General features: G+C 36.3%; 2 protein-coding genes across 8 annotated transcripts; both read right to left on the reverse strand.

Moving 5' to 3' along the window:
* Positions 1–33,131: 33,131 nt before the first annotated feature.
* On the reverse strand, positions 33,132–47,093 carry LOC117973092 (uncharacterized). 3 transcript variants are annotated; one of them, XM_058990320.1, is made up of 6 exons: positions 45,883–47,093; positions 44,097–44,241; positions 43,115–43,227; positions 41,935–42,025; positions 36,306–36,416; positions 33,132–33,288 (listed from the first exon to the last, which is right to left on the reverse strand). In XM_058990320.1, exons 2-6 carry the CDS (start codon positions 44,225–44,227, stop codon positions 33,222–33,224), a joined length of 513 nt encoding a protein of 170 aa, XP_058846303.1. In that variant the 5' UTR covers positions 44,228–44,241; positions 45,883–47,093; the 3' UTR covers positions 33,132–33,221. The 3 variants fall into 3 exon arrangements, with proteins under 3 accessions (XP_058846303.1, XP_034780133.2, XP_034780140.1); XM_034924242.2 differs by lacking the exon at positions 45,883–47,093 and adding an exon at positions 45,703–45,868; XM_034924249.2 differs by lacking the exons at positions 36,306–36,416; positions 45,883–47,093 and adding an exon at positions 45,703–45,867.
* Positions 47,094–47,240: 147 nt separating this feature from the next.
* LOC117425927 (vasculin-like) lies at positions 47,241–60,459 on the reverse strand. 5 transcript variants are annotated; one of them, XM_058990310.1, is made up of 12 exons: positions 59,783–60,457; positions 59,244–59,336; positions 58,277–58,467; positions 52,070–52,187; positions 51,734–51,857; positions 51,121–51,338; positions 50,919–50,985; positions 50,444–50,628; positions 49,985–50,143; positions 49,453–49,625; positions 49,079–49,181; positions 47,241–47,635 (listed from the first exon to the last, which is right to left on the reverse strand). In XM_058990310.1, the coding sequence occupies exons 4-12, from the start codon at positions 52,130–52,132 to the stop codon at positions 47,492–47,494; spliced, it is 1,236 nt and encodes a 411-aa protein (XP_058846293.1). In that variant the 5' UTR covers positions 52,133–52,187; positions 58,277–58,467; positions 59,244–59,336; positions 59,783–60,457; the 3' UTR covers positions 47,241–47,491. The 5 variants fall into 5 exon arrangements, with proteins under 5 accessions (XP_058846293.1, XP_033899182.3, XP_058846277.1 ...); XM_034043291.3 differs by having other exon boundaries at positions 59,025–59,336; XM_058990294.1 differs by having other exon boundaries at positions 58,586–59,336.
* Between the last annotated feature and the right edge of the window lie 489 nt (positions 60,460–60,948).

A 60,948-nucleotide genomic window follows, 5' to 3' on the forward strand; every position in this document is an offset into this window, starting at 1 on the left:
AAAAGCGTACTAATTATAACAATAAAAACCACTGTGTAATATATTATTTTTGGTCACTTGTGACATAAGCCCAGACAATTACAAAGTGGTAAAGTGAAATGTGAATATAATGTGGGTTTAAAAGATCAACGCATAATCTTCTTGCCATTTCAGTGTTTTAGAGTTTGTGAGGGGAGCTGTGATTTGGAGTTTCACAGGTGGGTACTGCTGAACATTGCTATATACTGTATTTTTGCAGAATGAAAAGTCATATAGTTTATTGGTAAAATAGTCAGAGAAAATGCTAGAAAGTTGTATGAGAATGTTACTGCAGGCATGGAAATTGTAATTATCATTAGAATCTGCTCTACAAATGGACTGCAGTGCAAAGGTTAAAATGAGCAGAATCAGGAAATGTAGCCACATTGCATGACATTGTTACTATTTATAGCATGCATATACTATACCTGCTTGTGCATAATGAGGTCGTTTAGAATAAAGGGGTAGCTATTTTTAATATATTGTACTGTCCTTAAGGAGTGCAATCAGCAACTCCAATTACATCTGTAAATAACTGTTTTTCTATACTAGATGTCTTACTGTGTGTAGAATGTGGTGCATTGCTGAAGATCTTGCCATTAACGTCTTCTTTTGGTTTTCAATTCTGACACCAGATTTATTACCAAATGATGTCTTGTCACTAGGTTTTGTTAATGGCTGTAGTTTATTCAATATATGTATATTAATGAATTTAATAACATGCTCAACTTTACAGAAATTAAAGTGCATTTGGCAATTGCAACCTGTTTTTATTTTGTTTTAATTCAACATAAATAAAAAAGTTGTGTGATGTTATAAATCTGCAATAAGAAACAGTTGTGGTATCTGCTATTAGTAATACATGCAAATGTCACTGTCCCCACCTGTCCTACAGGGACACCTTTGGAAGGGAAGTAAATGTGTTTTAGGAGCGTTTAAATGCAAATTGCACTAAAGGTAAGCTAGCTCTCCAAGTTTAAAAAAAGGTTGCAGACAAAAGTAAACACAACATGACTTCCTTTATTGCAAAGTCACGTACAGACTAAAACTATATTTAAAACGCTTGGTCTGTTGCCAGAAGTATTTGTGTGCTTCAGGAAACGCTTTGTCACCGAAATGTCACACTTGCCCCACTGTTTTTAGTATTACTGGGTATTTTACCTGCTACGCTACCATTCATTTGTTTAACAGCAACTGTTTTAACTGTGTTGATGAACTATGTCAAGTTGACTATCCAAGTTTTACTTATAAAGAAGCCAAGAAGTACCAAATATGCAAGTTGATGGATTCTTCCACAAATAAATAATTACATCTGCTTATGTTGAATACCTATGGGCACATACATGATATAGTATAATACATTATATGGGTGTAATGAACTACCAAATCAGTGGCAGTTATAAATACTATATTCACTATATTCACTCTTCAATTCTGTATTAATATTTATCAAGAAGGTATTCCACAGGGATGATGTATTAACCCCTTTTCCATCTCATTACACTAAAAATGAGTATCTTGACTCAAAACCACCAAGAACAGTTGTTACTAACGTTACACTGTTCTTAGTACGACGTTACACTGATCCTTACAAAACACACTACGATGTGACATGGCAGGCCAGGTTAATCCAGGGTTATGCCAGAATATCATTTGCACCAGTTTATTTATTACACACTTTACACAAATATCAGAGTCTCAGGGTCTGACTTTTTTTGGAAACCACAACAAACGAATCTTAACCACCACACAAAATAGCATGAGCATATATAGAGATTTTAAACTTGTCTCCTGAACAGGGGATCAGAATCCGTGGAAAATCACACACTACCCATTACACATACTGTTACTAGACCAGGGATTCTCAAACCCGGTCCTGGGGACCCCCTGTGTCTGCTGTTTTGCATTCCAACTGAGCTCTCAATCACTTAACTAGACCCTTCATTGAACTGATATTTTGCTTAATTAGACCGTTTTACCTCTTCAGCTACTAAACAGTTGCAGATTTCAAGTTAGCTTTTACATTTTATAAGTAACTTGAAGTCTGCAACTGTTTAAGAGTTGAAAAAACAATTAAAAAGGTCTAATTAAGCAAATTATTAGTTCAATTAAGGGTTTAGTTCAGTGATTGAGAGCCCAGTTGGAATGACAACCAGAAGACACAGGGGGTCCCCAGGACCAGGTTTTAACCCCTGAACTAGACAGAAACAATTAACAAGGTTAATGTAAGGACTCTTAAGTCCATATACTGGACGTTATTTCTTACATTGCTTAATAGGGGCCTTAGACTACTCCTCTTTTACTTGGGTGAACATAAATAGCCAGTTGCTTGCACATGTAAATAAAACTGCTCTTGTGAAATAAAAAATAGTTCAGATACTGTTCAGCTGATGTGTTGCAAAAGTTAGGTTTTGTTATCTCTGTCCTGCAAAGGTTGACAGGTTTCTAAATTAGGCAAACAACCATTCATCATGAAAATTCAATTATTCTGCTGGTAGGTTATGGAAGAGAAGAAAGTAGGAAATTTATGATGCTGTTATTCCTGGTTCTCTTTCTAACTCTGGCAATCTGACCTTTGAAAGCTTGGCTGTGCATTAATAAATCACCCAACAACTGTGCCATCCTTCTTAGCTACTCCCATTCTTATTTCTGCCACACTAAGTTCACCCTCCGAGCAATTCTTAATGTGATTGATTGCCAGCACGACTCTCTATTTCATGCGATTTAGTGGACCATTTATATTCATGGAAGCCTCAAAACGGTCTTCTAATTGTGTACCACACTTCTGTTTATATGTATTTTCTTTTCACAACTTATCCTAACCATAAAACATAATTTTACCACAAATCCTAACCCAATTCTTGAAGTTGCAAAAAACATCTGATGAAGTTTTATAATTGGACACAATATAGTTTTAATATTCTTGTATATAGCTGTATGACAAAGTTACTGCTGATGCAGCTCCCCACACACCTACTGAAAAAAGCAAAACAGATTTCCAGAGCTAAAGTTACTTTTTTTACTATGACTATCTATCTAGTTGCACCACTGAGGATATAAAGGCTCCAATACACCACCTTATACAATAAATTTATCAGTGCAATAATGCTTTCAAATCAAATTTCAATTGTTAGTTGAGGCAGAAAACTGAAATTGGCTGATTACAGTAAAACAGAATAAAAACTTGAAGGAACAAAGCTTTTTTATCATATGACAATGTTTACTGTTATAATTTTTATCACAGTGACATCTTCTGACAATTTCTTACTCAGCTCACAGAGCAATTCAGCAAGCATGAGCTGCCTTCAAATGTGGCATCTGAGAGTTATTTTCTGTTATAAAAACTGACTACTGTATATAGTTGTTTTATATACTGTATCTAGGCCACCTTTGTATCTCTTTGTCCCTGGCAGCTGGGGGAAGTGCATAAAGAGATAGTTGGTTACCTATCTTTTCTTCAGAGAGAATCCCAATGTGTTAATATTCTTTTTTTTTATAAGAGACATTTAGGGCGATAGGTGGCACAGTAGGCCTAGGTTCAAATCCAGTTCAGATCACAAAGGAAATGACTTAGGTGGTCTTAAGTTAGTTTCCAGAGGATATTACTCCACATCAGAAAAACAACATACAATTTGGCAAATTAATATCAGCTTTAAGAGAGACTGAATGGCAGGATTGAGGTAGACTTTTCAAGAGCTGTGAGAAGCCCTTTTTGGTATTATACCTACTCCTACAGAGATTCAGTTTGGATTCATAGATCAATATTGGGGGATCGGAAGCATCAATGAATATGATAAAGAACAGATAATCAGAAAACCACAAGAAAGGTTTAATATTCAGAGTGAACCCTCCGGTAGGCTTTGACTACAGAGCTCCTGAAGCCAGAGCTGGGTTTTTTCAGTTCTGGCTCCAGATCACGGAGGATCACTGTAATATTGAGTTTTTTTTATACATCTTAACAAGGGCTGCCACTCAAGCTGATTATTGACAGCTTGCACATCATTCTGTGAACAATGAACTATGTGACAATTTGAAATAACACATATTTCACATCTCCAGACATGACCTAGAGCCAGACATTACCTAGGACAACAATGGTGTACAAAGTACAGCCCCTCTTCCATGTGTGAGCAAAGTTACAAGGAGGTGGTGTGATTTTGCTTCTATGGGTGACGGGTAAAATTGAATGGTAATTTTTAGCTTCACACCTACTTTGCAACATTGTTTTTGAGGCGTTTGCCTAAGCAAGGAATATAACAGCTTTTACATTATGAACATAGATTTTTAAATTTCTGTTTGTAATTTGACTGTATTAGAATGTTGGCAGTCTGTATGTTCTCCTTGCATGTGTTCTTCCCTATTCAGTTTCTTTGTGCATTGCACTTTGTGATTGGTCTTCACTGTGGGACAGTAGTAGTGGGAGAAGATTCAACAAATATTTAATCAGTGTGTAAAAAGACAGTTATAAGTAGAGTGTATCGATCAAAGTCTTTACCCAAAAATAAAACTGTTAGTGTTCAAAGATGATTAATTTAAGGACTCGAAGGGTTTGATTTTTACTTTCAAAGAATATTTGAAAAACTGCATTCTGTCCCAAAAGCCTCTACTTATAACAGCTGTTTAATCCAGTGAATTATGTTCTTGTTTCTCACCAGCTTTGTAACAAAAATAGAGCAAATCGTACACTGGAGTAAAAACTTTGATAAATCGAAGTCATGTGTTGTTAGGTTGATAACACAAATGTAGTACAGTACCTCCTAACCCTTAACCCTACAACTAATCCTAATGGGAAATTAATTTCACTCTCTCATATAAACAGACATAAACACTGCAGACTTAATTAATAAAAAGGCTTGGAATATACCCATAATTGCAATTGGAGATATACTTTAATATCAGTGTTCTATCATTCAGCTCAGCAAACCTTTTCACATACCTAAAAAATCAGAGAAAGTCTTAATACCCGATCATTACTTCACACATAATCCTATACCCATTGTCTAGAGTGTATTTATTTTGGAGTTATAGTAAGTCTAACATCAAAGCCAAATCAAAGACAAAGAAATAGTGTATTTGTGGGCTGGCTACCAGTGATAACACCAATACTCATTTTTACTCAGTAACCTACCCATCAAATACACAACCTATCCCCTCACAAAAAAGCAATAAGAACATGCAGTAGTAGAATTACATTTTTCGAGTATTATTCTAGGATAGATCTCCAAAAAAGTGCTGCAGTTTGATATAATACATATTTAGTGACCTTTATAAATCTTGAATTTGTTGTTGGTGAAAAACAACATTCATTCATAGGATTTACAGTTGCATGAATTCATTGGGTCTGTTTATGAATTAAATATTAAAAATCCTGGGAATGTGTTCTCAGAAGACAGTAGCAGCATGCTTACATCAAACATCAAATAATTTCACTGGATAAAAGGAATGAATTGGCAGTCTGGTCATGTCACCTGTGAAAACCACAACCCGGCAGTGACGTCAATGCATTGCAGTCTCTGAGCTCCGGGTAATAAAGGAGCTTTTTGTTAGATAGATTTTCATTACCCAAAGTGTATTGGGATTGCAGAGAAAATCTAAACCTGTTCATTCTTTTTTTTATAAAAGATGCCCAAAGGGAAAACAGATGTGTCTTTCTGTAATGTCATCCAGCTGATAGCCTGTCTGCAGTCCTGTCAAAATAAAACAAACAATATGGAGGAAACCTGACGCTGGCTGTGGCAGCCTTTGTTTCTTTCACGGATTTAACAACATGCTGGGATCATATTCATTTCCAAAGACATTTCAGGTTTCCTAAATGCATGTTATACTGAATAGGTCTGTTTAAAAGAGTATTCATTTCAGCTTGTATCAAGCTGAACTGTGTTTTACCTCCACGATTCTTTTGTTTAAGTTGCCTTACAGATGTGTTGGGATTTCAAAGCTCCCCAGGTGAAACTCTGAAAAGTGTCATTAAAGGTGTCCTCCCTTGGTGTGTAGATGGAGCATCTTTAAGGCGTATCCTCATTACAGATTTACCAGCATGTCTGATCTGTTATCAAAAGTACAGTATAAAAGGGCATGGATGACTGAGAAACTGCACCTATTGATGCAGTGCCTGCCTGTGTTGCTACAGGAGAGTTAAACAAATACAGTTGAATCCTGTTAACCAAAAAGTGTTTATTGACAGTTGTATTTAGCCAAGTAAAATATCAGATGGGAGGCTTACAGTATTGCATTACTTCACATTATATATATAAAGAAGGTAAACTTGGTTTCTGACTGCAAATACGAAATGCAAATGTAGTCACATTTAAGTCAGATGTTAAGTTATCTCTTTATAAATAGTTACTCTTTGTCCTGGGGTGGCTAAGTCTTAAGAAAGTCTTGTTCCATCATTACACATACACATATTATTATGCTATCAATAGGAGCCCATGAATCAAGATTACCTAGTACTACCAAAGGAGTTTCTGCTTCTGCAAAGAAAACCATTCCTGTTTTTTGCTGTAATCATTTTTAAAAAGCAGAGCCCAAGCAAACTATAAATAATTGAAGCTTTAACAATTTTAAAGACAACAGTTATCACATTTATATAAATGATCATTAGTTTGTTTTTTCACCAAAGTAGTTGAATCATTTTTCTATTCATGAACACTGTTTTGCTAGCACTACTATGATAACATTTTCTATTTTAAATTGGAAATAAATTACTTTACCATTAGACAGCATAGTGTTCAGTGAAACCAGATATTATATTATTGCAAAGACCAGTTGCACGATTATTTTTTTAATTTTTTTACAGTCATATGAATTATTCTCTGTGAAGATACAGTTGAAGATACAAATTATCAAGAGGTAGTGTTTATTTTTTTTTCTTAGTGTTTTAACCCAAATTATCAAAATACAATTATAAATAAAAAAGCAGTCGACTGATTTGCTATTAAAATCAGCTGCTAAATATAATTGTAATTACAGAACTGCGTTTACAGTATTTCCTTTCTGTTACAATAGATATATAAATACATGTGTACTTACACATAATTACAATGTTATTATGCACAGCTACAATACGCTTAATGTGTAAAAATTATTGCATGCTATACCCTAACCCTAACCCTAACTCTATGTCTAACTCTAACTCTAAAGGTAAAGTTGGTTGCTGATTGCAAATGCTAAATGCAAATTTAGTCACATTTAAGTCAAATGTAGTTTATCTCTTTATAGATAACTAAAGTACCCTTTGTCCTGGGGTGGCTAAGACTAAAGAAAGCCGTGTTCCATCATTACACATGCATATTATTATGCTATCAATATGTTTGAAGGGTGGCTAAAACTAATGATTGAGGTTACTGATCTGATCAATCATTAACTGTTTTGTTGGATTCCCTACTGTACCAAAAATCATTATTGCAGACCTTGTCTGATCAACAGACCAAGTACAACAAAGATGGTTCGGGTCACATAAGCAAAGTGAAAAAACTTCACTTTCTGATAATCTGCTTCATGAACATGGCATTGACTCAAAGAGCAAGGCAGAAGGCAGCTCAACCCAGCATGGTAAAACTACTCCTGGGCAAAAAGACACTTTGAAGTTTGGCAACAATGAGAAAGATTCTTTCAGGCCAGCAGTGTCACAATATACAGTAAAAGTTATGCTTGACATAAATACAAATATTTTTCATTTAAAAGCTATTCCTGGGTACAATATTCATTTGTGTGATTAAATAAATGATGACATCATGTGTACAGTGTCTCTTATTGTATAAGAGAAGTAATTTCACCCAGTTTGTGTAGGCAACTTCGCTTTGCGGTCCTCTTGCCCAAACTGCATGAGATTACATCTCTTACACAATAAGAAACACCCTACACACGAAGTATTAACATAAAATAGTCTAGGAAAGCAGTGTTTCCATTGGTTGAAAAGAAATCCAGGGATCCCCGAGTGGCTCATCCAGCTAAAGCGCTGCCGCTGGGAGTGCAGGATGAGTCACACAGCTTGGACAGCGCCAGTTCATAAAGGCTGTGCAAGAGGCCGAACTTTGCTGAGGATCCCGAGGGGGGGATCACATTGGCTCTGATTCTCCCAGGGTGGGGGATGGGAAACCGACAGGGATTGCCTCTCCTCATCGCGAAACAACGAACCCTACTGTCCAGACACCAAGCAATTTCAGAATGGATAAAAAGCAGAGCTGATCTCTGTTCCCCCCGCCCGCCCACCTGTGCTCTGGATTGCTCGGCGTATAAGCGATTCTGGGAGGACGCTCACACATCCTCAGAATGTCTGTGCAGTGTGGGGACTCGCTGTTGTACACTCGATTCTCTGTACAACTGCACAGGTCCAGATCTCATTACCCTCACAATGTTGTTCTTAAACTTGGCTTCATCTGTTTTCTCACAAAGAAATCAGGAGATAACAAAATAATTCAGGTAAATCTAGCCTAATATACTGTCAATTGTCAGGGGAGCATACCCCCGATAGTGTTTAACTTTACAGCTGTAGCTAGTTCTCAACAGGGGACTAAGTTCTTAGGTTTGGTCTTTGAAGGAATACATCTACCATGTTAATAATTGTGAGGGCTCCCCTGCTAAATTAGTCATTGTTTGGGGATGTTTTGCTGTCACTTAGACTGAGCATGTGGGTTATGTGGGTTGTGTGGTAAAGTGACAGATGGGTTTGGTTTGGGGTTGTGGACGCCATTGTTGTTAACAGTAAGAAGGGCAGTTAGTTTACTAATACTGGTCCAGTGCCAACTAGCAGGAACTAAACAGCAAGCTTGAGTAAATCTAGGACCATTCTTGCAACAGCCTACAGTAGGGGTAGCACTGAAAAGTCAACTAGTCAACAAGAAAAGTGATAGTCGCCCTCAGAAACTGGTAGTCGCCTTATGAGAGGTAATTGTGAAGCCTGTTTCAGATGGATGGATAGGCAGTTTTGGTTGCAATCCATTAACATATACATGACTTTTTAGAACATAAATAAATAATTACAAAAATAACAAAATGTTTTGAAATATAGTGCGCTAACAGTGAAGTGTTACAAAACTGTACATTCACAGAGCGCCATGCATTATCAAAGACATGATTTATTAATATTCTGGTGGTGACTAGTCGACGGATTTGATTTTTAACTCTACAGCATTCATCAAATTAGTAATCAAGATTAGCGGCGACGCCGGGTCGACACTGGAGCAATGCGAAATAAATAGGAGTGTATCTAATTTTTTGCAAATATGTTGTGCAACACAAAGGGGACTGAGCAATCACAGCAGTCCATTCAAACATGTTCTACTAGGAAACAATAGAATGTAAAACTGAAGTGTGATAAAACAAATGTTTATATTTGTAATGAATCATTTTATTTCAAATTACTCTATAAAAAAGGCCAAAAGTACTTTTTTTTTTTTACTGTGATTGCCGTTGAATGTTTAAATGTATGGATTATGAATTAAAAAAAGAATGAAAATATCAGGGAGTACATTGCCAAAAAAATGGATATACTTGGGGTGTGCGATTGTACAGATATCAATTCAAATTATGTTGAGATATCATCCATGACGATGTCTGGTATGGTATGTTAATAATTATTGCTCTATGTACTTTAACCAAGGTTCCAGTTCTGACTGTACCGTTTACACACCTTAAATAGGTACATACAGCAAAAGTGGTTATAACTGAAAGTCTTGACATGTTATTATAGAAGTGAAATGACTCCTCCGTGTTGGTTTAGTTTATTTATTTTAAAATGTGCTGGGGCTGTTGCGTACAAACTGTACTTGAAACACCTATCTTTGAGTGGGTTGTATAGAAGTTAATTATGGGTTATTTTATAGGTTTTTTAAATATATAAATAATACTGACAATTGTTATTTGTACGAGTCATTTAATGATATTAATCATTCCAAAAACATAACTCAGTACATGAAGTACTGAAAACACAGCAACCGCAATCTCCAGGTGGAACTACAGGACTCGGTAGGGTACAGCAGAGCAGTACTTTATTGCTTAATCATGTATTTATTTGGGCTTTCTGTCTCTTTCTCTGTGGTTAATGGAACCACCCCACAGAATCATTTTACACAGTTGAACCTCTATTTTATATAACCATAATGGTATTGCAATGATCCTTTAGTAATTGGTTACTGCAGTTACTGTATGTACAGCTCTCCAGTGCCGCCTCATGGGTTGTTGAATAAGCAGACATGCCTTAGATGTGTCCTGAGTAATATGGGTTAACTAGCAGGCTAAATAATAAAGGTGTCTGGCTCTGTGATGTATGGAACTGTGAAACTAGGCTATGTATAGTATGGTGTGAAGTATTTGACTAATAAAGTAAATGTGCTCTGTGCTTGTACCCGCAGTCCGTGTATTGACTCTCTACTCTTCTGTCCTTGTTTAACAGTATTACAGTGTACATGTAAATACTAATTGTCGCCAAAAACTAACTCGGCCCAAGTTAGCTTCATCCAAAGTCAAATCATACAGAAGTACAGTTGGACTTATGTCAAATCAGACAAAAGTCTTGATGAACGAAATTAGGCAAACTGTGGTAAACCAGGGTACATGCATAGTATACTGTATATATGGGAAAACTGCAAAATTACTGTGCACATTTTCTGTGGATAACTTTTATAAGGGTGGCTGCTTTTACAGCATTATTCTTAACTATCTTTGATAAATATCTGCTAAAGTAGTACTAATAATCTGTCTGGTGTGTGGTATTCTGTTTATTTGCAAGTCAGCACAACTCTGTTGTAAAATCCTTACCGTCACACCTGTTTAAAGTATGTGCAATACCCAGTGTAAACAAATAAACTCAAATAGTATTACTAATACATGACACATTTTTTAAATAGTCTACATTATCTTTAAATGTATAAACCCTTTATTATTACTGACTGACACAGACTACCTCATGTATATAATTATAAGGCTGAGGATCAGCATGGTTTAGAATTAGGTGCTATTTTTGTTTATCTGTATTAGAACATACCTTACATATTCAGTTCTGAAAAGTTCCAGAATTTCTATCCATTAGACCGTGAGATAAAATTGCAAAGCAATTTGCAAACTCTAAATACCTAGCATTGAGTCTTGCCACCTCCCAACTTACAAGAAAGTTTGCGTTGGGCAATGGCACGAATTGGCTAGAATTGGCCAATCTATGCAACGTGGGAGGCAGATTTTGCTAAAGGAAAAAATATATTTACCTTTTAAATATTTATATTAATGGAATAATAATAATAATAATAATAATAATAATAATAATAATAATAATAATAATAATAATAATAATAATAATAATAATTTTTCTCATAGTAAATACCCTATCATGGGAGCTCAAGCTGTAATGTAGAGATATGCCTTATGCCTAACCCTTAGTGATTCTGTGAAAATATATGATACAATCCTTTTGCAGGATGTCGACAGCATTTCGCATCTCTGAAAGAAAAATGAAAAAATCAGCCTTGGTCCTGCATACAATAAGAAGGACATTAGGTAAATTAGCTTAAAAAAAAAACATAACAAATAGACTGTCAACCAACAACATCTTGATAGCATATTGAGGAAGACAGTCCTTACTACAATACCAGGTCCAAACCCGAGTGGCTGAACTGGTTGTAAGGTACTATAGGCGTTTCCAGCATATTGGTGCTGTCATAGTTTCATTAGAATGACTGCATACCCGTGGCAGGGTGCCCGCCCCTTTGTGTATTTATTTGTTTATTATTTGTATTGTTATAATTTCTATATATATATATATTATTGTATGGCAGGTTTTGTGTTTATTTAATTACCTTGTGAGAATGCGTGGCTGATCAGCTACTAAGTATATAATTAGCTGACAGTCACAAATCCTTTTAAACTCGTGCACAATGTGACTGAGGGATGATAAGAACATTGTTAGCTAGTTAATCCCTCGGCCATCACTATGAAGACCTGCAGCTGTGGCTGCAAGGGGTTGAGTGTGTTCAAGAGGCGGAACGAGTTGGGTGGTAAAGGGTGGTATGCTAAGCTTGCTGGGTCTACACCAGCACGATACTTGTTTTGTTTGGTTGTTTTGGCTCTCTTGCCTTTTGTTTTTGAAAGTCTGTTGTTTAAATCTTTTATTTGTTTTCTGGAGAATGTCAACTGCCCCTTCCTCCAGGAAGAGGAAGAAAAGGAGCACCAGTTCCCAGCTCAAGAGGCAGAAGCCCCACTGTCTCCAGCGCGAGAGGGAGAGCCGCACCAGCATCCACCAGCAGAGGAAGATTGACTGCTGTTTCCACCTCTACCAGCAGAGGAAGATTGCCTGCAGCTTCCACCGTCACCACAAAAGGAAGGACCAGGACGTGATGCTGGCATTCCTCACAGCCATTGCATAGGGTGCTGAGGGGAAAACAGCCTGGCCGCAGCGGCCGCAAAGAGGGCCAACCCTGCCGCCGCCACTGCCAGAGTGGCCAACCCCAGTACCACGACTGGCCCTGACTCTATCACCAGAAGTGGAGCTCCCGCTGCCACCTTATTGGCCAGGTGCTCCCCTCCTGCCGTCACCTCCCGAGGGTCCACACTTACCGTCGCCTTATGAGGGTCTGCTGCTGCCGTTGCCTTCGGCGGAACCGCTCCTGTCCTGTTCCGCACTGCCTGGGGTTGCCTGTCCCGCACCGCCTGCAATGCCTAGGGCTGTCGTGCCTGCAAAGCCTGGGGCTGTCAAGCCTGCATCGCCTGGAGATGCCTGCTCGCCATGCCTGGGGATGCCTGCTCGCCGTCGCCTGGAGATGCCTGCTCGCCGTCGCCTGGAGATGCCTGCTCGCCGTCTCCTGGAGATGCCTGCTCGCCGCCACCGCCTGGGGATGCCTGCTCACCGTCGCCTGGAGATGCCTTCTTGCCGATGCCTGGGGTCGCCAGCTCTGCCTTGCCTGGGGTTGCCCATGCACTACTGCCTGGGGATTTTCTTGGGCTGAAGGAGTCAGCCTGGAATCAGCCTTCAAACTTTCTCTTCCTCAGTCCCGGCGGGTTACAGAAATGCTTACTTTCCGAGTTGTTACGACTCCCATAACTTAGCTGCTCGTCTATTTCACATTCAGTTCACTCTCAAATTATACACACTTTGTTTCAATAAATGCTTGCCTGCTCTGTCCAATTGCAAACAAAAGAAATCCTATTGTTTCTAAAAACGTACTTACCGCCCAGGACTGACTCACTAACCCTGTGCCTTGCGTGTGTCTACGTCACCAGGGAACAGGTGCAGAAGGAGCTTCCATTAGCCACACCCGTCTGCAATCAAAACTGCGTCATGGCACAACAGGTCTATTTAAGAAGCAATTACCTTCAGTCGTGTTTTGTTTAAATCCTTTATTTGTTTTTGTTAATTTGAAGCTGATTGCTGTAGCGTGCAGCACAACCCCAGTGCTGCATTGTGCTGCAATTACTTATTGGTCTGACGTTACCACACACGTCATTCTGTTCTCAATACCAAAAGAGATTCAGGAGAAGTAGACACTCACAAGGGTACAACTTAGCAACAAGTTACGATGTAGAAAAAAAGTTTATATATTGTATCTTTCTAGTTAGATCATGTTTTACCAGATACATCTGTAGCTAGTTTTTTCTGACGCAGCAACACCCTTGTTTAAACATCCTGTGCTGTACTCTAAAAGCGTGTGTTCTCTGTTTTTAAACATTTATTGTCTTCAGGATCGAAAGGCCTGTTAAAAAACACACTGCAAAAGACACAGTGTAGTATCACAGTTCACAAAAAGTGCAGGCATTTACGTGGAGGTTCTCACAAGAATGGGGCCCATTCAAAAATGGCATGACAATAAATGTAGCTTTCATTATACAGCAAGTGCAGGAGGATACTCCGACTCTGACAGTACGAGTTTGAAATATGGACCGAGAGAATATGCTCCCACCCAGTCCCTCTGATGGAGAAAGTGACATGCCAATCATCTATATTCAAATAAAGAACAGTGACATACAACAAGACTCCCAAGGTGGGATCTAAAACAAACAACAACAAAAAAGACAGAAGTATATTGCATGTGGTTTTATTTTTAACTTAACAACATAAAGTACTACTGTCACAAAGACGGCCGGAGTGGGTGGCGTCAGACCAGAAACAGGAACACAAACGACAGAGAGATGGGGTTTTGGTGAGGCTGAACGCGTGATCGCGTTCAGCATTTAATAAACAGAACAGAAAATAAAAGGTTGGAACAGACAAAAACACTGGACACGGCACTACACGCCAAAATAAAAGGACAAACAAAACGTACTAACACACAAACGGTGGATGCACAGACAAACAAACAAACACGGTGAGTGAAAACACTATTTTTACGTTACGTTCTTTTACTTTATTTCTCCTCTCTCCCGTTCTCCACTCACCGAACACCCACCCTGACTGACTAAAAATGTGCCTATTTATACTGTTGTGCTGGGATTCAATTACTAATTAATTATTCACTTGAATCCCAGCACGTGAATTAATTCTGTGCAACCCAGTGCTTACATATTACATTTTAAATGCACGTGCGTGATGTGCAATCCCGTGCCTAAATACAAATATACAATTTAAACACACGTGAAACACAGACCCGTTTATATCCCGTGTACCAATCTATACACCAACATTAACACACGCACGCAACATACAACACATAAATGCACACAGGGGCGGGGCGCTTTGCCACAACTACACATTAATTTGACATAATGATTGTGTCATTGTATATTACTCTGATTTGGGGTGATTTGAGTTCTTGGCAGAGACAACACTATGTTGATTTAAACAGGACAGATCAATCTCCATTAAATGTATTTTATTAACACAGGAACAGGCCGACGAGTCATAACTAACTCTGAGTACACATAACGTAACTATGCACTCACGCTGTAAAGCATATGTCATGCCTTCATATTACATAAGCATATCCTTACATTTGTGACCTTTGCTGAAAACAAGCTGGTTGTATTCTTCCCAGCTGATAGAAATGATAGCCGCAGATCAAGGTCTGAGTTATTCACATGTAAGCAAAGTATACGCAGGGGAAAGCAACTATAGCTTTTTGAGGCATATGATCAAATACAGATACCACGTTTTTAAAATATATGAACAGAATAATGCATTCATTTGTATGAGCAACATATATTATAAATGCTTCTGAAAAAATAAAACAAAATAATTATTGGTTGTATTTTTGCATGAAAAAGTATGAGCTTTCTTTGTCTAATTCAGATCAAGAATAAATTATCTATGTGCATTCTGAATCTAAGAATACATTCTATACGCTAATTGGCATTTTAATATTCAAAATTATTCTTCACAGCTTGATAAAGTAAATATCAAATTAGGTACAAGTTGTTTAACATAAACACTTAGCTAGAGTTTTAGCAGAAAAGTTTAATGGTTGTTTTCAATAAAAGCCAGGGTTGTGCTCTCCACGATGAAAGGTTTTCAACATCAAGCTTTGGCCTTCGCCTCCTGATTTCCTGGCTAAGATTGTGTTTTATTCCTTTTATTCATTTTTCTGTGTGTGCAGGACAGCATCCAGTCCTGTGTCATCTTATTTATATTGCTTCTTTTAAAAGGTTACAACCACTAGTGCTGCTTTATCACTGACAAGAGGCTACATTTTGTATTCTGAAAATCACTACATTTTATAATTACCATTAATAATAATGTCAGGAAAGTAGTTCATGAAAATTCAAGTCATATTTGTTTTTAACACTAGAACTACCAGAGTGGTCATTTTGACCGATTGCTGTTTTTAAGTGCACTGATTTGGCAGCTAGGTGCCTGTGTTTTTTTTTTTTTTTCTTTTCCTAAATATATGTATTAAACATCTCAAACCATCATTAGACCCAGGGGCGTAGAGACTTATGGAGATATAATACGTTATACCTAGAACTACCGGAGCTGTCATTTTGACCGTCATTGTAAAAACAGTGGGTTTGGCTCAGTGCACCTGAGATCGATCACGTGATCGAGCTGCTGAACTTGAAAGCTTTGGGTTTATTTTGAATAGCTGAAATAAATAATTGCAAACATCTCTTTCTTGTAACTTTTTTTCCTCATCCACTAAAGCAAAACTTTTGCTACAAAAGATTTTTCCTAAAAGTCCATTGGGGTATGTAAACTTTTGACTACAACTGTATATATGTATGTCCGGTAGTTCTGAATATCCCCCTTATCAACAAAACTGTATTTCTTGAAATACACATCAAACGTTGACACATTTTACCTGCATTTGTCAACATTTTAAATCTTATCCAGACTGGACAAATCAAAATATTACTAGACAAGTGGCATCCTTCAAACATTTTTTGTATGTTATACATGCTTCACCTCCCAATGACTTGCCTTCGGGACAGTATAAATGAATCATCTCTGCAATAAATCAAACTCCACACAGCACAGTTTCATTATCATTGATTTCTAGCAAACACACAGGAATGAATATAAGATTCTTAGAAAGGGAGCCCTTGTATGACATTTCACAATCTGTTACAGGTGTTAACCAATCTGATTATTATCATCCCAGTGGTATGAGCCAGTAAAGTAGGTGCTTCCTAGCATACTGACAGGTTCAATTCATGATCAATTCACGATTCTCAGGCCAGTCAAATGAAAACTTCATCAAATACACCTTAAATGTGTGCCTTTTTACTGATAAGCTCCACTCAGAATTAAGAATTGTATTATAGTTGTTTTGGGTTTGACAGAACTGGTCAGTAAAATGGACACAAGTTTGGTTCTGTACTGCTTAATGTTACTGAATAGTCAGTTGGCAAGCAAGTTATTTGAATCACTCCCAGTCTGGATTTCACTAGAATGCTGGCATACTAATTTGACCACTGGGGCCTTCTCATGTAATTGTTTCCAAAAAAGCATAACCAAATCCACTTCTACAAAATTCAACATTATCAGTGAGTTGCAGAATGTAATTCATATGCATCTGTGTATGTATCAATAAAGTACCTAATAAAATACTGTGTGTGTTTGCCTGTACTCCTCATCCTGCAGCTATTGACATGTCCTGCCTGCTCGAATGCAGTTTCCAGCATGCTGTGCTCTTAAGATCACATGTTGCACAATAAATTATCTTGTACAGCGTTCAAAACCAAGAAGGCTTCATTGGTCAAAGCCGGTCAGATGCAATTGTTACAGCTCAGAGCTTCAGGGTTGCTGGACTGGAGTACAAACCCTCTGTTGAATTCAGCTGGTGATTGCTCCAAGGTGCAGAAGGATTCTGGGAGACAGGGGGCTCTTAATCACTCCTATCAGCAAGCTAACACTCCAAAGGTTACACCTATTGAAAGTGCAGGGGAGGGGAGGTGGGGGGGTGTAAGACAGTAATAAAGCATACTCAACCAGGGGGCCACATTCAATAAGAGAAATCACATCTGAATGACGCTTTCTCATTGAAGGTCACAATTAATTATGTAATGTATTTGAACAGGTATTTGTAATTAAGAGACTGTATGAGAGAATTGGCCCAGCAGAACGCTGAATAAATCAGTTGCAATCACATAGTGGTGTCCTAGACCTATTTAGCACTCACTGAAAATTAAGAAACTTCTGCCACACATAATTGGGCAGGGAAATGTCTTAAATATTCTGTTTGTTCCCGGTTAACATATTGCATTCTCGGATGAAAATTACACAACAGACACCTGACCAAATATTATTATTGATGTGTTTTTAACTCAGTCATTACAAATTCAGTGAAAACACATTCCATTTTAAATAATGCTGCTCATTGTGGCACATCTTCCAAGTTAACAATCATTTTATATTAGAGAGGGAGAATGTTGTCACATCCATCTTCCAATTATAGCTATGTTATAACAAGTGCTTTGGCCTTTCCTTTATTAAGGTCCTGAAGTTTTATAAAAAAAAAAAAACATGTCAAAGTCAGTTAATGCCGATACAGCTATGAGTTTGAACCAAATCAGTCATGTGACGACAGATTGCTATGGTATGCTGTGCTATCAGTGGAAGCCATTAGGAAATCCCTATATATCAAAGTGGTCTGTGTAAAGTCAATGGCAAAGAGATTCCACTTGGTGATTTATAGTGCAAGCCTCTCAATATCTTACCATTTGTTTTTTTCTGTTTTATTGTGGTACTTCCCCACAGTGCTGTAATATTCAGATTCACCGAGGTGACAGTTTCACCATGCTTGACCTGCTATTTGTTTTTGAATGATTTCAGAACACATTTCTCCTCTCCAGACCACTGAACATGAATTATCTATTTTATAAAATAACTCTGGAGGTTTTGATAAATGAGCTTTTCCAAGGCATTCCTTGTATTAAATTTCAAGCGTCTAACAATGTGGAGTTGCATTAAAGCAAGCATAATATCTGGTTTTGGAGAACCCATTAATGTCTGTTATTATGACTGATTTTTGTAGCCAGGAATGTCCCGAGTTTTCTGCCAACCTTTAGCACCAGGAAAGTATTAAATCTGTGCTGCAAATTGGAGACTTTTCTAAGTTTGTGTGCAACATTGTCATGTTGGAGGTTGATTAACGACTGGAAGGAATACAAGCTATGGACATGCTATGCTTCTAATCCATTTGTTTCAATGATAAATCAATATTTGCATTTTAATGTGTGCATGTTTTGTTTGCATTTTGTTCCACATGAATTATTTTTCTTAACCCACTGCTGTTTGGTTGATCCGTGTACATAGTTAACAATAGACTGCTGCAGTGTGGAGTAGTGGTTAGAGCTCTGGACTCTTGACCGGAGGGTCGTTGGTTCAATCCCAGGTGGGGGACACTGCTGCTGTACCCTTGAGCAAGGTTCTTTACCTAGATTGCTCCACTAAAAACCCAACTGTATAAATGGGTAATTGTATGTAAAAAATAATGTGATATCTTGTAACAATTGTAAGTCGCCCTGGTAAGGGCACCAGCTAAGAAATAAATAATAATATTCAATAAATTCAGGGATTGACGCCTATCATGTCCTAGCGTGCCGGACGGATGCATACTGTACGGCTTATGGGGGGTTTCAAAGCCTGTATGGTGGATTTTATTCATTGATTGGAATTTAGGGGGAAGTGTTGCCATTTTTCTGTTCAACTTAAATGATTGGCAGTAAAAAAGACAAATGCTTAGTCAGGATTGGGCCTTATTGTGAACTTTGTCTTTTGGATGATATTATAGTCAGCTACGAATGTCCAGCTCACTCTTTAGAATATTTTCCATGTCTTCAGTCTGTGCCATAATCTATCTGACATGTTAAATCATGTTAAATGGAGGCTGTTGCGTTAAACAATGGTAGTTGTTAAAAATACGATATTTTTAAGGCTGTGGTTGAATTTATATTATTCTATATGCTCTTGAAACAACAAATGCATATGTAATTATGTTTATGTTGACCACATAGTTAAATTACAGATTTTGTACTACACATTTGCTCACCACACTCACCACACCTTAGGGCCTAAAGTCTAGGCTTTGGTTAGGTTGCTATTGAGACTCTTTTTGTTTGTGATTCAAGACCTCAAAGTTTGTAAGCCCTCAATTTCTACCATAGCAGAATGGAGTTTATCCAGTGAAATCTGCATGGCATAACACACATTTTTAGCTGTTTGAGGTAGCCAGGAATGAAATGAACACACATAAAGTAAGAATAGTTAGCCAGATAAAACTTGGGTAGGATTCCTCTACACATATGAACGCAACAGGGTTGCTATCCATTTGCATTGTACATACAGTTTTATATAAAATGCACAATTAGCTCAACACCTAATCGGGCTTAAGAGCACAACAGTACTTATTGTACATTTCAGTTGCACACCTGTTTCATAGAAACATTTTGTGAATGAAGGGATTATTCTGTTCATACCAGATATGCATTTGATTTCTGTCTATGCAATTATGTTCACATACACACAGTTTAAAGAGTAAGTAGCGGGGTCCCGAAAAATATAGCGATCTACGTCCCCACGTGTTAACATCCTGACAACCTTTTACACTTGTAACTTTAAAGTCTGTTTTTCAAAATGGCTTCTCTAGTGTACTGGGGTTTGAGATCTGTCTTCTAAATCACTGCAGGAAGAGCAAATAACAAGTGCTCTGGCTTTTCATTTACGTACCACATCATGGATCGTTATTGCTGTGTTACCTGTTTGATAATATGGGCAAGAAAATATTTGTTATATATTTCACTTGGATTTTTGTTGTTGTTTAATAGCTGCGGAGGTGAGACCGAACCATTTGGTCTCCAAGGGTGGGAAGCAATCGATACTTCCCCCAAGGGGGATCTAGAGGAGAGAATGGGAAGATGACAGTGATAGTTAAATCTGGCCGGGGGTCCCCCTTGACCCGAGGAAAACCTTCCTTGCGGAGGACGAATCAAGCGCCAGCTGATCTTCTAATGTTGGGAAGTGAGCTTCACTTACCTCCAAGAGGGAGACGGTTGCTGAGGAGGGCGCAGTTGCAGAGGTGGAGAGCCGAATAGAAGAGGAGTGAGAGTTAAACCCAAGGCTTGGGGTTTAAATAGGGGATTAACAGATGTTATTGGTAGGAGGGAAGTAGGGGGAGGAGCCCTCATTCATGCCCCCCAAATAACAAACAAGTTTACAAAAAAAATGATGTTTCTGTTCAGACAATGTGAGCAACATAGCTTTCTCTTTCATTGCCTGCTTCTCTTAGCTTTGCAGGAGTTATAAAGAAAAAAGGATACTGCTGACAAAAGATCATCACTGTAACCTTTTCATACCAATGATATTCTGCTATAGTGTCTGGTACAGTAAAATAAAAATGAGCTGTCTCACTGTGCTAATGTGTCATACACCTATTAAGAGAGTTGCATCTCTCTTAATAGGTTCATGACAGTTAATTGCATGAGGTGGGTCTTACCAGATGGTAAAGCCCTCTTCCTACAGAAGTATATCTCTACAAAGTATTCATAAATTATAAGGCATTCTTGGACTCTGAAGCAACCCAGAAAGAGACTAGTGATTATTTCTTACAACTTCCTTCCAAATGTCATACAGCTCACACAGAGATACACAACAATTAAAGGGACTGGTAACTGCACGAACAGCGTAATAGAATTAGCATGGATTCATAGATCAAGTATCTGCTTTCTTAAGTACAATTTATCAGAAGGGTTTCAGTTTGCTGCCAATGTTTTTTTTTAAACACCTTAAAATATACAGAAACATGACCCTTGAAAGCAAGCAGACAAATAGCATCTAGCAGGCATACTGTTATTTTGCCCCTGTCATGAGCCTCACTATTAAGATACCAGCGTGATATTCAGAATATATATTCTAATATGTCCTGTACAGTATGTCCAAGAACTTTCATTTTAGGTAACTATAGTTCAGGTTTTACAAAACTGTGGGGCCAGATTCTCAAAAAAAAAAATTGTCCAATTTGTTATCTGCACATTATGTTTCTGAAAAACAAAAAACATGAGTTACAGTTTGAAATAAAATAAGCAAAACATGTACTTACACATCCCTAAATGTACACTATGTGTTAGCTGAATTTTCCTTTCTAAAACCTTAACCCAGCACGGAGTGTAGCTGTAAATAACAATACAGAAAAATAGAAAAATACAACTACAAACATGAGTTTGTTGGTCTAAATGTGATGCTCAACACAAGGCATTTTAATCATAAACACGTGGAAATCAGTATTTACAAGGACTGCATTCAATTCAACGGGGAGGTCCAGATGGTGGAAATAGCTGTTTAAATCCCTGACATTCACTTCTGGAGACTGAGGTTTGAAATGAATCCAAGATCAATGAGTCCTGACAGCTGTCATTCTTTTTTGCTGTAGTTAGGAGAACCAGAGTATTCACCTAAATAAATAATGTAGTGATTTCTCATGGATACTGTTGTACAGCATGTATCATGTGGTGTATGCAAAAAAGTCTACTTGCTATCTAGGTCAGCGTGTAATTTGTTTCCTAACTTACCTGCAAGCATTTAATTGAGAGCTACCGTGGCAGCTGACGGTTTTGAAGGTTGCTGAAGGTTACTCTTGTAGTGGTTAGAAAGCATATTGTGAAAATGGTCTTTGTAGTAGTGAAGTACTGTCATCACACTCCTGGGTGCCAGTAATCATATGCAATCAGCACAAGATGATTGCAATTGCATGCTGATTTCCTAGAGGAATTAACAGGTCAGAGACGGACGAGTGATAAAAACTACCGTGCAGCATGTAAATAAGCAAGGCTAATTGTAAAAAAGATATATTTTAGTTTTAGCACTTAAGAAGCTTATTGTTTTTTTATTCATGAGTCCTTTGTAGAAGCTGATATTAAAGGTTATGGTTTACTAGATCGATATTAACAAACATTCTGTTGTGTGGGCCCCACTGCCTGTCATATTGCCGTGTGGTTCAAACCGTGTTTCTGTTACATGAAGCTGTTGTCTACATTGAAGTGTTTGTGGTTGTTCCTTTTCATCAGGTTTTCTAATTGTCTTTAGTGCCAGGCAGCTGATATATGTAGTGCTCCTTTTTTATTTTTTTGTTTGTACAAGCCCATGTTTGTTTACATTTTTGCTTTGCTTCCCTGAGATATAGGTGAGATTATTATTTTAATTTTTTTTTTGTCATGCAGTTTGCAGCTCCAGGTAGAAGTCAGAGCACAAATGTCACAAACAAGTCTTCAAGGAGGGAGGAAGCTTATAGTGGTGCAGCTAAAACCTGTAAACTGAAATGTAAACTGTCTGCATCATTCATGGCAACACTTGCAATTTAATCTCAATGTGATTTCCTAGTAAAATAAAGGTTCAATAATTATACAAGTAAAGTCCAGTATGAGCATGTAGTAAGTACGACGAATGGATGAGAATGATTTCAAATAAGACTGCAATAGGCTGTCATTTAGAAAATCCTAATTGTACATTTGAAAGATTATTACCTCATTGGTCTGTATAAAAAAAAAAAAGAATAGTATTTCTGACTTGAACTAAATGGCCTTGTAATGGATGACCATTCAGTAATGGTTCATAACATTTGATAAAGTTCAGCCTGCCTTTGTCTGGCCTCATCTGGCACCTGACCACTAGGTTTGTGCTGCTGTAAGGATAACCAACCGAGTGAAGAGCTCCCTGAGGACTCCCAACTCAGCACAACCAGGATTCAAACCAGAAAGCTCATAATCGCATGACTCACCCCCCAAATGACCCTTTTCTGCTAATACCTTTGTAGCTACCCCTAAGCTGCCATTGCACATAAGTACAGAACCATTGCATTGTCACTGCATTTGGAAAGGGTTTGCAATGTTACAAACAGTGTTATATAGTTATAGTAAAGCCTTTAATAGCCTAAGACTATAGCTCTTAATATTTATGTAACAGCTTCTGTCTTATGATGTTATTGATTAGACATTAAAGGTGTTTTCAGCAGAAATAGTTTAATTAAAGATACTATCAGGAAATCTTGGCTATAGTAACTTTCATTTAAGACTAATTCCCCTGCCACTTCATTGTTTAGTGCTGGCTTTCTAATTACATTTCTAATTCACCTACAGCACTACAGAACTAATCTGATGAGACTGCTTTCAGATAAATGTGTTACTGTAAGTGGAGTAAGCTTGAGGGACTGCTACAGGTACGTACCAATATGGAGAAGCTATATTTAAAACTATAGGGACTTCAGTTTTTGGTAAAAGAGCTGGATGAAAAAAGCAGTTACACTTTACAATAATGGAAGCAAATGAGTATGAATTTAAATGTATAAGGTGCTATTCCTGTGGTGAGAGCATACAACTGTAAACTTAATTCCACTTTTTGTATTTAATAAATGTACTAACTCACAATTAAATTTAATTTCTACATTTGTGAAGTTGTAGATAAAATGTAATAATTCAGCCATCTTTATAATTTTAAGAATGAATGCTCACTATCACAATGGAAGAAACATAACTGGGACAGTTTTATTTCAAAAGACTACAGAGCATTAATAATCTCGTTTAAACTTTATTACACAGACCAATGATCTCTGATAGGTGCTTCATTATTACCCTGCAGTATAATTCTGATAAACAGAGGCATCAACACAGGCCTCATCATTGACCATCCAATAGTATGCAAGTTTTTAATGAGACTGAAGCCTGTAAACACAATACATGTAATTGAAATTCTGTAGATCCTAACATGTAATTGACATTCTGCAGAGCATAAAGCCACAATTGCCTGAAATTATTGCATGTTTTTCTTCATTAAAATATTATCCTCCAACTAGAACATTCTGTAAAAGAAAATTGGGAAGACACCACTATACTGGTCGCCTTGGAGTTTTTCTCTAGCAATATTTTATTACAACCCCTGCACCGCACCCAAGTTACAATCTCAGACTCAATATATTTTTGCTTAAAAGCTAGACTGATCCCTCACTGCTGTGTAATAATAACCATCAAGTGTCATTAATTCTATTGATCTGATATGTGCGGAAGGCATGCCAAACTTTGGAGACATCTTAAATAATTTAAATACTGTATCTTACTGACTCCATTTCACTTGTTATTTATTGAAGGTCATGGGTTCGAATCCCAACTCAGACATTGATTAAATGTATGGCCTTGGGCTATTTAATTGCTGTGAGCCTCATTCCCACACAGATTTTGACCTTGGTACATATTAGGCATGCTACATCTCAGCTAAAGCATTTCAAAATACACTGCCCGGCCTCTTTAACAGGTCCAGTCCACTCAATTGGATTTGGCAGTGGCATGCCCTTGATTACCCCGGAGGGTCGTACAAATGCTATAGTTCATGTAAGCATAATTGAAAATCAACAATGCTGCGCTTGGACCCTGATGGCAATGGCTACTTTCAAGACAACAACACACCCATCCACCACGCCAGAACGGTTTGAGGAGAATGACACTTCAGGCATCTTCCAGGACACCACAATGCCAGATCTCAATCCAATTTAGCATGTCTGGGGTGAACTTGAACAACATATTCGCCATCATGATTCTCTGCACCTAAGCATTTCAATGTGCCTTTACTAAATATAGTACGATTTCAATGTTACTTGGAGCAAATTCTCATTGTTGCAGTATGATGTACTTCTGATATCCTTGGGTTTTAAAGAAATATACATCTTTAATGTCTTTATTAACCACAGATTCTTTAAGCAGAAAAAAACACTTGCTTATTTTATTAAACTACAAAGCAATATATTTCAAGGTCTCTTACTTCAAGACTGGACTTAAGAAAAATATGGCCCACTATTTTATCTTCTGTCATGTCAATCATCATGTGACCTCAGATTTCCTGCCCACTTTTCTCCTAACGAATGACATGATTAGAATGCAATCACTAATGCTCTTTGCCTTAATGATAAAATGTGTATTGATTCATTTTTAAATAAAGCCCAAATTACAGAATAGGCAGAAGACCAAGCAAGTCGTCTTGAAAGTCAAATTTCTTTACAAGAAGTGTTGAACGCTATTGATACACTCCCATGGAATATCAGCAGAAATGTATAAACTTGACAAGGAAATATTGGCTCCCTATTTAGTCAGTGTTTTTCCATATGCTTTCGATAACCAACAATTACCAGAGTCTATGAACTTATATTTTCTTGAGACTCCCTTTCACCTTCCCTGCCTCTGTGGAACGTGTTCAGTTTGGTGCAGGATCAACATCAGACAAGCAGAACGTTTTTGAGTCTGTGTTTCTCACAAAAGTCCACCTTTATTGTAGATATTTAAGGCTGAATTTCATGAGAGCACAGACTTGGACACGTAAATAAACAGAAAAATACTTTGCAATTTTTTCCCCCCAGTGTCAGAAAATGACTTTATTTTTTTTTTTTAAATCACAAGGTACAAGGTCACTGCCATTTCTGTTTCTGTGTGAAAAGTTGTGTGCGTGTTACGCTGCAACACAAGATCCATAAATTGGTCTTGGGTGTCAGAGACGTGCTCTTGTCTTGCACCTGTTAACCTGCATGCCTACCATCTGTTTAGTAAATGAAATGTGTTTGTTCTCTGCTGTCAACCAAGCCCTCTACTTTCCTGCTTGTTACTAATGAAGATGAATTTCTTCAGTGTGTTAAGCGTTCCCAAGGGCACACTGATGACATCGAGCTTGCTGCAGTTCTGCATAATCCATTACCCTTCTAGCCTGGATGCCAATTAGACACAATGGACCGGAATGATCAAACAAAATCCCAAAGCAGGTTTATTATTGGCTGGCCCAGCATCTTTATGGCTAGTCCAATCTTACCAGTAAAAGGCTTATTTGGAGCTTTGAATTCTATTGGATATACAATAAGCGAAGGGAGGTTTTACCTCTACTGGACTTAAATTAAGATCTGTCTAAGTTGTGATCTACACATCTGAAGGAAAAAAAAACAACAACATTTGAACCTCTTTAGCGATACTTTGTACTGTGATATTTTGTAACAATTGTAAGATGCCCTGGATAAAGGCATCTGCTAAGAAATAAATAATAATAATAATAATAATAATAATAATAATAATAATAATAATAATAATAATAATAATAATAATAATACGTTGATGTCAGCACGAGTTTCTCATTACAGTGTACTGGAGTTTTAGTTGTAATGAAAAACTGGTACTGGGGTTATTGGGTTGAAACAAACATACCTTATTCCTTCATGGGAAGGTTCTGTTCTGGCAGCACTGTGGAGATATTATAATTCAACACTAGTTATTACTGGTAAATAATAAAAATCAATACAGCACATATTTTTGGTTATTAAAATGATATAGCACTATGAATATTTAGATATTGTGCTACCTGAAAACAGGCAGGTATCTGCAGCCTTTGAAACAGTATGACTTAAAATATGTCAAGAGCGTAGGAGCATTGCCACTTCATGTTTTATTCATCTATTGTTATAATTACAGTGCTACCCATTTATAACACAACCCATTATAGTGCACAATCGGTTATAACACGGTAAGGTCGTGGCTCCCATTTCCCCCATAATGCAATTTGACTCAAAAAAGTTGTGTCTTGTTGCCTTATTTAAACACATTTACATAAGTACGAAACAATACAAGTGTGTGTAAACCTCCTTGGATGCTGTGTTATTTATTTACAGTTTACAACATTTATTATAAAAAAATATACAATTTAAATAAGAGTGGTGTAACTTTAAACTGGTGGAATAGCAGTTTCTATTATACTGTATATATTGTAACTACCCAGGATTTATACTGTTACTGTTTATACTGTTACACGACTGGTCTACGGACCCTGTGGTTTATTTGTGTGTGTGTGTGTGTATGTAAGCAGGAAAGGGGTAAGCTTGCCTCAGCTGGGATTGATTGACCTCCGGGTAGGCGAGGACATGAAAGCCCACATCAACACGGACAGAGCTGACAGCTGAGTCAGACAAGCTGCTGTGTGACTGTGCAAGGCTGTTTGTTGTTTCTGGTGTGGCCTAGGCTGACAGGGGCCAGGAATAATCGACCCAATAAACTGTGGATTCGAGTACCTGCAAATTGTGTGTGTCTCCTTCCTTCATTTTTCACAGTACGCCACAATATTAATTTGGCCATTGTAAATCATTTCGGAAACAAAAATGCCAGTATTCATTATATGGCAAAACATAAATAATGCATTCTCCAATTATGGACCCTGATATCCGCGTTAGAATGGGTAGAACTGTAGAATTATTATTAGGAAGATTGTGCAGTTTCCTATTTCACAGTTCATATCTCCAAAAAAAAGGCCAACAAAATGCTTGGATATATAATGAAAAGTGTTGAATTCAAATCAAGGGAAGTAATGTTAAAACTTTACAATGCATTAGTAAGACCTCATCTAGAATACAGTGTTCAGTTCTGGTCACCTCACTACAAAAAGGATATTGCTGCTCTAGAAAAAGTGCAATGAAGAGCGACCAGAATTATTCTGGTTTTAAAAGGCACATAATATGCAGACAGGCTAAAATAATTTAATCTATTCAGTCTTGAACAAAGAAGACTACACGATAATCTGATTCAAGAATTCAAAATTCTAAAAGGTATTCACAATGTCGACCCAAGGGACTTTTTCGACCTGAAAAAAGAAACAAGGACCAGGGGTCACAAATGGAGATTAGATAAAGGGGCATTCAGAACAGAAAATATGAGGCACTTGTTTACACAGAGAATTGTGGGAGTCTGGAACCAACTCCCCAGTAATGTTGTTGAAGCTGACACCCTGGGATCCTTCAAGAAGCTGCTTGATGAGATTCTGGTATCAATAAGCTACTAACAACCAAACGAGCAAGATGGGCCGAATGGTCTACTCTCGTTTGTAAACTTATCTTATGTTCCCCTAAACACTGTGTGCATTGTAATTGAATTTGTAGTGTCAACAATTCAAGTTTGTCCCCTGAATTGCCCCACCTGCAAATGGGTTCAATTCTAATGTTGAGGAGTAGCAGTTACTACTCAAGGATATAACAGATAACAGTATCAAGCTGTTTGGCAGCTAGCAGCTGCTGCAATTGTAGTAAATATGGGATCAGATAATCCCAGTCAACAAACGATTAAATGACCATCAATGACATTTAGAAAAGCTGTCAGGAGGTTTGATCAAAATTTAGGGAACAAATCCAAGGAACAGTGGCTTGCGGACGGCATATTGAAAACTGGGAACAATTCCCTCTACTTGTCAGCATACTGTACAGTACAATGATAAAATGAGAGACAGAGAGAGAGAGAGAGAGGGTCACAAAAATAGAGTAGAAGTATTTAGGCCCCATTTAGCCCCTCAATTTTGGTTTTCAGAGAAAATACTGCTAATACAAGAGACATCTGTGTGTAGCCAAAATTCCAGAAGTCTGTGGAAACAAAACCACCAAAAAAACACAAATCCATAAAAATATATTTTGACATTTCAGTTGCAGTTCGTATAATTATTTTCCATGAAAATATTTTCTGCTTGAAATAAGCAGCAGGTTTTGTTGACCATCATAATTTACTATATACTGGTACTTATTAAAAGTCCTGAAGGTGCTTACACTCAGCTGGAACTAGTGTAATAAATCCAAAACACCACAGAGGAAACATCATATGGAGTACAGTAGAGGAAACACCACATGGAGTACAGCAGAGGAAACACCACATGGAGCACAGCAGAGGAAACATCATATGTAGTATAGTAGTAAAAACTGAAAAGACCTTCTTGTAGATAATGTTTGCTTGTTTATTAAAGCTGTTTTCCCAACATGGGGAAAAAATATTTGTTTATTTTATTTTGCAGGACTTTTTAAAAGGATATACAAAGGAGCAGGTTCCATATATTGACAGATGAAAATGAAAATTTTATATATATATATATATATATATATATATATATATATATATGTGTGTGTGTGTGTGTGTGTGTGTACCTCAATTGAGTGCAGTTTTTAGGGCAGCTGTTGAACCAGTACTTGACGTGTTGTTTCTTATTGCTCCACATGAAGAAGAAAGCCAGGGGGCCAATTAAGTAGCTGACAGCATTCATTTGTATTCTCTACATATCCTTTAGTCACTGAATTCAATCGCCCACAGAGAAATAATACGCTTTCAAGTGAAACAGACTGCAATGCAAATAAATGAACGAGGAGAGCTGTAGGTTTTTTTTCTGTAACTCCATAAATGTGGTAGAGTGGTAACTGGATTAAAATGCATTCAGTTGGAAATCATTTTCTAACCCAAAATGATTCCCTGTGCATTTGTTCTCTCTGGTCATATTATTTAGGGTTTTGTGTTGGTGCCATCTAGTGGTAATGTAAGTTATTGCCTTTTTAACTGGCTATTTAGAGTCATCCTTATGTTTGGCATTACACTGCATTTGTTTGTGCTGTTATCCAAAACAACATTATCAATAGTTTTATAAATATTGCACTTTGAATATTGCTGATCCCTCAGTCCCTGTTATTTGTGGTTCATATTTAGGCATATCCTTGGAAATAGATAATTCCTTAAATTAAACTTTGGATATTTTTAATTAAAAGAAAATTATAGAGTCAATTAAGTGTACAACAGTCAGGGGTTTTACATTAGGGTGGTAGATGGTTGTCTCCGACACACTTTAGTTGTAGTTATCATGTGACTTTCCTATTTAAGGTTCTGTATTTGATTTAAAAACAAACACACCCAGTAGTTTGCTTCTTGTGCTCTATTTGACTGGAATCAGTATTTAGTGGCAGTCTGTGCTGTGAATGTGAGCCTTTGTGGTGGAGGTTTATCAGAACTGTATTGTTTCATATACTAGCTGGATTACTGGAATTCCAATGAAAATGAAATGAATGGCAGAGACTGTTAGAAATAGAAATGGATTGCCAATTAAATATTAGTGGGATTTTCAGTCTGGTCAGTAATAGATGGTTCTCTTTACTGATAGGGAATCCTTACATCAGAAACTATAAGCAAATAGGATAATGTTCCACACACCGCAATACATAAGTAGCTTTGCCAGGTCAACATTATGTTTAACGTTGTGTGAAGCTATTTATTATTTTTCAGCTTTTGCAATGCAAGACAGTAACAAAAAAAAAAAAGGCAGCTTCTGCATTGCCTTAATTGGTAAGTGCTTTTTTTTGTATCACTTCCACATAGTGACTTGAGCATGACTCCACACAAACAACATGCAGATATGCTGAAGACTCTGATTCAGCACCTTCAATGACAGCCAAAGAATGCAGTCAGTTGCCTCCGTGTCAGGTATTTCTTCTTTACCAGCTTTAGAAAGTGAGCTGAACTTAATAAAAGCAAAATGCACAGAAGCCTGGCATGCATATAATTAATGACTGTGATTTAACCAGAAAACTTTAATAAGCCTGGCATGCATTTAATTAATGACTGATTTAACCAGAACACTTGAATAAGCCTGGGTCACTTCAACTCAAGCACTTTCAACCTCTGTAAATTGCCTGCAGTTGCCGCTCACTGGTCAGAATTCCACTTGGGTAATCATATCAGTGCTTTGAAATTACAGGTGTTGACCTTTGGTTTAAACAAGGCAGCATCTCAGTGTACCTGCTCTGGCGCTTTTATGTTTCTACAGTGTTATTTCTAATCACTCAGCAAGGACAGAGAGACTCCTTGTGTAGGCCCCAGAGTGTGATCAAGTTAGAGGCCCCTTTAAGTAAATAAAGCTCTACAACTAAGAAAATACAGCTGTGCAGCAGTTTAACTTAAGCAGGTTAAGTTTAAGCAGGACTGGCTATTTCTGTGCAAAACAAACATGTCTGGCCATTAGTCCTGTATTTACAAAGCAGTATCAACACTGCCCAGTGTTTATATATACACAATATACCAATGTTTATGGTTTAAACCTTGCTAGTTTTTGCAGTTGAACGAGATGTCTAATGCTAACAACCCCTGCAAAGTCTCTGCCCCTGCAAAGTCAAATGACTATTTATCTAATCAATGATAATTGAGTTGTTTTTTTTATTATTATTCTCCCCTCCGAGTTGCACTCAATACATGTTTTAGGTGTTAGATTGCTAGAATGTTAGAACTTTGTTCTTTATGTTTTTGGTGTCCCTCTGTATGAAAACAATGGCAGACAACATGGGGTTTGTTTATTTTAGCAAAGCTTATGTAAGGCCATGTATTTTTCGACAATAAACGTATGGTGGCACGTGTAGCAGACTGGAGGCCAGGCAGGAAACGACGAACACACACTCCGTAAGGGAGCATCTGTATCACTAAACAAAGGCATCAGGCTCCTATGCAAGAACAGTTCTACAGATCTTAACTCTATCACAACAAAGATTGGAAGCAATAACAGTGGTGCACCACACAACACTTCAGGTAAAACAATGCAAGTCCATGTAAGATTTTTTTATTTTTTTTCGTCTTGAGGGCTTTATATATGACTAGAACTTAAAAATGAAAACTAATTGTTTTTAATGTTTTAATTAAGAAAACAGCAAAAGTTGGCCCAGATATCAAAACCTATGTAATAAATAAAAATGGCCCAGATATCAAAACCTATGTAATAAATAAAAACAGATTTATAAAAAGCTTTATGGATAACTGAATCATCAGCATTTTGAATAAACTGGAATTTTATGGCTGTTAGAACTCATAAAAGTGGAAAAATATGTATCAGCAAAGGCTGCAAATGTTGAAATGTGTGACATTTTCCTGGCATTCTGATATCAATGTTAACTTAAAAGCAGCTGGTTAAAGGAAACAAAACACTAATGAAATAGATTGGTCACATATGGTAAGCTGAATGTTGCATCTCAGTGGAAAGAGTTACAGAAGCACATTGCTTTGAAGGTTAAAGATAAATGACTGCCCTCTGCTAATGTATTACACAACATGCATTTTGATCAACTAGCACAACAATTATAGGCCACATAGTCTTGTGTGTTTCTGAGAAAAAGCTCCAGAATTACTCCAGAGGTACTCAAGCTGCCGCCCACACAGAAGAAAGGCATAAACATCTATAGAGCTCGAAGTATACAAGGTAATGTGTCTCTTGTTAAGGAGGGCTGACAAACAGTGTACTTTAGCTATTTCACATCAGATGCCCTTTAACTATTAATTATTTTACCCCCAATTTTCCTCCCCAATTTAGAATATCCAGTTGTGTTCCCTCAATGCCTCAATTCCCCACAGCTCAGAAGAACTGAAGGTTCAGTGGACATCCTCTGATCCCACGACCAACCCAGTTTCCTCTTTTACACCCAGGAACTCGAGAGTGGATGTCAGTGAGGTACCGGCCTATGGAGGTGTCTGTCTGGGCTCACTAGGCATCTTGCTGATGAGGAGAAATAGTACCTGCCAGCTTTGTCTTCCTAACTTGCAGGAGTGTCAAGCCAATGCGACATAAGTGTTTTAGACTTGCTGCAAATATTTAAATCAGGCCTATTTTCAATTAGACTTGTGCATGGAAGAAACTAAAGTCTATATTGTTTTATTTTGAGCAGGATTTAAATACCGCCACAAAGTCCTGATAGAGCTGTTATTTACCATTTAGTGTTGGATTTTAATTGTAGGACTTTTGAAACAGTATTATGGTATTACGCAAAGTAAATGCTGCTTTTCCACTTTCTATTGTTCTGATGCAGTCAGCCCAATGCTAACTGTGCACATCCACATTAAACAAATCAAGGTGTCAAAGTCATTGTTAATAATTAGGTTAGCCACAATAAAGTAATTCATATTAAAAAGGGTTGTTATGGACACTTTAATAAAATCAGAACAGTTCAAAAACACCTATACGAATAGAAAATTGCACAAAAAGTGTATGACATCCTTGCTGCTTAGGATGGGTTGGCGCCATTATTACCAAAGATCATGTAGGGAGCCACTCCATTATTACGAGGGAGCCTAAGTGAGAAAACAAACAAACAAAGAAAAACAGTTTAATGGACCTCCCAGAACACACAACATACAGTGCATGCTGCGAAGTCATTTTAGGCAGCGATTGGTGTAAAACATTAAAGTTCAGTAAACTTGATTTAGCCTCACTCTTTCAACAAAGAAAATTGTGTCAAAGTCAACTTTGCAGTATAGGAAAGATAATTCCACTCAAATCAGCAGACCGCTAATCTCATGTTGTGTAGGTCCCTCTATATTCATGGCCATTCTTATTTATTTTTCAGTAAAAGTCACTTATTAGTTAAGTCCAAGGTTTATCTTCATGTGAAAGAGACTTAGTGCTGAAAGAGTTAAAATATCACCCTATGTGGACATTTACAAATCTCAACTCAGCGATCTTCCCCCCTCATTGAGAAAAATGTAAGTCTCATAATCTAGGAGGCTTTTAAGCACCGCAAAAAAGGCTATAGACAGCTAACTAATTATTATCTTGTGTGAAGGACAGTCAGGTGATCTATTGCAGTCATCATTGGAGAGCTTGTCTTTGAAAACACACTTTGTGTCCAAGCTCAAAAAGCAGTTTTTGATTAAATTTAAAATTGACTCACTGTTATTAATTTCTAGAAGTATAAATCTGTTTTTTCTTATGTATGCAAACGTAAACTCTGTCTGTGTTCCTCAGTGACATTATCTTGTCTACGTAAAAGAAATATGCAAAAAATGTAATTAGCTTTTTTAGTTCAATAGATTTATTATCAGTATGCTTTGGTAAATCTGCCCCTTGCGTAATTAATACTTATCACTTCCTCAATACAACAAACATCTCCTCTAGAGAATATGCTATTGTACGTTTCTCTTTAGAAGATATTTCCTGTTCCACAGAACTGGCTGTTCTCTGCACATGCCAGATTAAAGCAGTACCAGCAGGTTATTTCCAAGCCTAGTTAAAGACCTGCCATTCTTCTCGAGGAAATAATAGGTTTAAACACTGCTCACAAAGACACCAGGAGCAGGGGGGCAGGAAATAGCAGCCTGCCATCATTCTAAATTGATTAAAATTACAGCCTTTCTGTGCATTTCAGCAGAGAAACACATACTTTAGGAGGTGCTCACTAACTTCAGAGAACACACACCGTATACATAAAAACCTCACAAACAAAAAATGTTTTGGATGAGAAACTGAATTTTCCCTCCAACAACTATTTTATTTATATATTTGAATTGGATATTAAACACTAAACATTACCTCACATGTACTACATTACTAAGCAATACACAATACAATGTTTGTAAGATAGAAAAAATAGATACATAGGGAATTATACAGGCTTATCTGCTGCTTAAAGTTAGTTTATAGTTTATGGAATTTCTAAATGTTCATTACTAGTAAACTAAACAGAGGCGTTTACATGTTTAAAAGGTGGCCGCCTTACTTATTACATTGCTTGGCCCAGTGTGCCTACCATACAGTACAGTCCCTTTTTTCATATAGGTTTTGGATCTCATATCATTTCATGAAAATGTGATCTTCAACAAACCAATTTCTTTCAATATTGCCACATTTTCTTTGGGAGATTAGTTCAGCCGTTTAGAGACAATATAGTTACTGATTCAAAATCATATAACAAGGCAGAGAACAGTCCCCCCCACCCCCCCACCCCAAAAAAAACAAAAACAAAAAACAGTCCCACAAAAGTCTTTAGATTCTAATGACAGTAATTGAAAGGCTTTATATCCCATTGCCATTCCACACAGCCACCATCTCTCTCATCACAGCACTCTATAATGTCAAGGATGACCAGTACTTATACTGCACATTGTGTTTCTTCCCTGTCATTTTCTACAAGCATTTTAAGTCTTTAAATCGTGGCCTAACACAATAAATAAAACAAGCTGGTGTTGAAGTCATCCTATCCGTATATAGCTTACGTTAATTTGTGTAAGAAGCCAATAAGTTTGACAACAGAATTTATGAACACTGGCTGCTTCCTGCCATTAACATTTTATGTATTTATTACCCCTGGTACCAAATACATTTTCAAAACCATGCTTTGTCAAAGGAATTAATCAGTCCGTTTTAAATGAGAATTGAATGTGCCTGATGATTAATCAGGCCATGTTTAATGTTTCTACTGGCTAGTGTAATTTATTCATCAACACTTTGCTGTAACTTTCACCAGCTGTTCCCTGCAATTACTAATTACACAGTCCATACAGTTTACCTACAGAAGCATCCTGGACCAATAGACAACCACACAAGAAAGATAGAGAGAGGCCCCCTCTGGCTTTTCTTGGTCCCCACTGCCACCTGCACTCGTTCTAAATGCTCTCATCCATCAGACAGAGGGCACAAGCATTGCCATTTTCTGTGGAAATAGTTTTTAACAACTTGTTGGAAGAACTGGTGGCAAAATCAGTAGAAATTTGAATGCCTGTTTTTTGTCAGGGATAAAAACTTTTCTGAAGTTTTTTTGGTTTTTTACTTGAATCTGAATCTGAATTCATACATTATAATAGCAATGTAATATAAAATAATATCCAGGCTTACATTTGCCTTTCCATGGTGAATGAGTCAACAGTTTGTTGACTGAAGACAACTTTCTTTGGGCTTGCATACACCATGCTCCATTCATCATGCTTTGACTTAAATGAGAGCTTAGTCTCAGACTGTGTGTGTGCTCTTGCTTGAAGTCTTATTTAAGGCTGTGTACTATGGAATCGGACGGATGGAGTTGGCCCAAAACCAGATCGCCAAATTGGATAATAGTCACGTGGTCTGCAAGTCAAATCAGACCAAAGTCACCTTGACTACACTTTAAAATTGAGCTTATAAGAACACATTTAATAAGAAGTCGTCAGGTGTTCTCTGTGATTTCACTGGGACTGACTACTTTCACCTGGTTAGAATTGTGACCAAAGTGCTTTGTGTTTGACTAAGCCAACAAGACTTTCATTAGATTTAGGTCGATTTGCTGATGAATGGTACAGTAATGGTGTAGAAATCAAACACTTTAGCTTACTTTTACCTTAGAAATGCCCTGAGTCTTTCATCCCTCCTCCACTTGTTATAGAATATATAGCAGAAGATGAGGACCAAAACCCCAAGGCAGCCAAACACAGCTCCAGTAAGCACATCCCTGGAGAAAGCAAGGCAGAGGAAATTAAAAGAACACTAGCTTTAAATACCAGAAGAAAAACTAACAAAAAAAAACAACCTTTGTATTCATCGTCACATACTGATTGGCCCCTAAAGAAAAGGAATAATGTGCTTTTAAAATGTCGATTTATTTGCTGAAAACTGGAAAAATAATTTGTTATTGTATAATGCAGAGGGTTGGCACTTGGAGACTAAACATAAATGGAAGTGATAAGGCATTACTCACAGAGTACTGGTCATTTATTGTGCTTCCACATAATGTGCTTCACATTGTCACAATGTGGCCCACCAGGGGTCCCTAACATACACAATGTTACATTAACCAGCATCTTCATTGTAGTAGGCAGCTATTGCTGCACTTACCAGGTTAGTTCTGTCCATCACAGACAACATGCTGACCTTGGAACATCTTTAACATGAAACAAGATGCCATGGTGCGGCAGTTCTAAGAACTTTAGATCAGTTAACTGTTTCAGCATTCGGCCAAAAATAGAAGCTGTTGAAGCAAATGGAAATCACAGTGGTATGTCTGGAGATGTCAATAGTAAGCCATCATGTACAACTCCTACCATTTTTTATTATTTTTTTTGGTATGACAAACGTTACCTTTTTGTCTCCAAATAAATGGTTTGAAAAAAATAATAATAATCTTAAGCATCGAGTCGTGTCCAATTACTTCATACCCCTTTAGTGATACTGATGTGCTGTTTCTCAATGAATGTCTCGTGTTCGTATGAAAAAAGAAAATATCTTTTCCAAATTCAATTATATTAAATTTAATTGGATTCCTGTTTACTATGTTATTTCATAGAACTTAGCAGACTGTGCTGCAAGCATCCTTTCTGGTTAACAAAACACAAGCTCCACCACCAGGCTATCTGTGAGCTTCATGGGAAACCTCCTGATATGCAGCAGCACAACACAAGTGGATATGATGTCAGCAAGCAAAACATCATAGAATAGAAATCAAATCCAAAAATTAAAACAGGATTTTATTCTTACTAAATTTCTTTAGCTTCTACAGTAGGCCTAAAGCTAAAAATAAAATGCAAGTAAATAAATACTGGAAACATACATTCTTGAAAAACAAAACATACCGGTCTGTTTAATCTTGCTGTCATAATATAAAAGCAAACTAATTATTTTTATTTTTTTTTGACGGCAAGCCATGTTCTCATAGTATGGCCATTCTAAATCTCGAAAGATGAAGTTGAAAGAAGCGTAATGTGCCTGTCCTGTTGCTAACTGAATGTGGTGTTTATCAGTTTCTATATAAACTACACCTCCACATTCAAGCAAAGGTTAAATTGGAGGATTGGCTTTGGTACAATGGCAAAGAATCCAGAAAGAGGATGACTGTTCGTGACCTCAGCACAGATGTATAATGTAAGCAAAGTATCATTCTCACAAAAGTAGAAAATCCTAGATTGAGACATTTTAATTACTATATTTTTGTAATAGAGTGTAATGACTCATCTTTTCGCTACTGTTACTTGTTCCTATACCTTCTATAATCCCTATTGAAAACACCAATACTGAACAATACTCCATCCACTACTGCTGAAATGTCAGTTCAGCTCCTACCTCACAACAGCAAGACTGGGCTGATTTGGGAAGGTGACCAGACCTTTTATAGAACATCACATATCGAACTACAGCACGCTCAGATAGGTACTCAGCAAGCACCATGTGCCCAATTCACAAAACCTCAGGGAAAGCATTTTTTTTATTATTATTAATTGATCAGGTTTGTGGTTCATGAAATCTTTTCCAACTGCTTTAAAGAGGGTTTATTACTTTATTATCATTTTCCTTGTTATATATTTATTTACGACATATTTATTGTTACACACTATTGGGCTACAGTTCATAAAGTTTGCTATTGTTAAACTGCTAGAAAGACAAATGGAAGAAAATGTATCAATTTTAGATTTCAATTCTGCTACCAAAACCTAAACTCTCCCTGTGCTGTAGAATAGGGTAGAACACAAGGGGGGTTAAACACAGGGCTGTTCCATGAGTAGCATTACATAACCCCTATTCCATGAAGAGCTGAATTGCAAAACTGCTTTCAAACCATGGTTATTACCGGACAGGAAGCACATCGGAATACAATTAGTATTAAGAACATTAAAACAAAATGTAGCATTCCAGCAAATTTCAAGCAATTAAGGAAGGTTCGTTTTCAGAATGCCCATTGGGTACAGGCTGTGCCAGTTGATGTATTCTTACTGCCTACAATTCCAACCTTTGGGATGCAGTTTACTTCGTCAGAATCGTCTGATCTAAAGTTCTGTTGAAATAGAGGTTTCCTGTTGTAGAAAAACATATCTTCACTGAGATATAAACACTTTAAGGAACCTACTCACGCAAATGTATAAAAAAAAAAAAATGTGCCCACTATTGTTTCGTTTCTGGTGCTTAAATCTCTAGAAAGTCTGTTGATGTAATCTATAAACTGAGAAATAAACACTGGTGTTGCTGAAAGCTATGACGCAGATATAGCTCTTGCAGTAAATAAATTGAGTACAAAATAAATAACATCTATGGGGGGGGGGGGGGGGGTTACGGAATGGATTAAAGGGATACGAGTCAAATACTGGTTCATCCAAAGGGTTCTTACCTCCATGAAAACGGTTTGTTTATTACACTGATTAGTCACCGATATCGGATTGTGGTAAAGCCAAGATTTTTTTGTGATGATAGGTCAATCCTAATACACGGAAGTGTGATCATCAAAAAATCTCTGGCTTGCCAGTAGTCAGATACTGACGTAACAAACATTGTATTTTGGCCCCTGTGATGTGGTTTAAATTGGACTCAAGGAAAAGCTGCTTCTTTAAAACAGGAAAATTACTCACACGCACCTGAGCATTTGCTTACTTAACAATCGAAACATGTCTGTCTTCATATCAGTGAAGTCATTCTTCAGAACAAAGTAAACTAAGATTCTTGAGGAAAACAAAATAATATGAAAGAAACAAATCCTGTACCTGATGTTACAGTAGCAAAACAAATCCGCCATCTACTGTTGAGACACAATGCAGTCTTTACTTTTAGTATGTATGTATATGTATGTATAAGGCAGCCCTTTATCCAGCAGAACAAGTTCTAAGGTGGTACGGTCATGGCTCCCATTTGCCCCATAATGCCATTACACTAACACTAGTAGTCTCGTTATAAGACGGAACACTTACAGCTCAGTCTCTTAACTATGGCTCCCGACTACAGCGTTATAGAGGGGGAGCACTGTAATATGAGCAAGTTAAACAATAGCCATAGTGTGAAGCCATCTTGCTTAAGTGACTCTGCATATAATGCACAGTTCACAGCCTACCCCTGTAAAATGCTTTGTGATGGTGGTCCATTATGAAAGGCTATATAAAAATATATTATTATTCATCATCATCATCATCATCATAATAATAATAATAATAATAATAATAATAATAACAACAATAATAACAGTAATGCTTATGATAAAGCACTATGTAAAAAAAAAAGAAAGCATTTCATAATTTTCAAAAACATTAAATAATTGCATACAGCTATGAAATAAAATATGCTATTACAATAGCAGCACCAGAATTAAAATGTCATCCTATTGTAAGGCCTTTGAGGTCTTGAAAGCTTGTGATTAATTATTATTGAATTAGTCCAATAAAAGGTATCCCATCTCCTTCTCTTTGTCTATCATCTCTGGACTGATCTGGCTACCATTTCATCTATCAACGACATATTTTTAAGAAATTCAAGTACTTGAATGAGAATGCCTGTCACAGACAAACATATTTTTCAGTCATTTGAATTCTCTGCATTATAACAGGTGGTGGTTTACAATATCTGGGACTGCAACTGGGTCATCAAGCAATCCAGTCTTGAACATTACAATATTAAATTCTTAATATTTACACTTTTATACAGTTAAATATATAGCCTAAATTTTGGTGTAAAATTAAGAAAATAAAACCACACGCATGTATAATTCTAATGGTTATAGAAAAACACACAAAATACAAATTTTAAGGAGCTTATGCGTTATTTATATACAATTTACCTTTAAAGTTATACATTAAAAAGCTGATTTTACTTAATAGTTTTCTTAAATGATGAAGACACAAATGTATATGTAGCAAGAGTAAATAAGTAGTCAATGTACTATAGTAATACTTGATATGGAGTCCTTAATCTTAAAGAAAATATATGCTCAGTAAAGTTCTATAGGACAGGCATACAGTAGGTCTATAATCATCAACATTTTAATTCTATCAATCTGCTTGGAAAGGCATGTCAAACCTCTTATATAAACGTACAAAACAGGAACAGCAGTGTTTATCATTTAATATAAACGGTTTAATTGTGTTCTTGATGTGTTAATTGTGTTAACTATGTTACTCATTGCTGCCTCCTAGTGGGGTACACTAGCCTCGTCGACAGATGACTAAATACAGAACTGGAGGTGAAGCATTTCTTCCCCCGTTTAAACCCACTCAGTTACTTAGCAGAGACCACAGAAAAAGACTCTGTGACGAATCTATCAAGGTCATTAGACAATATCGTCACAGTACAGCCTGCATCATCAGGAATTATCTAGGGCTCAAAGCATCTAGCAAACTTACAGTGCTCAAAGTGTATCTTGATTTAAAAAAAAAAAAAAAAAAACTCTAAATGGCACCCTGTATACCGCACTAATACAACTGTCACTTTTTTCTTTATTGACAATAATTTTTTTCATTTGTGTCTAATTTTTAGTTTCTTCAAAACTGCTATAAAAAAAGAGGTGCCTGGGGGTTTCTGGTACCATCTTCATTGTCAGCGGCACGTCCCCACAACAGAGGCAGCTGACAGCAATTCACCAACAGATGGCAGCATAAAGCTTGTTTGAAGCTGGAGTTTACATACTGCATGGCAAATAAGCATGTAGTACTGAGAATATTCTTTTTTTGTTTGTTTGTTTGTTTAATGTGTAACAAATATTTTGTTCTTTATTTGTTCAAAATATAAGTGAAATGACAATTGGTCAATAAAGATTCATTACATTTTCATTAAATTTGCATGATTGATACTGGGGTCTATACAATTAATATGAAAAGTGGTGGCTCTCAATACTGGCATCATTAAATGATTAACATAGTTTTACTGCTCTTTATAGACAGAAATACACCAAAGAGATAACCATGCCCTTTTAGAGGTTCGGTTTCCATAATCTTTAGAAACAAAAGGCTCCTGTTTAATGATCTAAACAGTGGCTCTTTCTATGTTCCCCTTGAGTTACATTTCCATTATGCAAACTCTCTCAACACTAGACCTGTATACAGGGCTAGGAAAAAGCGACTCCACTTGAAACACCATATACTAATATGTTTATCGAAGACCATTTTATTTATTTTACAGTATAGCACACTGCAACTGATTAATTCAAATTCATTAATTGAAAAGAAATTGAAAAATGACAGCTAATAGATCTTAACGTGTGTGTAGCAAAGAAGAATACATACGAGCTTATGTTGCTTGCTGGAAGGCTATCACCTGCAGTGTTGAGGCTCTGAGTATAGGTTGCAGTTGTAGAACTTACAGACAGTGGTAACCCTACAAAATAATTGGGGAAACAATCATTATTTTATAATACATGATAAACTGTAATTGTATGATAAACTTTTAAAGTCTTATTATTATTATAACATTGCACATACCCCCTGTAGTTAAAGACTACAAACCTCCAGCTGTCTGACATCAGCTTTTATTTATTTATTTTTTTACTACTAGTACATGTACACAAAAAAAAAATGTTACAAACAAAACGAACAACAATGGCCTGTAGATTTAAAGTTTTATCGGCGTGAAACAGGGAGAAATTAAAAAAACAATACATGACATAAATTTTGAATGAAATTACCTCAGGGAGGTAGCTGAAGTACAAGATATGCATGAAATTCGGTTCACCCACGATACTTTTTAATTACGCGTTATAAGATATAAAATATACTAAAACTGTAGACAGACTGTAGTTACATCTTCTGATCTTGTGGTGTATATGTCACCAGAAGCCCTTCCACTCTTATTGTGTACATTTGGATATTGATCATCATCATCATCATCATCATTATGAGAAACATGAAAGAAACAAAAAGCTGCCAGTGTTTACTGGTCTTATCAATGATTGTTCATGAAAGAATGACATTTGAATCGATTGCTGTGGCACACCCAAATATTATACAGTATGCTGGTGCACCACTTAGTGCATATCCCTCAGGATGCAAATCTCTTAAAGGGGTGCTAATCGATGCTTTTAAATAAATGCTATTTTACTAACATAAAATAACATTATCTTTGTCCCCCATTGTATTGTGATTCAAATCTTTAAATTTCAAAAACAAAGTTGCACATTAAAGGCTGCACCCTGGTTCCTGTGCTGTTGGTCACATGATCTGATTGGAGATTGACCATTGTAGGGTGTTTGAGCTAACATGAAATTGGCAGGAAGTTCACCATAGCATTGTTTTAATGATAATGTTGCTAGTGCTAAGAGGCAAGGACATTTATTTGAAACTTGTATTAGTAAAACTGGTTAAAGTTACCTGAATGAATAGGATGCATTGACTAATTAATAGCAATACTTATTTAAATATTAATTTCCTTTCTGCTGAAAAAAGGCCATCAGCTCAGTTATCAACATACCTGTATCCACGCTGATAGTTGCAGACTTGAGGATTACATCCTGATCAAAGCATGTACAGCTGAACATGTACACAGTGTCTTCTGTCAGATTTCTCATCGGTATGGACCCAGCACTGAAAAAGCAAAACAAACACAAAAAAGAGATTAATAAAGTAATTTACTGTTAAACTTAATCTCATCTGCAAAATTGCTTCTGAAAAGGCTGATTTTTCAAAGTGTCGTGGAGAAGCAGATTAGCGTTGCACTGTGCACTGAAGAATGTGCTTCCACACCTCACTTTAGAAAATCAGCCTTGAGGAGCCTTTTCAAGAGCATTTCTTTTTCTGGAATGGTTAGTAAGCAAAACAAATAATGACCGAAGCTGAAACAGCAATAGAGAATTATACAAAGCACAAATAACAGACTATTAAACAGGTAAGGGGTTAAATATTACTAACATTTCTATTATATAAATTATCCCTGTAGCATGGCTTCCTAGTTCTGATCTATAGATATTGTTACTTGTGATAAAATAATGCACCGTACCAATAAATCTTCCTAACTAAAAGCTGAACACACAACTATCCATTCAAAGATCAATATAAGAAAACCCTTTCAATACTGCCACCTGGTGGTTATTTTAGGCTAATAATTGTAAAACTTGAAATCAATCAGCAAAGTAAAACGATTAAAGTTATATTAAATAAAATATTGAACCATTTCAACAGTTTTATAGACTTCAAGACTTTACATTTCTATACTTTTATATACAAGTATGTAGTACTGTATGTTGGGGTATGACTCCTCCAATAAAATCTTAATTTTATCGTAATCTTAATAAGAATTACATTTGAAAACATTCACATATGTATTCATTCAAAAGACCAATTTGGCAGAAATTCACAAAGCTATGCAATAAAAATCTTCAGCTGTAACCAGGATGCAAACAAGAACGAAGCGTTGTGGGTTCGACGTTCCCAAATGAAAACATGCTTTCCGTTACCTGGGTAATAAAAGGATTTCACCTTGTTGTTCACCCTTTGCAAACACAAAGAGAGCACATTCTGTTACAGAGCTGCTAGTTGTACTCCAGTTGATTGTAAGACTTGTGGTGTTTATCTGTTCTACTGACATAAACACTGGAGCCCCTGCAGAACAAATATAAATACAAATCAGAAGATATTTAGAATTATAACCTGTAGGATCAACCTGATTTAGTAGATCAAGGAAATGGGACAGTTAAGTATGGGTTATTCAGTTACAATCTGGGCTATCATTCTTTTGATCTGCTGCTTTGTACTGCACTGCTTGAGAAAGGGCCATCTGTGAAGATCTCAAGCCATACATTAAACATCCTATCTCCATGTAGTGGTGTAATATACGATTGTGTAACAGCAGATGCGTCCAAACAAGGCTAGGGACTCTAAACAAGGTGATGTGCTCTTTTGATGGGTTTCTGCAAAATAATTCAGAATTGGATTTTTGATTGATGATCTCCTGCCTAGGATTGCATTAGACAGTGTCGCGCAAACAAGATAATCAAAAAACTTGTAATGCTGCTGCAGGTGGTTCTTCTAATGTGTGTCCAGGCATGCCATGCTGGAAAGTTCCTCCATCTTGGCCCACAGAATAATTCTACATCAATCAGCTTTAACAAACATACCTGAAGTGTCAACCTTCTTTATTGTTCACTGCACAGTCATGAAGTCACAGTTTCTCTCTCTCTTTAGGAGAAAGCTTCACCATGCAATCCTTTAATTAGCCAATGTTTCATCCTTTTTTGCTTCTCTTTCCACTGCCACATTGCACATGGTTTTTATTTATCCTAGTTTAACAAGTATGTAAGTAAGGAACATACCCCATGGCTGTAGCAGGCTTGTTCTAAGAATGTGTCATCACAATAAGTTGTTTGCCTGAAGTGTTACTTATATATACACATGCACCACACTATATTTCAACTTTTCTACTGGTAGCAATGTTGTTATCCGAATTGGGTTTCTAGCCTGGTTGTTATCACAATGCTATTTACGTTTTTGTGTATCTCTATATATACTACATATCAAGATCAATGTATCTTCATATGGATCTGTGTGGGTTTGGATTGGTTAAAACAACTTTCAAAATTATCATAACCTGAAGAAAAAGAAACAAATAAAACACGATTGAAAACACACATTAAGGTGTGTTATGGCAACTACCAAATGAAGATGAACTTGAAAAACTTGCATGTCTGGATTTAACCCCCTTATCGTGTATAATGAACAAGGTTTTTGTCCCGAAAACACTGTGAGCATATGCACACAAACAAAAAAACAGAAGTTAAAAGCCTTATTTTCTAAGTAGATTGTGTTTGGCTAAAGATTGTAAAAAATGTGAGTCGAGTTACCTTACTTTTATAACATTAACTTATTTAGAAACCATTTATTAAAAACTAAACTCACTTTAGCAACATACTGTATGAAATTAAAAATAAAACAAAACAGTAAAAGCCAATTAATCTGATTCCTTAGTTTAGCAGTTGTAGTTTGAACAAAGAAAAGCTTTAGTTTCTTCTTGAAATCCATACCAAAATGAATTTGAAACGTCATGGCTAGATTGTTGACACTTACCCACACTCTCACTGTTAACATACATTTCATTTCCCCAGGCTATTAAAAGGAAAAGTACAGTTTTTACCATGTCCAACATTTAATACAGAAAGCCAGCCGCCTTCATTCCCTATCAGATGTACATCACAGTCAGAGTGGTTGAAGAAAAAAAAAAAAAGTAGTGAGATTGGATTCGATTACCCTGGATGCATTTCTTCAGTGGGTGTTGTCTGCTTTCTTGATTCGGAGGTTACCGGTGTTACCAGTTTGGAAATAGAAAGCACCTGCTTGAAGTAAGATGTCAGATTTAAAAAAAATGTAAATAATGTTTTGAACAAAGAGAACAAACTTTGATCCCTCTTGAAAACATAACTTGATTTAGTTAACACAAATAGGTTTTAAACAGTTATGTTTTGTGAATAAGGCCCAATATCTTCTGTAACTGAATTGCTTCATTTAAATGCTTGCTTTAACCTTCTTTGCTGCTTGTACGGTACTATCAGTCAAGCTTAAAAGTATTGATACTGTAGTGCAGCTCTAGGTCTTTGTTCTCTCTAAAAAAATAATACACTTTCTTCACCAAGGTAACAATTTAGATTTCTGCCTGCTGCAGACAATTACTGCCATCTATGCTGGAATCAGGAACATACTATGGTCAGTTCCACTACTGTAGGGCAAAAGTGTATTATCATCCACCTTATCCTAATTCTTAAAATTAAGATCTGTTTAATATCTAATCATTTGATGTGTTTGTGATTTAGATCATTATTTTGTCTTGCTTGCTAGATATTCCAGCAAAAACTACCCCTGAAAAAACTTGGGGAAGTATATTAGCATTGTACAGACACAATGGATCACCTATGGGGTTGAGTGGATTGCTTTCATTGTGTTTTTAAATACACCACCACTGTGTACTTTAGTTCTGCCTAGTGGTTTAGAATTAAAGCTAGAGTGAAACAAAAACACACCCCTGTCAATTCACTTTGCCAGTAGCTTCATTCACTGGTACCACATGCTATGTTTGTGCACACAGGAGACAAAATACCATTTACTATAAATTCAGTTTTATTGTTCCAGATCCAGAAGTGTGATTATTTTTGCAAAACTTACAGCTAAACCTACTTGATCAATGTGTCTGTCTAGTCCACCCTGAATATCAAGTCAGATAAAGCCCTTGATTTTCTTTTTTTTCTAGGTAAAAGAAAATGTAATGATAAACTAACTGTGGTTTAAATACCTAGTAACTGCTAAAAGAATGATTGTGTTTTAATGCACTTATCATGGTTAAGAAAATGGAAATCTAGGGCACTTGTTCAGTTCACCAGCATGCTACATTGCCCATTCTTACACAAAACACAGTGGCCTTGACGATTCCCAATTGACGAGTATGAAATCAGCAAGCAAAACATTGTGTAAAGTTGCAAGCTTTAACAATTTTAAGCACACAGAATAGTACACAACTTAAATTGCAATCTTTTTTATTGACTCTTTCCATGTTAGATATTCTGTCACATTGCAGCAAACCTCCGATTTGCAGTGAAGAAGTAATTCCAACGAAATTTTTTTTTTTTTTTTTTTTTTTTTTTTTACTACAAAGGCCATTTACAGAGCAAAAAAAGCAATGTTTAATTCAGGCCAATAGAGAACTCTGTCTTTCTTTCATTACAAAGATGTCCGTCAAATTTCTCAAAGTGGGTTTCTTTCTGAAACCCAGTATTTTTTTTTTTTTGCAGCTTACTGCACAAGAGATTAGTGGGGGAAAAAAAAAAAAATCACCACAATTAGGCAGTCCACAAAATGCCAACATATTTTACATTTCGTCGTCATCTGACGTATCGCTGCTGCTTGTTTCTGCTTCATCATTGTCAACTGTGGGTTTAAAAGTGCTGTTTTTCCAGGTGCCAAATTTAAAGTCACAAGAAAGACCATTTTTTCTAAGGCCATTTTTCTGCAGCTGAAAAACAAACAAGGTTTTAGAGAATAGATTAATATGCTTTTATTGTTTGGAAAGAAAATACATGTAGAAGTCATAGGAAGCCAAAACACAGACATGTTCCACAGATCTGTGATAAAAGACCAATATAATGATGTATTAGTCTACCCCTACTAACTTACCCTGATTAATAGAGGTGGGTTAGCCAGACCTAAGAGAATGGTTCGATTAGTGCCATAGTACTGGGAAGTTTGTGGTACATATGAGATCAGTTTCTCCTAACAAAGGCTAGTGTAATGATTTAAAACTGGTAATTTACTGTAAACTGAATAGCAGAACTATACAAGTCTATTTGATTCTGTTAGTCTAGGCATGTTAGTCTTGTTTTGAAATGGTTGGGTACAATTCAAGTTTGTTTATTTTGTTTGGAAATTATTCAAATGCAAAAATGAAGTAAATCTAAAGTGACTACCAATATTTTCTTTGAGACATACCAATCAGACAAAACACAAACTACTAACATAAAAACAACTGGAATATATTGTGGAATATATTATAATGATGTCACCATGGATAACACCGGATTTATTAGAAGTGTACAGAGCCAATGAAACAAAATAATCAAACCAATTATAAAAGCAAAAAAAAAGAATAAAAAAAAAGCAATTCTTATTCAACACCAAATAGTTTATAACGGGTTCATTGCTTTTCATTATAAAAAGATAGTTAAAATGTGGCAGGCGTACAGCCAGTTTGTGCTGCGCATTGCACTGTAACTTATAACGAATGGAATAGACCACAAGGACCACAGGCATTTGAGCTGAGTAATTCAAACAACCCGTGTAAAAATGATTAAAACTGTCTCATTACAAAAGAAGAGTACCAGGTGATTTACATGTGCTACAGTTGTATCAGTGTCCAAAAAGGATACCATAATTGAAACTGAAATCAGACATATGCAAAATACTTCAAATGTTTCTTCACATCATTCTGCTTTTTGCACATAATCTAACACTAGTACGTGCTGGTGGTGCTGCATTACGCATCATGTTACTCTTCTGACACTGGGGCAGCGAGCGAGAATCATTGAAATTATGAAGAGGTTGATCTGGTATTAATTAACTGTTGCATCCTTATTAAACTGTATTGGGAGTAGATGGCAACCATTCCTGCAATGCCTCCAGGGAATGGTATGGGTTAATTCCGCAGAGAGTTGCATTCTCTAGATTGAGATTGTTCTCGGTGAAACATCAGACACATATTCAGTCTCGAATTTAAAAGCACATGCCAAACAATGTCAGGAGACAAGGTGCAGCTTTTATTTATTATACAATTCATGTCAAGGGAGTGATTTACATAACAAATTAAAGCAGTCATGTGACAGATAGCATGTATACATATCACTAGTGCTTCTAATTTTGGTCCAACCTCAGTACAAGCTTGATATATTAAACAGATACATACCTGTTCACTAATGGCTTGGAATTCCCTCATCTCATCCTCTGTTAAAGGAGCATAAGTCTCATCGTGTTCACTGTCTTCTTGCCACCCCATCTCTTTTAGAAGCCTGCAAAAACAGAAAGAAAAACATATTTACACAATTGTAAGCAACTTGGCTTCAAATGTATTTATATATAAGAAATAAATGATCTATTAAAACTACATTTTACTTCCAAACATTTTGTTTCAAGTGGTATTTTTGTACAACCACCCTTTATTATATTGGGCAGTTCTTGCAATAGTATAGCACTACACCAAATAATAATAAATACAGAGAAGTATTGGTCTAAAGGTGAACTGCAGTGGTGATTGAGAGTTAAAGGCAGTGAAATACATACCTGTGCTCTGCCTCGAGAGAGCTTGAGAGAACATCAGCTTGTGGGAAGGTAGAGGAGCGGATCACTAGTGCATTACCATTCACTCGAGGGACCTCGTTTTCATATCTATTCAGATTCTCATCCCTACATCGATGACTATTGTTACTGTTCTGCATGTTAAGTGTTTCGTCATCCTATAATAAAGGAAAACAAACTTCAAAAAAAAAACACACACATGGCAGACCCACTTAAACAAAGCAGGTAGTACGAGTCTTACTTTTTAAACTGAACATTTGTGACCAAGTGATTTAGAAAACTTTTGTTATAATATTGCACATAATCATCAATATTGCATGTATGCCCCATGTATCAGTTAACTTTTTCTGGTAGAAATGTGATCACCACAATTAATGCCTCAAGGAATGTATAATTCATAATAATGTTAATTGAATAGTTGTTTTATTTTATTTTTTAAATCCACAGACGCCAGAGATCTCGGAATGTACATAAACATAAGAATAATAAAAAGGTCTAATGACTTTTCCATCAATACCTTGAATTGATTTCTGTCATCATGATCTTCTTCATCCACCTTGTCCTGTTTTAAAGCCTTCAAAAACTCACTCTTCTTATCTGATCGTACACGTGTCAGTTTCATTAAACGAGGCTGAGTCATCTTGTCTATGGGTGATGAAGAGCTTGACCGGCTGCCCTACAAAAAAAAGTAGATAATGCAAATTGATTAAACTGACAGCCAAAATTACATTCCAACAACCAGTGAGATCTTAAGTGCTTTTTCCTTATACTTACTCTGCACTAAAACCCATAGCAGCCTTCAGATAAAATTAGGTTTATAGGTAGTAAACTTCAAACAGCCTAAGATACTTAATTGCATTTGAACATGGAAAATATAAATCATGCCTCATACTGATTAGGCTAACCGAACATGGAAAACACATCTGACATACAGACATTGTTGTTTTAGAAAATAATTCTTAATTTTGAATCGTACCTTTACAGGTGGGGCAGCAGGTTTCGGGACTAACCCTTTAAAGACACTCAGACCCGTTCCGTTCTTGGTTGGTTGCTGATGGGGAGGTCCTGCAGCAGGAAATCCAGAAGATGGATCTTCTTTAGACACCTTTTTGATAACCATCATTTTGGAAGTTCTTGATTTTGGATTCGGTGGATGTTCTCCTTAAACAGTAGATGTATACAAATAAAAAAATTAAAAAAACGATGAAGGCCAATCTTTGAACAGTTTTATCTCAAAGGTCATACACAGGGTTTCAAATAAGTCATCGAAATCTACATACATATATTTGTAGCATGAAGAAAAAATGGAACTTAATATAAATGGTGTTTACTTCCCAGTGGATGTACAACTATCCCCATTAGCACACATAAAAAAAGAGTTATAAAAAAAGATCTTGGAAAAGTATTAAGTGTTTTATAGAACATTTAGAAATAATGGAAATAGAACTCACCCCATACACCAGCAGCAACAGATTTGCTCAGGTTTTGCTCTCTTTCAGACTCAGGATTAAGGGATGGCTTGAAAAGAACATGTTTGTAGTTAGTTATTTTAAGGCTTACATAGTACATTTATACAGTAACACTTAAGAACCAATGCTTAATGGTAGTGTACATGCAGTTTAACAAACACTTGGAAAAGCACAGTCAACTTACAAAATCCTCAGCCTCAAATTGCTTGCGTGCTTCTCTTTCTTCCCTTTTCCCATTTTCATTCCTAGTTGAGTTACTTTCACGTAGCACCTGGTTCTTTCCACTGTGAAACACACCAGCCCTGGAGCGGGAGTTTCCACCATGGTAACCACCACGGGAATTCACACTTTCAGAACCATTTCTTCCTCGCCAACCATTCTTTTCCTTCCTTCCAAAATTTCCTATGAGATACAAAAAAAAGAGTATTTACACAAATGGCTATTTTATTTTTTGGTTGCTAAAAGCAAGCTAACTTAATAGGATCCACACAATTCAGGTCATCAAATAATTTGCTGAGGACAAAAACATTGAACTAAGAAGTCCTAAAACTGAAGAAACATGTTTATTTTCATTTTTTTTACCCTAAAACTTGAATGGCTAGGTTCACATACCCTGATTAGTACTAATCTTGGATTTTTTTTTACTTAAAATAACATTAGTTAGTTCAAGATTAGTGCTAACCTAGGTATGTAAAACCAACCATTAAATGTTCATATTTCAAAACTGTAATTGTTGTTAGTTGCAATGATCTAGACGTCCGCCTGCAAAATACACTGTATTAAGAAAAAGGGCCTACCTCCTCCAGTACAGCCATTAGAAGATTCAAACCCATCAGAAGAATTACGTCGTCTGTGATTTACATCACTGCGGTTGTCCAGGCGCACATTTGGTTCATGTTGCTTTTCACAGTTTAGAGACGGCTACAAATTAAGTTTAGTCTGGTCAGAGGATGTAATTTTACTAAATTAAAGCAAGTCTTCAAATTACACAATAACAACAATAATAATAATAATAATAAGAGTATATAACTTTACTGGATACTTTGCCCCTTAAATGGGCACTTTACTCCCAAGATATCTTTTGTGTTAATGACTTTACACCAAAATAAATAAACAATGGATTGGAGAAATACCTTTGTTGACGAAGGTGGAGTAGGAAAATTAAGCCAGGCTGGAGCAAAGTCATGCTGCGCCATTTAGGTCTAGGTCTTAAGAATTTTGAACAAGGCATTAACACCTCATGGCAGGTCCCTGGTCAAGAAACAGAGAGAGACAAATCATGACAATCATCATAATTAGATCAAACAAAAAACAAAATATATACAATCATATCTGTATACTGGTTACAAAACACCACTTGGGAGTCAAATAAATTAGGTTACCAATCCTTCAGCATCCAGTAGCAGTGTGCTGGTTTCAAAACTGAAAACGCTAGGGTATGTTGGCCAATTGCCTTATTTTGGTCCGATAGGCCTATAATTTTTTTGTTGTTAATTCAAGTTTTAAAAATGTTTCACAAAATAAAATATTCGACTTGCTATAAACTTTGCAACTAATTGTCATGGAGGTAATACAAAAATAAACACGCAAGTAAATTACAAATTAAAAATGCAACAAGGAAACACACTGGGAGCAGAGTTTATCCTGAGATTTTGTGTACAGGGCCACAAGGTATAACTACACTAGATTCCTTTACAACTTAACTGGAACCCCGTGAAACCAGTTAATTATACAACAGATTTCACCAGGTTCTGTTTATGAGTTGTTTCTAACAAGTTGAGCTGACGACACATTGTGATTTTGTGGGGCAGATACTAGTATCCAAAGTCAAGAACAGGAAAGCATCACGTATAACTGACATCAATTTCATTTTCATTTCCTTAGCTTGAAAATCTCTGCCCTGGACACATGGTCAGCTGCTGGTAAATTGAAAATGAGTGCATTAACTAGCAAAGCCCTAGCAACCCGTTGCACAGTTAACAGGTTTCATGTTTCAATTAAGAACTCAAATTTGCTCAAAAACTTCTCAGATACAGTAAAACCTGTTTTATCTGTAGATATACAGCACTATACCCATGGGACATGTTCATATTTTTGCAACTCAGTGACAGACTGCAGATTCAAGTTCACATTTTATGCAGACAAGACTTACAAATCATGCTGGATTGACTAATAGATAGGTTCCAGTTTGTAGAGGGGATCACACCATTAATTTCAATAGAGATTTGGTTGAGACCCCAAAAATATGCCACATTATACAGCTAGCCAATATGTAGAGGGGCTGGATTAGACAGGTTTTACTGTATTATAAAACAGTATAAAATAATAACAAAAATACCAATATTTGGTCTAGTCATAATAAATGAGTTTTTTTTTGTTTTGTGTTTTTTTTTTTTTTAAGTAAAATACACCACGTATGTTTGTCAAACACAATGTACAGTAATCTTATTTTAGTGCTGGTTTTAACCCACATAGAAAGTGTCAAGCTTGAGTTTAGTTTTATCCACATTCTTAGAGACATTGCATGTTATGAATAAGCGGTAAAACAAATAGTTTCTATTTTTAAAAAATTTAAAAAATGTATAGTTGTCCTTGGATTACAATAGTCACATTAACTAGGCAATACGGTAAGCTTTTACAGGACATTTTTACTGATTCAAAATTGAATTTCCTGTTATATATATTGCATTTAATTGCTTTGGGCACTGAAGTTATTAGGCTAAATGTAGGCTATAACAAACAAGTGCTATAAAATTGAATTCCTTAATTTATAACAATTTCCACAGGAATGTTTCCTGTATTTACGATTAGATTTTTTTTTTAATTTACCAAGGAAAACAAGATTGTTCCCCACCAATTAAACTCTGAACATGTGAAGAAACAAAAGGTAAATGACACTACAACAAAAGCTGTGCCACTACCTTAGATTCCCAAATGTGGTCCTATACTGTAGTGTATAATCCCAGAAGACAAAACCCTACTACACTGTAGTTTGGAAGAAACATTTCCTAGTGCGATTTTGAAACTGGCTGATGCAATGTAGAGCAATTTGGAAGATTTATAATACAGGCTACTGTGATACTACACTTCATTTTATTTATTTATTTATTTTTAATTGTCAAATAATTTACTTTAAGTCAAAAGGTGTACAATTTTGAAATGTTTGAATGCAGTACTACAGTACATGCACAAGCAACTTTCTAAACTTTTGTTAAGAGAATGTTGCCACAATAGCTTGATTCAATAGTGCTTTGAACAAAGGAAGGGGTTATTTTATATTATAGAATTGCATTTTCAAGTGGTTCTATTAGCTCTGTACTGTACTGTATGCAAAAGGTTAAGTTGACAAAGTCCTGCATAAAAGATTAATTCTCAAACTGAACACAGTAGGGATTCAAGGAAATGCATGCACATGGATTAGGGAGTGGTTAACATGTAGAAAACAGAAAGTACTGATTAGAGGAGAAACCTCAAAATGGAGCGAGATAACCAGTGGAGTACCACAGGGATCAGTATTAGGTCCTCTGCTATTCCTGATCTACATTAATGATTTAGATTCTGGTATAGTAAGCAAACTCGTTAAATTTGCAGACGACACAAAAATAGGAGGAGTGGCAAACATTGTTGCAGCAGCAAAGGTCATTCAAAATGATCTAGACAGCATTCAGAACTGGGCAGACACATGGCAAATGAAATTTAATAGAGAAAAGTGTAAAGTATTGCATGCAGGCAATAAAAATGTGCACTATAAATATCATATGGGAGATACTGAACTTGAAGAAGGGAACTATGAAAAAGACCTAGGAGTTTATGTTGACTCAGAAATGTCTTCATCTAGACAATGTGGGTAAGCTACAAAAAAAAAGCCAACAAGATGCTCGGATATATTGTGAGAAGTGTTGACTTTAAATCAAGGGAAGTAATGTTAAAACTTTACAATGCATTAGTAAGACTTCACCTAGAATACTGTGTTCAATTCTGGTCACCTCGTTACAAAAATGATATTGCTGCTCTAGAAAGCGTGCAAAGAAGAGCAACCAGAATTATCCTGGGTTTAAAAGGCATGTTGTATGTAGACAGGCTAAAAGAATTGAATCTATTCAGTCTTGAACAAAGAAGACTACGCGGTGATCTGATTCAAGCATTCCAAATCCTAAAAGGTATAGACAATGTCGACCCAGAAACAAGGACCAGGGGTCACAAATGGAGATTAGATAAAGTGGCATTCAGAACAGAAAATAGGAGGCACTTTTTTACACAGAGAATTGTGAGGGTCTGGAACCAACTCCCCAGTAATGTTGTTGAAGCTGACACCCTGGGATCCTTGAAGCTGCTTGATCAGATTCTGGGATCAATAAGCTACTAACAACCAAATGAGCAAGATGGGCTGAATGGCCTCCTCTCGTTTGTAAACTTTCTTATGTTCTTACTTTCTTAAGTAAAAATGTATTCAAATGCTAGAATTTACTTTTATTTTAGGAACAGGAACATGAACAAAGCAACACTATTGCGGCTGCTGCTGTACAGTACTGCAAAGTCACTCTTGAAAGCAGTGATCTTTTCTGCTTAACAAAAATGTAACTGATGGGGGACTAAAAAAAAAAAAAAAAGGACAGCGCTGTATAAACACAGAACTAACATAATGTGGTTTCACTTAAAACAATCAAAGAATCGTGAAAAAACAGCTGCGTTCTAACTATAAAGAGTTAAGTGTGAGTCTGCATCACTGAAATGGCCAGAGGTTCAAACAAAGTGGCAGTGAAAGGGTTTATTTTTAACTTAACTTAGACAAGAATCACAGAATACAGATGGGTACCAAATATTCGGTCAACGCAAAGGATTAGTACCAATCTTGGACCATCTTCACTGAAGTGCAACAACTGTGATGGGTACTGGTGGATTTTGACCAATGAGTTTCCGTAACACTGAGAATCTAAAGTCGACATCACAAATGGATTTTGAGATATTAGCTGAAATTATGGCAGTTACAGTACAGTAAACTGTTGAAGCACCTTTTCCACTGCTATTTGCCATATGGAATTCATGTGTTGATGAGCAAGTTATCTCTGTACCAAGGCCAACATTTAGCCTACTATCAAATTCTAGGCATTCAGATCAACGATTTCTCAACCTTTGTTTATTTTGGCACTGTAACTCATCAATGTTATGTATCATTTACATCAACAGATGAACTGTCCAACTGATGGAATAATATATTTTTTAAGATTTTAAATTGGGGAAAGTACACCAACACTCTGAAAACAGTGCACTAACCACCAGTGGTGTAGCCAGGCTTTTTCGGGGGTACATGGAGATTTTCTGATGATGGTTAATAACACTGGCGTAGCAAAGATTTTGTCCCGGGGAGTGGGGTGCTGATGAGGTGCTGGCGAATGATCAGCAGGATTTGATTTCATTTGGTGGGTGACAGCGACGGTGTGCTGGTGATGGATCGAGATTTTTGCACATGGCTGGCATTTTTTCTTGTCCTACGTAGATTAATAACTCACCACCCTAGCTACGCCACTGCTTACCACCCAGTAACAAGTCAAACACTGAAAAGGTGTTTTTTTCTTTTCTTTTAATTTGACGTACTTCAATAGCACTTTTTTAAAGTTGTTAATGTATTTTTTTAAATAAAAAAACTGTCAGAACTGAAGTTTTAAAAAAAAATACAATCAGTGGATAGAAACCACAAGTCCCAAAGAAAATGATCGTTCTGTGACAAATCAGGACACCCTGAACACAAGCACCATTTCAGAGTGTAATGAAATTTGTACTCCTGCAGCATATTTTTTATTGGGAAAGTCAACTTTTCACCTTCAGAAGTTAAGTAGTCACAGTTTCAGTAAAAGTAGGATATTCACATACAAACATAGTTTGCAACCAATAAAAAGCTTTTAGATTATGGCACTAACTTTCAAGGACCAGTAACTACATGCCTTATCCAAATTTCACCTTAAACCAGTGATGAGTAAAGTGACCCAGTTTTGTTTTGTGCTGTGAATTGCTGTGAGCTTTCCCTGTGTCTAACACTGGCATATGGACAGTCTACACAAACCTTACATTAGTTGTCAATGAGAGTTGTTGGGTTATACAGCATATAATGTGGCAACAAAAAAATAAAAAATAAATAAACGGTCCATTCATGTAAAACTGAAATATCATTGAAATACTTCTCAATGTATTCCACTTAAAACATTATGAAAGATGTATTCACAGTTGTATTACTTTAAGTTGTTCAAAAAAATGTTTGGGATTTTTGTAAAAAAAAAAAAAAAAAAAAACTATAAACAAGCTGCATTATTGATTGAAAAAAGATGTTTCAAATTATCAATTAATCAACAATGCTAATATAGATTATTCAACTTGACAATCACTTCATTCAGATTTATTGTGAGAACAGTCAGAATCATTACAATTAACCTGGTGGAAACGTGGGCACTTCTACAGTCAATTATCTCGTTTAAAGTTTTACCATATTCCCCTACTTTCCTGATCCATTAAAACTGCATATATAATAATTACTGGATTTCACATCACTGACAATTATATCATACTGAAAACCTAATTTAACCTAAATAATCTATGTGGAAAGTCAAGTGGTCATATTTACTTCTCTTTTTGCTCAGGTGCAAAGGCTACAAATGTTTTAGGTAAAATAAAAAGTTTTTGGTACATTCAAGTTTATTTTCTTACTACTGCGTTAACATTAAATTTTTCCACTTTTACAAAAATTCTATATCTACATTAGTGAAAACAGCTATAAAACCTGGCTAAAATACCTTCATCTTAGCACCTTTAAAAATTGAGGCGCTTATCTACAGTAGGAAGCAGAGGGTTATTACATGTCTTTTTGTTTAAAAGATAAAGTGGGAGATACTGTAAGGTCAGGGTAACTGCTAACAAATATATGTCCTCTGTACAAACTGATTATCAAAATCCACCTTCTTATAAATTAGTTGTGCCCCTTAATTTAGGTCAGGTTGCTCACCTCGGCATTTGCATAAATTAATCTGAAGAACATGACTAGTGCAGCACCTTAATTAACTTTAATCTAATGGACTTTATGACATGTGAATCTAGGGTTGCCACCCGTTCTGGTTTTGCCTGGATTGTTCTCTTTTTGAGGCAGCTATCCTGGGAAAATATGTAAGGCTTCCCAGGACATTAAATGTCAAAGTATATGATTGATTTATGTATTTATTTATTTTTGTACAAAATGACTCTGGTGTCCTAATTTTTTGTAAGTCAGAGGTGGGCACCCTATGTGAATCTAATGTCTTTAACCATGTAAATAACAGTTACAATACATGCAAAGAAAGAAATGTGTCACTTACAAACTACTACACAACAAGGCGTTCCCACAGGTGCACTTTCAACCGCTCTGTTCCAGTTTGTTTCTTGTTCTCTTTCTCAAGCAAATATTAAAATTTAAATAAATAAATCCCGAAAGTCTTCTGCCAAGTTGCTCTTGCAGATCGGGTCCTTTTGCAAATGCTGGCCACTTAATCCTCAATCAGCTTGCCATCTTCATTTAAATTATTCCAAGTTTCAGAATTAAAAAATAAATAGATAAATAAATAATAAAAAAAACATGTTTCCCTAAGGAACGTCTCTGTTTTAATCACATATGATCAGGCTTTTACCGTGTCTATGCAGTAGTGAAGCATTGTGTGGGTTCTTCGAAAATTTTAAACGTAAAAATTTACAACTGAAATGAAATTGGTCTAGATTTGAAAACAAAAGTTGGTAAAAAAAAAAAAAAAAAAAAGAAGAAAAAAAAAAATAATAATAATAATAAGAAAAAAAAGAAAACGTGCTACTTATCTGGATATCATCCTCATGCTAGCTATAAAAACATATTTAAAAAATAGTGACATAATGAAATAAGAAACCCAGAGAAATTTTTACTAGTCCCTTCATCTATAAATTCCCTGAATGGACACCACACATGAGGATGGGAATCCTAAACGTGTTTACTGGTACATACTAATAATTAAGACTATTAAGATCGAAGTAACAACCAAATGAATTTATAAATATATACATACATAAATATATATATATATATTAAATATCACCTACGGATTCATGCTTGGTCCATGCCAAACCACCACATTTGTGAACAAGGTTAGCATATACTGTATATACTGTACTGTAGATTATTGTAAATTAATTTCTACATATCCCTGGACTACTTTAAAAATTCATATTTAACGTTTAATGGGGTTCCCTAATCTCTTCTTGCAAAATGTCACTTCCAAAAGGACATCTGTCTTCTTTGTTTCATTGGGAATACATTACAACAATATTTTCCTTTCGCTGCTCCGGAGGTTGATCACATTTGTTTCCATAGGACTTTTCAATGATATTGATTTGCAATCAACAGTTCTTCACCTGTAAGTAAACACCACACAATATGTAAATTTATAGTCAACCCAGGAAGAATAAATACACTGTGTTGCAAACATCTTTTAAAAGCATTACTTTTGACCAGACTGCATTGTATGCACACTAGAATTGCAGAAGCAGCCCATTAACAGTGGTCGTCCCATACAGCATATTATTTATTTATTTTTGTATATGAAACATGTTTCAAAGCATTTTAAACTTAAAGTACAGCAAGCCTTTGTAACATGATTGTCAAAAACACCTACACGAATAAGATACACACTAACAATGGACATCTACAAGTTGTTTCAGTAATCACTTTCGTTTCAGAAACACTACAGAGTCGGTCGCTATGGACCACGGTATATACACAGGCAGGCAGGGTTTAGCAAGGGAGTACATTAAAAAAAAGGGCATCTTAAAAAAAAAAAGATAATTTGCAATTCACTCACCTAGATGAGACTTACTTTCGTATTCACCAGACTAGTGTAAATACCGACACTGCCACTTTCTTTACTGACCATACAACAACTGATTAGCTCCTGAGAATTTGGCTCTTCCTTGGCTTCTGCGAAACCCGACACTATTGGCTATTTTTCCCTTTCTCATAGGACGCATACAATCTCTCGTTTAAGCCACGTACTGTTTTTGATATTCCGGTAAAAAATCGTGCTACCTATTCTGTTTAATGTGTTCTTTTTTTTTCCTTTTTCTTTTTAATTTTTGCCGCTTTTGCTTGTCTCCTTCCCAAAATGGCGCCTTAGCTATCCGCAATGCTCAGCGAGAATCTCGTGCTGAACGTAAACTGCTCTTCGGCCCACAACACAGGGGAGTCAGGGACACACTTTTTTGTGTATTTTTTAGGTTTATTTTAAGAAAACAATGGTCGCGAACAATATAATTGATTACACGATTAAACTAAGTTAATTCACTGCCAATAAATTAGCCTATAATAGTACCAAATGTAATTCTATCAGCTATCGTCCTTAAAGAGAATCAGCAAATATATGGAAAAGTAAATAAAGCAATTGGAATTGTTTCAGTTTTTTTTACTATTATTATTTTTTATTATAACAGTATTTACAGTAATGTTATTTACAGTTTTGTTCATAGCCCTTACAGTCTTTTTTTTCTTTATGTTTTATTATTAATGCAAGAAGTGTGTATTTAAACTATATTTCCACGTACACACTTGAGGCGAACCAAAAATGATGCCCTTGTATGTTTATCGTCATTTTTTTCGAGAGCGTTTTTTTGTAAGGGAGGAGAATAGAGTGACGTCACGGTGACAAAATCGATGGAGAAAAATAGAAAAACGCCCACCTCCCATGTGCAAGTCGTCAGCAAAGAAGCTTTATACCAAGGAACTGACGAACTGAGAGCTGAGAAACAGTATGATGAATTACAAAAAATAAACATAAAACAAATAGACAAGGCGCAGAGCTGCACAATAAAGTGCGACAGTAATAATTATGGTACCGTACAACTTCAGTCGATTACAGGTAGCACTGTTTACAAAATACACTCACCGTATTACAATTAGACCTGTTTCTTATGTAAATAAGCAGCCACGTTAGAATAAACTAATCTGCCATATACGGACGTGGAATCAATATAT

The sequence above is a fragment of the Acipenser ruthenus genome, chromosome 2 (assembly GCF_902713425.1).
Source record: "Acipenser ruthenus chromosome 2, fAciRut3.2 maternal haplotype, whole genome shotgun sequence".
Lineage (NCBI taxonomy): Eukaryota > Metazoa > Chordata > Actinopteri > Acipenseriformes > Acipenseridae > Acipenser > Acipenser ruthenus.

What these genes read in the sequence shown, in the direction of transcription:
- LOC117973092 (XM_034924242.2), bottom strand. Translation starts at nt 45,781, where the DNA reads ATGTTGGACATGGTAAAAACTGTACTTTTCCTTTTAATAGCCTGGGGA. An exon ending in TGTTAACAGTGAGAGTGTGG is followed by an intron (nt 44,242 to 45,702) that starts GTAAGTGTCAAC and finishes TTTGTTCTGCAG; the next exon opens with GGGCTCCAGTGTTTATGTCA. An exon ending in CCAGCAAGCAACATAAGCTC is followed by an intron (nt 36,417 to 41,934) that starts GTATGTATTCTT and finishes TGCTTTCTCCAG; the next exon opens with GGATGTGCTTACTGGAGCTG.
- LOC117425927 (XM_058990311.1), bottom strand. Translation starts at nt 52,132, where the DNA reads ATGGCGCAGCATGACTTTGCTCCAGCCTGGCTTAATTTTCCTACTCCA. An exon ending in TAATGGCTGTACTGGAGGAG is followed by an intron (nt 51,339 to 51,733) that starts GTAGGCCCTTTT and finishes TGTATCTCATAG; the next exon opens with GAAATTTTGGAAGGAAGGAA. An exon ending in CTGCTGCCCCACCTGTAAAG is followed by an intron (nt 50,144 to 50,443) that starts GTACGATTCAAA and finishes TTTTTTTTGTAG; the next exon opens with GGCAGCCGGTCAAGCTCTTC.